The 72089-nt window shown below is 38.1% G+C and overlaps 2 pseudogenes; one reads left to right on the top strand and one right to left on the bottom strand.

Moving 5' to 3' along the window:
- Positions 1-9693: 9693 nt before the first annotated feature.
- On the bottom strand, positions 9694-10185 carry LOC101720916 (peptidyl-prolyl cis-trans isomerase A pseudogene; annotated as a pseudogene).
- Positions 10186-41160: 30975 nt separating this feature from the next.
- LOC101696656 (lys-63-specific deubiquitinase BRCC36 pseudogene) lies at positions 41161-47541 on the top strand (annotated as a pseudogene).
- Positions 47542-72089: the final 24548 nt, after the last annotated feature.

The following is a 72089-nucleotide window of genomic DNA, read 5'->3' as shown; positions in this document are numbered from 1 at the left end:
CACTACAATCCGATGTTTTTCCCATCTTACTTCATCCATTCTCCTTCCATTTTTCCCTAAATCACTTCTAATTCTCCCCAGCACTTTTTGTTAACTAATATCTATATCGAATGTTTTCCTGATTATTTTATCTCCCCCCACTAGTATTTCAGCAGCATGAAGGCTAAGATTTTTGCCTTTGGTCACTAATGTGTCTGCACTACCCAGAAGAGTGGCTGACATATAGGAAGTGCTGAATGAAGGAAAAAATGAAGCAGTTACACCACAACAGTGCCTACTTTTTTTCCTACTACTTCCCCCATCATCTGACCATGAATATCCCAAACACACCCACCTTGACTCCATCCATTGACTGTCAGAACTGCACCCACTTGTCCCACTGCCAGACTCAATAGTTTCTGGGTCACATTCCCGAGTGACAAAACCAGACTGGCCTTAGCTCCCTTTGTGTGCCATGTCACAGCACTCTGACAAACTTGTGAATTAACTTCCCTAGAGTCTTCTAGTCATCACTGGTCAGGTGGTACAAAAGAGGGCATTCATCAGGGCCGTGCACAGGGCAATTCAATTATAAAGGGATGTAAGTGATTGACATCTTTTTCACCATGCAATTTGTAACAAATTTGATGTGATTAGGATGTTTCTTTTTTAAATGATGGGTAACTCTCTGGGCATCTTCTAATATTTCTAGCCATCCTTGCTAGGCTCTACCTATGAGGGAGGAAAGAATGTACAGGATACAGTTTATCTTGGTTCCATTTCATTGTTCCATCACTGTCAGGGTTGCCAGCCAGCAAAGCCCTTCAGGCATCAGAGACACTCTCCCATCAAGCCTCCAGTAAAAGCCAGGGGATGTTGCCAGCCAAGATGACATGTTAGGAACCTGCAGGACCAGTAATGTGCTAGCACCCCAACAACCACACAACTAAGGCTATTAGGCACTGCTCCCTGCCAGCAGTGTTTCCTGTCTACCTGTCAAGAGGAGTGGCTTGCTTCTTGGCCAACTCCTGTGTAAACCAAATAATGAACAGGCAAAAGCAGATCCCAAAGAAAGCATCACCACATCAAAGCATATCCCAGAGCTCTTGCATTCTTTTCAATAAAGACTATTTTTTTTCCACAGGGGCTGGTAGTTCTGTTCTACCTGGCTACCATGTTTGATCATTTTTAAGGCCATCTTTGAAAACAAGTTCTAAGTTTGTGCAAATTCTGCAGCTGTGAATTCTTGGTCCTCTGTTAGCTGTTGGATCTTTTCTTTGTGAATATTTAATGAAACCCACATGAGAATATCCTTTTTCTGGATTCATTTTTTTTCCAGAGTAGGATTGATATTCATCTTTTGCCTGATCCAGCTATACTGACACTCTTTTGTACCATCTCATATATAGTGAATGCCCTAGGCACTTGCACTCTGAAAACCCCGCAGACTCGGGTACACTAACCCTCCTGAAACTAAAGGGTTAATATTGACAGAGCAGGGATCATAGGTGTCTATTTTGATTGGCCTGTACCTGTGCTATACCAGTTGTTAAATATTTTGAAATATCACCCATGCTTCTAACATAAAATCAACAATTGCACCTTATTTTGGACATTTGTTCCTCCTAACATAAAGAAAGTGATAAACTAGGACTGGAATTGGGCCAAAGTCTGAATGCCATAGAGATGCAGGACAGCTGGGAACAGGATTGATTATTTAAGCAATGATCCTGTGTTTTCCTGTGTTTTGGACATTTCTCCAATAGAATGATACCAACAAAGATAGAAATTTTTGCTTGACTTGTGTACCCTTGTATCAGCACCCAAAACAGTGCTCAATCAGAATATAGAAAATGTCAATACACAAATTTGCCTCTTGAATGGATGCACACATTCCCTGATCTGTTGCCCCAGGTGTTGCCTAACTTCACAAACCTGGATGAATCTAAAGCTCTTCAGGATTTCTAAGTATTGATGCTTTTTCTTGATTAAATATCTTTACACATCAAGGCATAAAAGGAATCATATCCATAACACTGCTGAAATCTCCAATTTACACAGCAAAGGACTATTTACAGCCTTCTTCTGAAACCTATAAGGCATTCTAGTTTCTCCAAGAGACTATGAATTTCATTTCCAGAAAATTAGCTTTACACATGACATCATTATCCTAATTCAGCAGAAGCCACTCTAGGATCTCAGTTAACATGAGGAAAACACAGAGGAAGCACTATTCAGATGTTACAATTCTGTCACAACTGCATCACCATGTCTACCACCATGTTCACTGTGTCCTGAGGGGTCTAGGGCATAGAATGGGGTCAGGGCAGGAAGAAATACCCTCAGAAGATCTTGAGAACCAGAATAATGAATTTTATGTTCTTTAGACTCCTAAGAAAAGCCATTTATGGAGAGTGGGAGCATGTCAGGTTTTACTCAACCCCCCCCCCCCATTCTTATCCCCTGCCCACTACTCACTGGTAAGCCGTGCTCATCTAGGAGATGCTTCAATCATCAACATCTCAAGGATGGGGATTTATTGGTAAAAAGGCATAAAGTCTTTGAAGGAAAATTCAGAATATGTGACATTTGAAAATTAGCTTCTTTCACTATTTACAAACTCATAGGAAAAAGCATCATTCTGTGAATATAAGTCCAACATGTAAATCCACTGGTTTCTCTTGATTTTTGTTTGGGGAAAAATGTGGCTTTGAACACATGTTCTAAAATGAGATCTCCCACCACATTTATATTCTGAGTTTTGCCTGTCTACTTCAATTCATGTTTGTTTGTTTGTTTTTGATCCTTCGGCTGAGACAACAGAAGAAATGGCTTACTATACACATCATACACTCGGCCACTTCCAAGTTCAGAACTGAATGCCCTAGGTGCTGAATGTCATAGGTCCAGGGCAAAGGACCAACAGGAATTGTTTGTGTATACACAAGGTGGTACTCACAAGGTGAGTGGGCGTCTCAGGTCTCTATGATCAGATGGAGATTTAAAAGTTCTAGATGTGCCAGGGATTTAGCTTAGTGGTTCTGCCACCTGCCTCGCAAGCATAAGGACCTGAGTTCAATCCCCAGTACCAAAAAAAAAGTTCTAGATGCATTGAGAGGAAATTCTAGACTGTTGCATGCTGTCTGACAACTGGTACCAGCTTCCCCAGCTCCGACATTCCTGATTTCTACATTAGGTCTCCCTGGTGCACAGGCTAGCTGTTTTCTGAGACCTCTGCTCCATCTTGCTTCTTTTGCATTTTAGCCTGCATTTTCATTTCTTCCACTTGGCTCTCACAGTGCAGAAGTTTCTAATAAGATGGCACTCAGGCCGAGAGCTGTCTACTTCAATTCTCATCATGACACAGATGGCAAGGGACACACCACCTACTGTGCCTCACAATTACACTGTTTTTAACCCCTTTCATCCTTGCATTGCCACAGTTGATAACTTTATCAATTGCAAACAGCAAGTGTCCTCCCTGTGTTAAGGTTTGAGAAACTAAGTCACCCACAGCCCACAGGCTGAGTCAGTGTGAGAAGGAGAGTCCAAACTCTGGCTGCCAAGTGCCTGGACAAATGGCCTGGTCTCACATCCACCACAGGGCGGTCCTTATATGAAGCTACTTGCTTTGGCTCTGAGCCAGACCCATACCTCCTTTATGGTCCTGGTCTTACTCCACAGCCCACAAGGCTGTTGTCAGCTCACATGAGGAAAAAACAGGGAAGGGGATCAGTTGAACGCACAAGTTAGAGAACATCTGTGGACCTGAGACATCAAGAATTTCAGCTCCCAGTCACACACCAGGCAGAAGACCTTGGGCTAGAATTCAGGAATTCATTCTCTCAGCAAAGTGACTTTGTACAGTGAAAAACTACACATGCATAACCGCATGTGGTCACCTCTGAAGAATAGCATCTAACATATGTTGGGAAGCAGAAGGAATGGGTCAGAATAGTTTTGAAAGAAGTGATGCATGAGTTGGTTCTTATTAAAGATTCATTCATCAAAATGGACAGGAGAACATGAAGTATATTCTAGGCAGAGGGAACAATATGAATGAAAGCAAAGAGGCAACAAGAAATACATTATTGCAGGGCAATACAAATGATGTGATATGGCTAGAGCCAATGTCTGGTAGTCAGTACACTGGGCAGAGGTTAGGTAATGTAAGAGCATGTCCCATTCTCCTACTAGCCCTGGTAGTCAATTCCACTCAACTAAGAGATGACAACACATTCAATTTTTCATATCAAGTTTGACTTTGGCTTCATATTCCCCCCTCTGTTCTACTGAGTTTTGCCAACATCTGGAGCTCTTAGGACCAATGGTCTAACAGCTGACATGGGCTCACACCATTCCTTCCTGGCCATCAAGATTGGACCGGAACCCTGTGTCTGGATGAGTTCTTGTTTATCTGTCAAAGATACTATATTGCAGGGGGGTGGGCATGTTAAGTCAGGATCTTACTATGTAGTTTAGGCTAGTTTTGAACTCACTATGTAGCTCACGTTGGTCTTGAACTCATGGTGACTCCAGCTGCCCCAGCCTCTCAAGTGTGACCACCATAGCCGGCAGAAGGTCAGTTTTTTCAAACTTCTCTGGTCTCAGCTAGCTCTGAAGTCTCAGGATGAGGCTCATTTAAATGATCCCAATAGAAGAAGAAATGGATATAACACTGCCATTTCTTACATGGTACAATCCTGCAACACCATTTCATGACAAAGCAAACTTTCTTAAGTATAACTTTGTTTTAGAAATCCAACTTATGTTTAGTTTTATTAATCAAATTCCATGAATTTAATGAACACTTATTTTCCCATTTTATAATCAAGAAAAATAGAATAGCTGTATTCCCAGGGCTGCATTACAAATTTATAAATTAAAACCCAAGCTTAAACCTGAAAACTCCTTGATCCATCTCTGTCTAGTATTTTGGTCACAGTCTGAGTTCCTTTCAATCATCTTATTCAATTGTTTAATAAATATTTTTGAGCACCTGGTATAGATAATAAAAGAGATGTGATCTGAGTTTCTATTAGAGAAGAACAATATGTAAAGAGACAAATTAAGTTTCAAGATAACTCATCAGTGTTAGAAGAGAAATATGGGAAAAGTGGATGCAAATCAGGACTAGCTTAGCTGACAGCTGGGAAAACCTTGATAGAGGATGTGGTTTTTCATCCAGCTCTCAGAAGCTGAAGAGTTTTTTTAAGAATGTGGAAAGTATTTCAGAAAGAAGAAACTAGAAAACTGTGAAAGAGCCAGGTGTTTCAGAAAAACACAAGCTATTCCATCAGAACGGCTGTAGGGAAGGGTCTGATGCCCTGAGTGCCCTGAGCTGAGCTCTGTGTGTAGGTTAGAGCTGGATTAAGATGAGTCTGGTGGTCAGGTTTGATTTTTCGAAAGCTATTTCTGGTGGCAGTGTGCCTTAGTTTGACCTCTACAACAAAGTACCATAAACTGGGTAATTTGGAAACAACAGAAATTTACTTCTCCCAGTTCTAAAGGATGTAAAGTGGACAGTCCAAGATAAAGGTGCTCCAGATATGGTGTCTGGTGAGGATCCACTTCCTGGTTCCCAGAAGGCTACTTCTAGTTATGTCCTCACATTTGGGGAGGGGGAAGGCAGTTCTCTGTGGTCTCTGTCATAAGGGCACTAATCCCATTCATGAGACCTGTCCTAATCCCAAAGGCTGTCCTAATGTCATCACATAAATGATTAGGCTTTCAATATATCAAGTTTGGAAGGACATAAACATTCAAACCATAGCACACTTTAGAAGCGGTGATTCCACAGATGGAGCCATTCTAATGCCCCAGGTAGACAATGGTGATGACTGGGTCTAAGACTTTATAGTGGAGATAGTTATGGGATGGAATCTTTTGGGGTTTGTTTTATTTTGTTTTTGACCAATTTGCTATTGAGGTAAAAGAGAAGAAGAATTCAAGATTGGATTTTCTTATCTGGGAAGAAAGGAGGGACAAAACCATGAACTAAGATCAAGAATACTAGAAGTAGAGGTGAAGAAAAAAGGGTTTCATTTTAAATGTATTAATTTTGAAGTCTCTAAAGACCACCTGCTATGCTTTGGCTATGGTTTGAGCTGGTCCTTCAAGGGTTAATATGTTGGAGATTTTGCCTTTAGTGTGGTAGTGGTGATATAAGGGGAATAAATGTAACTTCCAATCTCCTAGATGTCAGATATGTGGAGTTTGTGCTCTCCAAAATTGCAGAATGAAGTCTAAGGAGCAATAGAGGTTAAAAGGAGGAAAAATTTATTGAGAGAGACAGCTTCTGAGAGAGAAGAGGAAACATAAAAGTGGGTTGTCAGTGAGCCCACTTCCCAAGGGAAGTTTTATAGAGCAAAATCATGAGGTGGGTACAATGTGGGTCAAAACTATGATCAATAAGATTACATCTATAGCTGCTTAGGTAATATTGATCCAGTGGGGAAGTAAGTTATGTAACAAGTGTACATGGAAAGAACAAAGACCTTTTTAGTAAGGGATGGATCAGGAGATCGTGGTCACTCACCTGGGTGACTGATGTCTATCTAGACTTTAACAGACCAGGTGATACCAATTATAGTATAATCTTCAATTTATTGCTTATCCATTGGGAGGCATGTAGGTCTGGTAACTCCATCTTTATTTTGAGGCCTTACCTTCAACAGATGTACCTCCAGCCACAGTTGTAATATATTCTCATCTTCTGCACCGACTCTCCCTTGAGGGCCTAGCCCTGTCTGACTTCCTGTAACATTTTTACCTAATTTAGCTGTCTATAATAATGAGAAGTGGAAAACTTTAAGAAATGGAGCCCAGGAGAAGGTTCTTAGGTCATTGAGGGGTGCATTTGGGTATGATTATGGGACTAGAGCCTCTGTGGCTTCCTGTTTGGAGATGTGATCGCTTGCTCTTGCTCACACTTTCGCCATCAGTCATAAGACCCATACCTTTATATGGGTACCTGTACCCATACCAGAGCCTGTACTATACTCTTTGGGCTTTCAGCTTCCTAAATTGTGAGCTAAATAAACTTCTTTTCTTTATAAACGTAGCCTATCTCAAATATTTCATTATAATAACAGAAAAATTGACTAATACATCATCCAGTTGGTTAATAAAATTTGGGTCTAAGCATAGGAAAAGATCAGAGCTAGAAATAGAGATATGGGGATTATTACAATTTGAACTATATGAAATTCTAATGTGAAATCAAATTTTATCTATAAAATGATAATTTCATTAAGGACAATATTTCATATTTGAAAATATAAATAGAAAGAAGAATACTACAGGTAGGTTAGGATTTGAAAAACATTGACTTGTAAAGGTGAACAAAGAGAAACTTTGAAGAAAATTGCAAAGAATTGGTAGGAGACAGAGCTATAGGGAAAATTCAAGACAGAATAATGATATAGAGGCCAGAGTAGGAAGGCTTATGAAAAAAGAGCTGGTGTTCAGGAGCCTCAAAAACTAAAGAGGGTACAATTAGAAGGACAGAAAAGAAGACAGTGAATCTGTCAGAACAGTCATCTCAGAAGAAATTTTAGCTGAATGATGATACAAGAACTTTACTGTGGAAGGCCAAAGGAGAGGATGGGTGGCAGTTTTACTTACTTTTGTTTTTTGTTTTTAAAGACTCGAGGATATTTGTATACATTTATGTGCAAAAAGAAAAAATCAGAGAAAAGAAAATAATTGAAGATAGATGAGAAAGAGAGTAATTAAGAGGTATAGGCCCTAGAGAATGCACAGGGACAGACTTGAATGCATAGGAAGAAAAGTTCTCCCCAGACAGAAGGGAGGGAGGCAGTTTACTAAAGACAGTTTTGTATCCCTACCCATTATGTTATTTTCATGTGTGCACTTAGATTACATTTATTAGTGCTATTATGTTGTCAGGGGACAAAAACTTTCCTCAAAGAGAAAGATACCAGAGGTGTAACTGACCGAAATACCTTTCCTGAGGTTGCCTTTATGTCTTGAGCACTCCTAGGTTAAAGGCTGCAACATCTGAGCTAGTGCCCTGCTATGATAGTTAACCTTGATTGACTGGATTAAGAAAGAGACACTTAGCAGATTAGTAAAACACACTTCTGGTGTGTCTAGGGGGTTGTTTCCAGAGATGATTGGCATATAGGCCAACAAACAGGGGGAATATCCATCCTGATTGTGGGTGGGATTATCCAATGGGCTTATAGCCCAGATAGAATGAAAAAATGGAGAAGGAAGAAGTTGGTCTGTGCTTACAAGCTAAATTCTGCTGGAGTAGATGTGTCTTTTGTTGCTGCCATTACCTGTGGATGTCATAATCCAGCTTCTTCAGCCTTTTCACATGGACTCACACCAGCAACCTTCCAGGAAGCTTCCACACCTTTAGCCTTCGATTGACACTGCATCCTAGATCCCTCTTATTCTGAGGTATTGAGGTTATTGGACTGAACAGCTCCTGCATCTTCTGGATCTCCTGCATTCAGACAACCATCCTGCCTCTGATCCTCTAAGCCTATTTAATAATAAATACACACACACACACACACACACACACACACACACTCAGAATACAGCACGACTTCCAATCTTTGGGAAGATGTTTGGACATTTCACCTGGCCCTAAAACAAATGGTCATAATTCCTACCACTGAGAAGAGTTGAGACAAAGGTCTCCCTTTGGTTCCGGTTACCAAGATAACCAAAGGAAAAAAGGTATCACCCAGGAAAGTTGGTGTCTGCATAATGAAGCCTCAAAACATATATGCTATCTTAAAATCTCTAGCTGATTGCTAGGATTTGGATAAATGGCCCACATGGTTAGGCCTTGGTCACCAATCTGGGGCACTATTGAGAGGGGGTAGAACCTTTAAGAGATTGGGCCTAGTGGAAGGAAGTTAGGTTACTGGGGATGTGCCTTGAAGGTGATCTTGGGAACCTGGCCCCTCCTTTCTCTTTTTCTTTGTGTCCTAGTCACTCTTAGTCATCACTAAGACACAATACTCCACACCCAGAATTTAAAGGGGAAGTTTACTTGGGCTCACAGTTTATAAAGATTTCAGTCCATGGTGAGCTGGCTCCAAGGCAGGAAGAGGATAGTGGAAGGGCCTGCACCAGAGAAAAATTGCTCATGTCATGGTCAGGAAGCAGGGAGATAACAGAAGAGTCAGGGAGAGAGATATTCCCCTCCAGGTTACACCCTACTGACCTGCCTCTTCCAACCAGGCCCCATCTCCCAACAGCACACTCAGCTGCTTAACTCGCCAGTGGATGAATCCACAGATGAGTACAGGGCCCCATGATCCAATCACCTTCCTATAGCCCCACCTCTGCACTCAGGAGGCTTTTAGGGGACATTCTAGATCTAAATCATAACACTTTGCTCCCTAGACAGCATAAGGTGAACAGTTTCCTCTATCCTGTCATGTTGTACTGCCTTGCCACAGGGCCAAAAGTAACAAGGCCAAGTGACCATGGACTAAAACTTCCAAAACATATAACTTTGCTATTTTTTCATTATTTAGTTTTTATTCATAACCATAAACTTAACTCTGCAATCCAGCTACATTTGGAGATGAGCAAGAAAAATATGGAACCCAAAGAACTGCAGTGAGAGCAGAGATGATAGGACGTTGTAAGCAGATAGAGCAGAGGGCACTCTCCTGAGCTAGAGAAGAATGGTCTTGTAGTGATGATACACACAAGTCAAATGCATTAGAGTTGCCCACAGTCTGTGATGGTGATCTTCTTTCTGGTCTTGCCATTCCTGGACCAGAAGTGCTCCATGGCCTCCACAATGTTCATGCCTTCTTTCACCTTCCCAAAGACTATGTGCTTGCCATCCAACCACTCGGTCTTGGCAGTGCAGATGAAAAAGTGGGAACCATTTGTGTTTGGTCCAGCATTCACCATGGAAAAATTTCTGGGACCTGTGTGCTTCAGGATGAAGTTCTAGTCATTAAATTTCTCCCTGTAGATGGACTTGCCACCAGTGCCATTGTGGCATGTGAAGTCAGCACCCTGGCACATGAATCTTGGAATAATGCTTTAAACACAGGAACCCTTATAACCAAATCTTTTCTCTCCAGTGCTCAGAGCACAAAAGTTTTCTTCTGCCTTTGGAACTTTGTCTGCAAATAACTCAAAGTTGAGCCCCAAGGGCTAGCCATCAGCAGTGATAACAAAGAACAAGGTGGGGTTGACCATGGTTGGTATTTTTTCAGGTATTTGTTACAGCAACAGAAAGCTAACTAACATACTGTCTTATTTACTTTTCTCATTGCTGAGACAAAATACTCAAAGTCCAAAGTTAAAGAAGGAAAGGTTTATTTTGGCTCACAATTTGTAGAGGTTTCAGTTCATTGTTGGTTGGCTCCAAGGCAGGGTGGCATGGCAAAGGGGCATAGAAGAGGAGAAACTGTTCATGGCAGGCAGAAGGCAGCAAGAAGCAGGAAGTAACAAGCAACAAGAGACAAGCAACAAGTGCCAAGTGGCAAGAGCAGCTTCTTTCTTTCCCTTTATATTCTATCTAGGCTACTTGCCCTGGGCAGATAGCACTCACACCTAGAACTATGCCAAACCAATCAGTGGAATAATTTAGTTACCATATACCTTTAATCCCAGCATCACACCCTCTAGATCTAGCCACCTCTGAAAAAGCCCCACCTATGACTTCATAGACTTTTTCAGGGAAGACTTCTAAATACAAGCCATAATACATACTAATCCTATTTTTCTCACCACTATGAGGCCAAAGTTCTGAGATTATGTTATATTTATAATTGCTTCCTCAATTTGTCTAATTAGAATAGTGAGGAAATAAAATTGTGAACATACATTTTCTTATCCATAGAAGTTAATAAGTGAAAGACCAACAGTCCAACCCTTTAACAAAAGAGCCTGTGAACCATTAGCCAAGGGACCTTGGTTGCCAGTTGAATACGGGAAATGTGAGCTATTGGTCACACAGGGGACAGTCCTAGTAAGAGACAAGAAAAGTTCCACCAAAACTCCTAATTGTCTACTTATGGCTCTGTATCTGGCATGAGAGCTCTATCTGTCCCAAAAGATGCTAAATAATATATCTTTGATAAATGAGTGACCAGGGGTGTTGCCAAGTTACCCAGAAAGAGTGTTTGTGTGTATATGAAAAAGAAAATAAGCTAAGCCTTTTGGAAAGTCATCTGCCAACCACTTCATGATCAAGACAGTGAAACCAGATTTTAAAGAAAAGACCACCAGTCTTCATCATGTGTATACATGTACATATACATAGATAAGCATATGATTGCATGCACATAATGTAGAATGCAGGCATCTGTATGACTGCAGCTCACAGTAAGATGAAATTATATCCCAAAAGGTCATGAGAAAATGGATACTATTAACACCTAGTCATAGTAAGAGAATTTGTACTAGTCATTTGAGATAAATAAAACAGTAATAAAAATTTTCTAGAATCCCAAGTTTTTAGTTTAGCTTGTGCCTTTTTTCCAGATTCCCTCTTTTTCATATAATCTCCTACATATTTCTTATATTGCTAAGCTATTTTGTCACTATGGAAAACATGGGGTCTACATAAAACTCAAATATGATATCAATTTACAAAGTGATTTGAAACTTGTCTCATGGCATGATAAAAACACTTGAAGGAATTACCATATCCCAATACTGTGATGTGCCTCCATAAACACATAACCGGGAATATGCCTATTTCTTTAATCTGGGAGGGCCTATGGGTAGGTAAATGTGATTAATAAAGAACTATCTCACAGATACTGCTCTCAATGAAACAGAGCTTGGTTAGGAAATTCTAGGTCTATAGAATCATGATAATTATGAGTTTTAACATGTGGAGTTTATCCCTCATATGCAAACTTTGCCTTGTTGGTGCAGCAATTATATCCTAGGGTTTCTAAAAGAGCTTTTAAAGAAATATTTAAAAACAGCACATACATCTGGGGAGGAGTTTTTTAGATGACTTTCTGTCTAAAGGTGAAACGTAAAGGAGTTCTGCTCTTGGGGTCCTTTCTAGGCCTTTGGATTCTTGATTTTCCCACTGGAGATCTTGTTCTCATTTTCAAAGCCAAGTCTTGCCTTCAGCCTAACACATATGTTTCTGATGTCATCATCTGGCTGTGAGTCTGTGTATGACTCAGGGGTAGTGGAATCTGCCCCAATACTCTGAAATCCCTTATTACACTGATAACTGGGTAGAGGTTGGGGAGGGGACCTGAGAACCCACAGCCCAAAATCTACTTAAGCTGTTTATTTCAGGAAGAAGCACAAAGAGCTGTTACACAACAAAGACAGAAGGAGACAGGACTAGTAGAGTGGAGGGCCAGCCGCTGTACTCCCTGACCTCCTGCTCTTCTGCTCTCCTCCTGAGCTACACTTTCTTCCACCAAAGCACTCCCATGTGTATCATCACAACAGCAGTCTGGAGAATATTCTTTCTGGGTAATAAGAAAGCATAATAACATATTTCAAAGCTGCAGAGGATTTTTCCTACTTTCAAAACAATGAATATCCTGTGGAAAGGTAGCACCGCTTGTGAATAAACTGAGATTCTTTCTCTTGAACACATAAACAGTGATTTAAGAAGCAACCAGAAGATGGCCCTACTAATGATTTTATGCTTTTGACAACTTAACCAAATTGTTCTATGATACCCAAGGAGCAAGATTCTGGACACATAATTACAAGTGTTACGTCTTCAAAACTAAATATTACAAAATCACCCCTCCTCAGAAATGGAGTTGTTCAAAAGTCCAGAGCATGAAAACTCAAAATTGACTACTACATTTATTCGTTCATTCACATGTTCATATTTTTCACCACCAACACAATTAATGAAGATGTGAGGAGAAAGGCCGAAATGATTCCTTGAGTTACATGGTGGTCTTACTGAATGTGGAAGCAGAGAACAGCTCCATGAGTATGCAATGACATATGTTCTCTAGAGGAAAGGATCTTTCCTGCGATTATCGTACCAACATTCTTTGAAGTCATAGACAACAGTTGTTCCTGGGGCTAAAGAAAAAACATTTAGCATTTCAAGAATGCAAATCCTTGGAACACTTCTGTTTGCAAAGTATTGACATCTGATCGCACAGGTAAAGAAACTAAAACCAACATAGTGTCACAGGCTTTCATAGCTCAGAGTCTCTGTTCAGATTGGACATCTCAAAGCCCAGACTAGTCTGCCTGCTAAATCAGGCTGTGTTTCACAGCAGACTGAGTTGCTTCTAAAATATCATGTAGGTGTGATTACTTGTACCCCAGCCCACTAAACTCTCAGCTGTACTCAGATTGCCCTGAATAGAACATGTTTTCACATAAAAAGATCACTTCATTGCTTTTATAAGGCCTGGGTCAAGTCCTTTAGACCATATGGGCTCTATCACATGGAAATGAAAATTGTCGATAGCTGTCAGAGAATTGTATCCCATGAGAGAAAACAGTGCATTCTGGAGCTCAAACAACCATTCACCACCACCCAACACTGGGTCACAGACTTATGGAAATTCTGAGGTGGAATCTGGAGACTTGGTTTGCTGTACTTTGGTGATGGTTTGGGAAATATGATTTTTTTTCCCCTGAAACTCTGATCTTTGGCAGGAAATACCAAACCTGAGAAGGCTGAGTCATTCTCCTTAAACAATTTTATGTTTTCTTAGCCAACTGCGAAATTTTGGAAAATCCAATTGTTATGAGTAGGCAAATGTGTTTGTTAGCATGTACACTCACAGAAGAGAGGAGAGAGGAGACAGACAGACTGACTCTGTGGGAAAAAGTAGAGAAAGGAGAAAAGTATATTTATCCTAAAGCCAGTTTCTATCAAGTAATTCATATACTTAGCCTATGGCCTTTAAATTCTCATTTTATTGACAGGAATGACTTGCTGTGCAGATGGCTGATAAGTGGTTTTGCCTTCCCCTCCAAAAGGGAAAACCTGAAGCCATGTCAGAAAATGCCTTGCAAGATGAACCATATCTTGTTTAGACCCAAGGTCCTCAAGGATTGAGTATTTTCCTCTTCTTTGTGATGGAGATATAAATCCCTAGAGTTCTCTGGTAGTACCACTGAGAAGTTCTGAAATGTACAAGCATCTGGACAGATGCAGAGAACTTAAAGACATCACAACTGCATTGCTTGAAGGTTGAAAGAGTTCTTTACCTCAATAAATAGTAACCAACCAAGGCTAAGCCCTGGCAAAGGGACATTTCATCTCCCTTTCTCTGTGCTTGCTCTGTGCCTCAGCAATACAGATATTAGGAGAGGTTATTTGTAATTAAACTTCTCAATTAACCTCATCCTCTAAATCTGAAGAGAGTAGGACAACATTCACATAAAACTGAGCATCTTGATTTCATCCCTCTTGCCTTCCTCTTATATAATAATAGTCTTCATTCAACTGTCTTGTGTCTTTTGTACATTGCATATATTAGGAAGAACATGTGATCTTTGTCTGAGTCTAGCTTATTTTGCTTAACATGATGATCTCTAGCCCCAACCACTTTCTTGCAAATGACAGAATTTCATCTTCCTTGTGACTGAGTAATACTCTGTTGTGTATGGGAATCTAGGCTGGCTCCATATCTTGGCTATTGTGAAGTGCACCACAATAAACATGGGTATACAGGTGTATCTATACTGTGCTGACTTTAATGGCTTTGGGTATAAACCAAGGAGTTGGCTGGATTAAATGGTACCTCTATTTTTAGTTTTCTGAGGAACCTCTATGTGATTTTCATAATGGCTATACTAATTTACATTACCACCAGCAGTGTGGGAGGGCTCCTTTCCCCCCACATCCTTACCAGCATTTATTGTTTTGTGTATTTTTTACAATAGCCATGCTGACTGGAATGGAATAGAACTTCAATGTAGTTTTGATTTGCATTTCCTTAATAGCTAAAGATGTTAAACAATTTTTCATAAAATTATTGCCCATTTGTACTTCTTCCTTTGAGGAGTGTTTGTTTTATTCATTTGCCCATTTATTCAATGGGTTATTTGATTTTTTTTTTTTGGTGTTAAGTCTTTTGAGTTCTTTATATATTCCAGATTTTAATTCTCCATTGTAAGAGTTGCTGGCAAAGATTTTCTACCATTGTGTGGGCTGTCTCTTTACTCTGTCAGTTGTTTCCCTTGTTGTGAAAAAAAATTTTCAATTTGATGAAGTCTAATTTGTTGATTCTTGCTATTATTTTCTGTGCTTTTGGAGTCTTATTCAGGAAGGTTTTGCTTCTGTCTCTGTCTTCAAGTGTATCTAATGTTTTCTTTTAGCAGCTTCAAGATTTCAGGTCTGATATGTAGGTTTTTGGTGCATTTAGAATTGATTTTTGTGTAGGGTGAGAGATTAGGGATCTAATTTCTGTCTTCTATGTGTGGATATCCAGCTTTCTCAGCACCATTTGTTAAAGACGCTTTCTTTTTTTCAAACCTAAATTTTTGGCTCTTTTGTCCAGAATTCAAGGGCTGTAGTGGCATGGTTTTATTTCTGTCTTCTATTCTGTTCCTCTGGTCTATGTGTCTATTTTTGTGCCAGTAAATATGCTGGTTTTGTTACTATAGCTTTGTGGTATAATTTGAAATCAAGTATTGTGATACATCCAGCCTTGCTCTTTTGGCTTAAGACTGCTTTAGCTATTTTGGGTCTATTCTGTTTCCATATGAATTTGGGAGGGGTGTAGTTCATTGAAGAATGTCTCTGATATTTTAATGGAGATTACATTCAATCTGTACATTACTTTTGGTAATATAACTACTTTTACAATTTAATTCTGCCCATCCATGAACATGGAAGGTCTTTCCATCTTCTGGTGTCTTCAATTTTTTTCTTCAGTGTTCTAAAATTTTCACTGTAGAGGTCTCTTACCTCCTTGGGTAGATAGATCCCTAGGTATTTTACTCCATTCTAAACTATTGTGAATGGAATTGTTTACCTGATTTTTTTTTCTCAGCTAGTCCATTATTGGTGTATAGTAAATCTATTGATTTTTACATGTTGATTTTTTTTTTTTATCCTGGCACATTGCTGAATGCATTTATCAGGTCTAAAAGTCTTTTGGTCAAGTCTTTAGGGTTTTCTAAGTATAGGATCATACCTTCTGCAAACTAGAACAATTTGACTTCTTTTTCTATTTGAATTTTTTTGTCTTGCCTAATTCTCTAAAATTTCAAGAACTATATTGAATAAGAGCGGTGAGAATGGACATCTTTGCCTCCTTCCTGATTTGAGAGAAAAACTCAGCTTTTCCCATTCACAATGATGTTAGTCATGGGTTTGCTATATATGGCTTTTACTATATTGAGGGATGCTCCTTCAATACCTATTTTCTTTATGTTTTTTATCACAAAAGATGTTGAATTTTTTTCAGAGCCTTTTTCTGCATCAATTGAGAGGATCATGTGATTTTTATCCTGAATTCTATTAATCTGGTATACTACACTTATTGATTTACAAATGTTGAGCCATGCTTGCATCCCTGTAATGAAACCAACTTGACCATGGTGTATGATCTTTCATTATATTGTTGAATTTGGTATTTTATTAAGGATATTTGCATCTATGGTCATTGAGGATATTAGGCAATAGTTTTCCTTTTGTGTGTTCTTGTCTGACTTTGTTATCAAAGGAATGTTGATCTAGTAGAATGAGTTTGGAAGCATTCCTTCCATTTTTGTTTCATGAAATAGTTTGAGGAGTATTGGTTTAGTTCTTCTTTAAAGGTTTGGTATAATTCAGCCATGAACTCATCTGGTCCTGGGCTTTTCTTGTTTGGAAGACATTTAATAGTACTTCAATCTCATTGCTTGTAATTGAAATTTTTAGGTTTTTCATATCCTCATTTCAGTTTTGGTAGGTCATAAATGTCTAGAAATTTATCCATTTCTTTTAGGTTTTACAATGTATCTGAATATAAGTTTTCAAAGTAGCCCCTAATAATGCTCTGGATTTCAGTGATGTCTCTTGTAACATTCCCTTTTTCATCTCTAATGATATTGACTTGGGTCATCTCTCTTTCTTTTGGGTGGTCTGGCTAGGAGTTTAGCAATTTGCTTATCTTTTCAAAACAACTCTTTATTTCATTGATGCTTTGCACTTTTCTTTTAGTTTATATCTCAAATTCAAGTATTTCTTTTTTTTTTTTTTTTGGTACCAGTGATCAAACTCGGGTCTTTGTGCTTGCATGGCAGGCGGCAAAACCACTGAGCTAAATCCCCGGCCCTCAAATTCAAGTATTTCTTGCCTTCTGTTGGGTTTGGGGGGAGTTGTTTTTCTAAGACTTTGAGATGCTTTATTTATTTGAGATCTCTCTGGTTTTTTATGTAGGCACTCATAACAAATTTCCCTCTTAGAATTGCCTTTGCTGTATCCCAGAGATTCTAGTATCTTGTGATTCAATTTTCATTTGATTCTAGGATTTTTAAGTTTCTTCTCTGATTGCTTTAATGACCTACTGATCAATCAAAAGTGAATTGTTTTATATTCATGTGTTTGTACAGTTTCTATTTTCTTTTTCTATTGATTTCTATTCCATTATGATCTGTGAGGATGCAATAAATTACCTCAATATTTTTATATTTATTAAGGCTTACTTTATGGCCAAAAATATGATCTATTTTGGAGACTTTTCCATGAGTGGCTGAGAAAAATGTGCACTCTGCAGTTGTTGGATGGAATGTTCTGGAGACATTGGTTAAGTCCTTTTGATCTATGTTGTACTTTAACTTTGATGTTTCTTTGTTGATATTTGTCGGGATGACCTTTCTATTGGTAAGAGTGGACTATTGAGGTCAACCACTATTATTGTATTGGGACCTATGTGTGCCTTTTTGCTGAGTAGTGTTTGTTTTATGAAATTGGGGACACTAATATCTGTTGCATACCTATTTACAATTGTTGCATCTTCTTGGTGAGTCATTCCTTTTACCAATGTATTGGGGCCCACTTTGTCTCATCTGACTAATTTTGTCATGAAGTCTCGTTTGTCAGATGAGTATCACTACTGCCTGCTTTGGGGTTCCATTTTCATGGAATATTGGTTTCCACACTATTACTTTCAGTCTGTATATACCTTTGTGTAGTTCTTGCAAACAGCAAAACGTTGGATCTTTTTTTTAAATCCAATCTCCCACTTTTTCTCTTTTAATAGAAAAATGAAGACCATTTACTTTCAGAGTTATTATAGAAAGGTATGTACTAATTTCTGTTATTTTGATGTTTTTCTAATATTTGATTCTTTCCTAATTTTCAATAGCTTGCCTATTCTTCCTCTTCTGTCTGTAGAATTCCATTAACTATCTTCTGCAATATTGGCTTAGTTGTCATAAATTTCTTTATGCTTATGTTGGAAGGTCTTTATTTTTCCTTCAATTATGAGGGATAACTTTGCTAGATATAGTTATCTAGTTTGGCAGTTATTTTCTCTCTAGGCTTGAAATACATTGTTTCATACCCTCCTTGCCTTTAGGGCTTCTGTAGAGAAGTCTGAAATTGTTCTTATGGGTTTGTCTTTATAAATGATGTGGTGTTTCTCCCTTATAGGTTTCAATGTTCTTTCTTTGTTCTGAATTCTTACCATTTTAATTATAGTGTGACATGGGGAGATTTCTTTCTGGTTGTGCTTGTTTGAGATTTTAAATTCTTCCTGTACCTAGATGCTTGTATCTTTCCCAAGAATTGGAAATTTTCTGTTATTATGTCATTAAAGAGATTTTATGTGTCACTAATCTGTACCTTGGCACCCTCTTCTACACCAAAAATTTGTAAGTTTGTCTTTCAACCTGGTCCCAGAGTTATAGGCTGTTTTGTTCATAGTTTCTTTTTTCAATTGGTGTCTACATATACTAATTCATCAACTTTATCTTCAAGCCCTGAAATTCCATCTTCTGCATGGTCCTGTCAAGTGGAGAGGCTTTCTACTGAATTTTTTATTTGACTTACTGGGTTTTTTTCATTTACAGAACTTGTGTTTGGTTCTTCTTTACAGTCTCTATCTCTTTATTAAATTGCTACTGCATTTTCTTCCTTAATTCATGTTACTTATTTGTATCCCTTTGAACTCATCAGTCCTTTGTACAAATCAGTTTCTGAACTCTTTGTCTGGTATTTCATGTACTTCAATGTCTTTGCATCCAGGAACTGACATATTATGGATATTTGGAGGAATCATGCTGCCTTGTTTTTTTATACTTCCCGTGTTCTATATTGAGACTTTTTAATCTAGTGGGATGGATAGCACTTCAACTTTATTTGAGGGTCTTCTTGTTGTCCAGCCTGTTTTGGGGGGCTAGTGCCACTAAGAAAATGAAGCACAGGAAAGTTTATGATACAGAGGCAAACTAGATATTGACATACAGTAAAAACCAATTAAAAGCAAAAACTATGCCACCATTAGCAATAGAAATAATCAATAAAAATTAGACTCAAATACAAGCCAGATACTGAGATACTGTAAAAGCCAATTAAAAGCAACAATTATACCACCCTTAACAATAGAAAATAAATCAGCATCCTGATAAAAATGCTACAGAAAATTGGAATCGAAGATCTTTATCTCGACCTGATTAAGGCTATCTATGAAAAACCAACAGCCAACATCATATTAAATGGTCAAAAACTGAAAACTTTCACACTAAAATCAGGAACAAGACAAGGATGCCCACTATCACCACTCCTGTTCAATATTGTTCTGGAAACATTAGCCATAGCAATAAGAAAAGAGAAAGAAATAAAAGGAATAAAGATAGGAAAGGAAGAAGTTAAACTGTCATTATTTGCTGATGATATGATACTTTACATAGAAGATCCAAAAAACTCAGTCAAAGGTCTTCTAGACCTAATTGACAGATTCAGTACAGTAGCTGGATATAAGGTCAACACTCAAAAAACAATAGCCTTCTTATTTGCAAATAGCAGACCCATTGAGAGAGAAATTCAGGAAATAATTCCTTTAACAATAGCATCTGAAAAAATGAAATATCTAGGAATCAACCTAACAAAGGAAGCAAAAGAACTCTACCCTATAAACTACAGCTCTCTGAAAAAGGAGATCGAAGAGGATATAAGAAAATGGAAAGATATCCCTTGCTCCTGGGTAGGAAGAACCAATATAGTGAAAATGGCCATACTTCCAAAACTACTATATAGATTCAATGCAATGCAGATTGAAATTCCAACAATATACTTCACAGAACTAGAGAAAATAATCCAAAAATTCATTTGGAAGCAGAAGAAACATAGAATAGCAAAAGCAATTCTAGGCAACAGAGACATGGCTGGGGATATCACAATCCCCAAATTGAAACTATACTACAAAGCTACAGAGATAAAAACAGCATGGTACTGGCAAAGGAACAGACCTGAGGATCAGTGGAATAGATTAGAAGATGCAGAAACAGCTCCAGACATACTCAGCCATCTCATCTTTGACAAAGGAGCCAACCACCCTCATTGGAGGAAAGATAGCCTATTTAATAAATTGTGTTGGAAAAACTGGATTTCAACCTGCCAAAGATTAAAACTAGACCCATACCTATCACCATGTACTAAACTAAGATTGAAGTGGGTTAAAGATCTAAATATTTAGACAGAAACACTAAACTTGCTGGAAGATAAGTTAGGTAGAACTCTTGATGGCATTGGCATAGGAAAAGACTTTATAAACAAATCTTCAGTAGCACGGGAGCTAGCACAAAGAATCAACAACTGGGATCTCATTGTATTAAAAAGCTTCTGCACTGCAGGAGAAACCACCAACAGAGCTAAGAGACAACCTACAATGTGGGAAGAAATATTTAGCAGCTGTACCTCAGACAAAGGTCTACTATCGAGAATAAAGAACTGAAAAAATCAGACCCCCCAAATTCAAAGACCCAATTCAAAAATGGGCATCCAAAATGAACAGACATTTCTCACACAAAGAAGTAAAAACAGCAAATAAATATATGAAAAAATGTTCAACATCACTGGTCATTCAAGAGATGCAGATGAAAACAACACTGAGATTCCACCTCACCCAAGAAAGAAAGGCTGCTGTCAAGGAATCAACCAATAACAAATGCTGGTGGGGGTGTGGAGAGAAAGGAACCCTTCTCCATTGTTGATGGGAATGTAGATTGGTGTAACCACTGTGGAAATCAGTATGGAGATACCTCAAAGAACCAGGACAGCTATTCCCCTACTGGGAATCTTCCCCAAAGAATTAAAAGAATCATAACACAGTGATATATGTGCACCTATGTTTATAGCAGCACAGTTTGTAATAGCTAAAGCTTGGAAACAGCCCAAATGCCCATCTACTGGAAACTGGATAAAGAAAATGTGGGTTTTTTATAAAATGGAGTACTACTCAGCCATAAAGAATGAGAAACTAGAGACATTTATAGCTAAATGGATGCATATTGAGGCCATATTCTTAAGTGAAATAAATAGGACACACATGTGTAAATACCGAATAGTTTCTCTAGTGTGAGAAATTGAAAGTGTAAATAAGGATGAAAATGATTAAAATGAATCACTGATAAATTGAAATAAGAAAAGGTCCAAGGGTTTGGGGATGGTGGGAGGGGAAGGGGAAAGAGAAGAAGGGAGAAAAAAAAGAAAAATCAGCATCCTAATGGGTATGAAGTGGTATTTCATTGTAGTTTTGATTTGTATTTATCTAATGATTTTAATTTAAGCATATTTTTCATATGGTTATTGGTCATTTTTATACCTTCTTTGGAGAAAAGTCTATGTAAGTCCTTTGCCTATGTTTTAATTGAATTGTGTGAGTTTTCTCTTTTCTGCTTATTGGTGCTGTTTAGTTATAAGAGTTATTTATACATGTTGGATGTAGATACTTTATCAGGTATGATTTGCAAAATTTTCTCCTATTCTGTGGGCTGCCTTCTCATTTTCTTGATAGTATTCTTTGATTCACAAATGTTTTTACTTTTGGTAAAGTCCAATTTATCTATTTTTTCTTATGTTGTCTATCCAAGAAATCATTCCTAATTCTAATACCATGAAAATTTTCTTTTTCTTTTTATCTTTTCTTCTTAAATTTATTTTTTTTCCATTAAGTTTATTGGTACATTTTAGGTATAAAATAGAGTTAAATTCAACATTGAGACCTTGTACCTTTGCAGGATGTATCTTGGTTCTTATTTTTTCCCTTTTCCCCTGCCCTCCCTTCACACCCTCCACCCTTCCCTATTTGCAAAGACTTTGCTTCCACTTTTTTATTTTCTCATATTTTTTATTTTCCCTTCTTTCCTTTCCCCTACCCCTCACACTTCCCCTACTCCTTTAGACCTTTTCTTCCTATTATACAATATCAATTATACATCTTAAAAAATTACAATATCGAGATTTAGAGAACATTACCACAGATTTTACAGAATTTAAAAAGATATAGAAAGCATATTACAAAAATCTTTTTTGAAATAAATTTGACAACTTCTATGAAGTACCTTGGAAGACAAGTTAATGAAACTGACTCTGGAAGAAATACAATATTTGAATAGCAACTATTAAAGAAAGTATATTCCTAGCTTGAAAACCTACCTATATGCCAACAACAGGCTCACATACATTTTAACTGAAGAATTATATCAGACATTTGAAACAGAAAAAAGAAGGAACACTTCTCCCCTCATTGTAGGAAATTAACATTGTGCTATACTAAAACTGGATAAAGATAATAGAAGAAAAAGTATGAACATAGATAAAAATTTGTTTAACAAAACAAACTATTAGAAGTCAGATCTGGCTGTATGTAGTAAGTGATTTTATTATAGGGATGGCAGTGTTGGTTCAGCATTGGAAGGTCGACACCCGTAAGTCATCATTTTAACAGAGGAAAGGAAAAAGCCATATGATCCTATCAATAGTTACAGAAAAAGTATTGGACTAAAGTCTGCAGCTGTTCATGGTAAAAGCTATCAGGAGACTAGAAGTAGAACAGATCCTTCTCAACAGATAAAAGACATATGCTCCATACCTCCAGCAAAAATGCCTTATATGAATGAAGAAGACACAATGCTTTCTCCCTAAGGTGGGGAACAAGGGCAGATATGCATACTCTTCATCTGTCCATTAAACTTTGAAACATAGGCCCAAAGCAACAAAAAGAAATAAATAGCATAGGATTGGCAAGGTAGAAGTAAAATCTTTATATGTAGATGAAATGATCATCTACAGAGAAAATACTAAGAAATCTCTAGGAGCCCCTAGAACTTGTAATTGAACTTAGCAGGATTAGAAAACACAAGGTATGTATAAAAATTCAGGTCTATATATACTTTCTATAAATGAAGAATTGGATATTGAAATTTAAAAGTTATGTAGGAGTACAGAGGACCTAGAAAAGTAAAAAGAAAAAAAATAACAATGTTGGAAGACATTTATTACCTAATTTTAAGACTTCCTCTAAAGCTACAGTAATCAAAGCAATGTTGGCATAAGGAAAGAGACATACATTAATTGGATAAAACAGAGAATCTAGAAAGAGAACCACACATATTGTACACTGATTTTTGAAAGATTTTTTTAACATTAACATTTTATAGAACATAAACTCAACTCAAGAGCAGAGGAAAAGATAGTGTTTTCAACAAATAGTACTAGAGCACCTGGCATCCGTATGTAAAAAATTAACCTCAATCCCTTATTTCCACACATAAAAATAACTTGAAAGGATCTATGAACCTAAATATGAAAGACTAAAACTATAAAACTTTAAGGAAAAATTATAAGGGAAAATGTTCATGAATTTAGGGTAGGCAAGAATTTCCTAGGATACAAAAAACATGATGTATAAAAGAAAAAATTGATAAGTGAGATTCCATCAAAATTTAGAACTTTAAAAGACATTGTTAAGAAAATGAAAAGTAGTCCTTAAACAGAACATATTTATAAATAACCTATGACCAGACTATATAAAGAACTCTTACAGGTCATTAACAGATAACTGAATTAAAAAGTAGACACAAGAAGATGATAAATAGCCAGTACAGCAAAAGGAAAGGTGTGCAACACTAGAATCAGAAAAATACTAATCAGTACAATAACAAGATCATATTATACACTCATTAGGGAGATGAAATTAAAAGTTTTAAAAGAACAAATGTCAGCTTAGGTGTGAAGAAGTTAGAAATTTCTAATACTCCTAATGAGAATATAAAATGATAAAACCATTTTGGAAAACAATATAGAAATTTCTTGTATTACTGTTAAGAACCAACAGTTCTGTTCTTAAGATTTTACTTAAGAGAAATGAAAACATATGTTCACAATAGATTTGTACATACAGGTTGACTGTCCCTTATCTGAAATTTTTGGGACCAGAAGTGTTCAGATTTTGGTTTGAAATCCACTTAATCTGCAAAGAGGATAGATACCCCAGCTTTTTTCAGGTTCCTGTCACATGGAGTATTGTTTTCCACCCTTTAACTTTCAGTCTATGAGTTTCTTTTGAATGAAGCATGTTTCTTGTATGCAGCATATTGTTGGATCTTGCTTCTTGATGCATCCTGCCAGTCTATTTCTTTTGACTGGTCAATTAAGACCATTAACATTGATGGTTATAATTGATATGTATTGACTTATCATTGTCATGACTTTTTCTTTTTGTTGGATTCTCCCCCTTTGCATTTAATTTCTTGTTCACCTAACAGATTCATTCTGCTGAGTTTCCTGGGGTTGTGATCATTGTTGTCTTTTCCTAGGATATTGTCTAAAATTTTTTGGAGTGCTGGTTTGGTATTCACGAAGTTCCTAAGGTGCTCTTTATCATGAAAGTATCTTATTTCTCCATCAATTTTGAAAGATAGTTTTGCAGTATACATCAATCTGGGTTGGAGGCTGTTTTCCTTTAGGGCTTGGAATATGTTACTCCAAGCTCTTCTTGACTTGAGGGTTTGCATTGAGAAGTCTGCTGTGATTCTGATGGGCTTTCCTTTGTATGTGATTTGTTTCTTTTCTCTAACTGCTTGTAGAACTTTGTTCTTCTGTTGGGTTTCTGGAATTTTAACAATTATATGCCTATATGTAGATTTTTTGATCAGGGCTATTTGGAGTCCTATATGCCTCAGTTATCTGTATGTCAAGTTGTTTTCCCCTCCTTGGGAAGTTTTCTGCCATCACTTCTGTGGACAGTTTTTTTATGTCATCTGCACTCTCTCCTTTTACTTCATTGACTCCAATCAGTCTTTTTTCTTCTTCTTCTTTTGGTACTGGGGGTCAAACTCGGGACCCTGTTCTTGTGAAGCAGGTGCCAGAATCACTGAGCTAAATCCCTGGCCCTCCCATCAGTCTTATGTTATTTTTCTTTGCATCATCTAACAGCTGCTGGGTTGATTTCTTGTGGTCCCTTACAATTTTGAGGCAATTTTTCTTTTCCTGGTTACTAATTGAGATCTTATCTTCTATATATGAAATTCTGTCCTCACATTGGCTCATTCTGCAGTGTAAACTTTCAGTGGAGTTTTTAATCTTCAGTTGTGCAAAACAGTTTTGCATCTGTTTTACGGATTCCATTTGTTTCCTATGTTGGGATTCCATCAGGTTCCTCAGCTCCTCTACTTTTTTAAATCTATGTCCACTTTAGATTTATTAATCATGTCTTGCACTATGGGCACAATCTTTGCTGTTATCTGAGAAATTATTTGATTTCATTTTTCCAGATCATCTTTTGTTGCCAGTTCAGGGAGTCCAGGTGGTTGAGTATCAGGTTGTTCCATTTCATTGCCCTTCGGGGTTGCTTTATGTGATCTGGAAATCTGGTTTTGAGACTTGTTTACATGTCATCTTATTTCAAGAGATGCAGCCTGCTGTGCCTTTGTTGAAGGAAATTTTTGCTCTCCCAGTTGTCTTCAATTCTCAGCAAGCCACCTAGCAGCCTTTTCTCTTCTGCTCACCAGGACACTAATTCCTGGGTTCAGAAAGGTGGCCTTCTGGATCCCTGAGCTGACCTGTTGTTTGGGACCTGTGCACACTTGAGATGGTATCTATGTGTGCCTCTGGCTAGGGCTGCTATGTAGTTGTTGTCTGGGAGGACCTTTGGCTGGGGGCTGTGCACTCCAGCTCCTGCTGTGTGAGCAAGCTTTTGGCTAGGGTCTTGTGCACTTACTAATGGTATCAGGGTGAACCTCTGGCTCTTGTTTGCGTACCTGTGCAGCTTTTTTCCAGGCAGCCCCTTGGCTTGGGCCAGTGTGCCCCAGCCTCTGGGGTTGGGGTGGAGCCCTGGCTGAGATCTGCTTGCAGCCATGCCACTCTGGTCCACACCGCTGCTCCCCCAACTAAGGTGATCTGGTGCCTTCATTGTAGAGATTTTCTTCACTTTTCCAGTGGGCTTTAATTTTCATCAAGGGGACTCAGAGAGGCCCTCTTTCTGTTGTTCACTTCTGCTCTATCTTCTGGAACTCAGAACAGTGTCCTGCAACTCTGTGATGTGGATCAAGGTAATGGCTTGGCACAGTCATGGGCTGGGGGTGGTGCATTGCTGGTGCCTGCATGGTATGGCACCCCGAGAGGCTCACCTCCTTGACACTCAAAAATTTTCCCTTTGTGTTTTTTTCTAAGGGCTTTATAGTTTTAACTCTTACCTTAGGGTTTTGATCTACTTTGAGTTAATTTTAATATACAGTAAAAGTTAAGATTATTGGAGATTTTGAATAGAGGAAAAACATTGTCTGACTTCCATTTCCATTCTTAAAAGATCATTCTGACAGCTCTATTGACAAAACTACTGCTAACTGTGCTGTATGCAATCCTTTCTATCACCAAAAGGTAGATTTGAAAATCACATCTCAGCCTGAATTTATATGTTTTATTTTTGCTTAACAATTGTCTGATCAATTTGACAGTAGTTTGCATGAAAATGTGATACTTCCTTTTCCTCAGATACCCTAAACCCATAATACTTTTGTTTACACTCATGTTATGCTTTTAATATAACTCACTCCTCAAATATGTATTTAACAAGTATTTATTGGGTGTCTATTTTGAACCAGGCATTTTTCTAGGCCATAGAAATACAATTCTGAGAAAGAAAAACCCAGTCCTCACGTAGCATACATTCTTGCCATGTAAAACTTGGACTATAGGACAAATGGCCTTCATATTCAATAATTACACATAGAATAAGGGTTAACTATTGAGAAGGAGAAACCACCGGCCTTACTATTCTCAGTCATAACCAAAGAGTCTACTGAGACAATACAGTTGATAATACTGTAATTTACAGAAACTCTACTGCTTAAGCATCGGTGTGTGTATGTGTGTGTGTGTTACTGGGGACTGAGATTGAATACAGAGAGCACTGAATAATACCCCAGCCCTTTTTTAGTTTTTATTTTGAGATGAGGTCTAAGTTACCTAGGCTGACCTCAAATAATGTGATTCTTCTGCTTCAGCCTCCCAAGTAGCTGAGATCACAAGTGTGTGCCACCATGCTTGGCTTAATCTGATTATTTTTACATGGACCTTAAAATCTTTTAGAAAAAATCAAAACTCCAGAAACATCACTCCTTATGTTATCCCCATACCTTACCATTGTGCGTGTCTGTTTCTGTCTGTCTGCGTGATGGAAGATGGCTTCCCTTCATCCATCTGCTTCCATCACCCAAAGAAATATAATGACACTAAATATGAGAGCAGAAATGGAGGAGATAGTACAGACTGGTTGGCAGGAAGAGCCAGCAGGAAAGCCAGAACGACAAGAGGAAGGCTGACAAGACAGAAGGAAAAGAGTGAGGGATGGGAGAGCAGATGGGAAGAGGCCCTTGCAAAGAGATGAAACCTTGACTGAAGGCCAGGGAAAAAACAAAGATGGTCCTGGCAGGAAGCCAGCCATGAGATGTTGCAAATGAGAGCTAAAATAACAATGAGGTGTTCCAGAAAAGATGAGCTCTAAGGAGAGAGAGTGAAGGCCTTTTCACACTCTTATCCCTGCTCTGGATCCCTGGGCCTGTCAAGAGACAGCTGAGCAAAGTGAGGGCTGCAGTGCCTGGTCCTAATACGTCAATCAAAACCCAACTCTAAAGTTTAAAATAATGGAGATTTAAGTAGTTGTTTCTATTTTTAGTAAGAAACTTTTTCCTCATCTCCAATGATGCAATTGCTCTATAGAATCTCAATTTGCTAATAATTCTAAGAGCCTAGTAAAAATATTTTTTTAAACTTCTAAATCCCTGCAGGAGCTTTATACTAATGCACACATGAAGATGAATTTATGGGCTCTCAAGTGCCAGTGAACAGCTGCACTGTGCAAAGCATGACTCTCTTCACCAAAGCACCGATGTTGGCATGTGGGTTGGTGGTTCCATTAGCAGTAAAGTGGAAACTTATCTTTTCCCTTTGGGTAGGGGACATAATCTGTATTTCAACTGGACCTTTTTTTCAAGCTATCTCAATCACTACACAGCTCATTGTAGAGTCAAAAGATTCCATTCAGGGAGGCACCCCAAAGCTTAGAATTCATACCCTAAATGAAAACAATGACAGTTGTTTCTTCCTGCAGTGTTTTATTTTGAAACATTTCCAACCTACAAAATGGTTACAAGGAGAGTGCAATGAGTATCCATATACTCTTCACCTACATCCATCACTTAATATTTACTACAGCTATGCTTTCTGTATGCATGTGTAATACATACATACTCACATTCATTCTTTGCTGAACCTTTGAGCTTTTAGAGAGTTATGTGCATACATTATAACCTTTCACCCTAATATGTATATTTCCTAAAGAACAATGATATGCTTGTAATGATAGTATAATCATCATATGCATAAGATTTCATAATTGATATACCATTATCTAATGTACAGTCAACTTATCTCAGTAATGTCCACTACATCTGAACCTTCCCCCATTCAAGATCTTAACAAATAGCAATCATTGTAACTGATCATCATGTAACTGATCATCATGAGTCTCCTTTGATCTAACACTCAGCTTTTTAAAAAAAATTCCCTAACAACACTGGCATTACTTTTTTTTTTTTTTTTTTTGGTACCAGGGATCGAACTCAGGACCTTGTGCTTTCAAGGCAGGCACTGGAACCACTGAGCTAAATCCCCGGCCCTCTGGCATTACTTTTAAAGTCCGGGCCAGTTTTGTTTTGTCAGAACACCTTCATTTTGGATTTCCTCAGTTGTTTTATCATTGTTAAATTCATGTTAAACAAAATAATTGTTTTGAATATTTTTTTTGAAGCCAAGGTTGGCCTTAAACTCATGATCCTCCTTCCTTACTCAGCCTCCTGAGAAACTGTCAAACCCAGTCAAATGTCAGCAATCAGCATATAACACAGAGCATGTTGTGTCCTTCCTACTACAGCACATAATGGACATGCAATGCTTACTTGTGCTGTTATTGACAATGTTAAATTTGAGTCTATGTTTAAGGTGGCATCCACTAGATTTCCTCATCATCTTACTCTCTTTGCAATAGTAATAAATCTTTGGGGATTGTGTACGTATTCTGTTTCCCAGCAATCTCTCCCCCCAGCATTTTATCACCTTTTGATGATTCTTGCCTGAATCCAAAATTATGGTGGATGTAAACTGATTTTCTGTTTCTATGGTTGCTCCCACATTTACTACTTGGATCTTCTATAAAGTTCTTTACCTCAACACTGTTTATATAAACACTTTTGGTCAGCAAAAGTGACTCATATGTTATTTTTTTATTTAGTGTGTCATATAACTCATTCTTGCCATTATTCATTATAATTCTTTCTATATTAAGGATACTTTCTAAAAAATTCCCAATTGTAGTGCTTGCTTTTCTAATACCACTACATTTCTCCCTTACAATGTATATTCTCTGCTTTGTGAAGTTTGAATCCACATCTCCTGAGAGACAATTTCAGGATTGCCCACTTATAGTCTTGAATGTATTTCATATCTTCCTTATCTTCTTACAGAAACATTCTCTTCAAATAAATTAATTTATAGTCACCCTATATTTAGTTAAGAAGTTTCCTTTTTCTCTCCTCTCTGTTTCTCTGGCTTATGTTTCTTTTGCAGAAAATACAGTACCATGTTTGAATTAATTATTAATATTTAAAATATTTCATTCCTTAATTCTCCCTCTTTTGCTTTTTGCCCATGGACTATTCAGTCCCTTTGTTTGGCAGAATCCTGAAAAATGTATGTTACCCACTACTGAGATTGTTGAGTCCCTGATGTGTTTGTATTGATTTGTTTCTGGTGGTAGCTTGTCCTAAAACGTGTGTAGAAAACATGTATTTTATTATAAAATAATTGTGTAGTGCATGCTCTGTGTGGAATTCAGAGGAAAACCCAGATTCGGTGATTAACAATGCCAAAAAATGCATGTAACTAGCCATTGTTCAAATAACAGTGGTGCTATTTCTCTTTTGTGGCCTTTTAGCCTTTTGTTGTCCTAAAATTCCATTTTATTGGGAAACCATTTTCCACCTGGGCTTTCTTGACAGGGTTTTTTTCTACTTCAAACAGTTTCTAAATAAAATTCTGTATTTCAAGAAAAAAAAAGGTAGGGGTGTTATTGATGGATTTATTTTTTGGTCTTTCAAGTCATAGATGTTTCAGAGTAAGTGCTAGGCCAGTTTGCCCAGTAATATCCTTGACCTCTATCTAGTAGATGAAATACATAGCTTTAATTCAAGGTGTAACAAATGTTTAAAAGTTATAGTCACTGAGACATTTAAAGGAAGAAGACTTGTAGAATGAGCAAATCTAGACACATGGTGTTTTGAAACACAATTAGTAAAAGTCTAAAACTAAACCCTGTTCTAATGTAATCTCAAATGAAGCTGAAACTTTCATCTAACATTGCAAATTTAACAAGATTATACCACATATTGTACATATGGGAGACTCTGTGTAAAGAAGTGATTCATTCAATCTCTGATGCACAACAGTCTGTTACTATAATTTATCACTTCCACATAAGACCTAACACATTGTGCCTGAGGCTATAAATATTTTTTTAAAAATCACAGTGGGCAATTTCTTCTCACCTATCTTCCAATTTACTAATTCTCTCTTTGTTTTTATCTACTGTTTTGAACTCATACAATAGATTTTCAATTTCATTTACTTTTTTTTCTAGACATTCTATTTTGTTCTCTCTCAAAATTGTTTGGCTTTTCCTTAAATTTTCTTGTTCTATGTAGATATCTTGAAGCATGTATTTTACTTCTTTAAACATAAAGGTTTCACATTTTTTGAATAATAATCCATTATTTGAAGACTTTGAGGGGTATTTCTCCTATCTTTTTAAAATTCATTTTCACTTATGGTGCAAATTTCTTATATGCTTATTTTTTTAAAACTATGAGCAGATCATTTTCACAGAAAACCTATTTATGGGATTTGTTTGAGGTCTTTTATGAAAGGACTTCCACCAGATAGAATATGCTGCTATTTCCATCCAGCTGTCTGAGATTCCCACCAGTCCCAGACCACTACAATGTAAATTTAAGCTTGAAGATTTTTAACCACTCAAAGGACATGAATTTTTTACTGAAAAAGATGAAAGAAGGCAGATTTTTGTGGCTAATGTGTATTAGAGCCAGTTTTCCCCAATACTGTCTCTGCTTTGGACCTAAGCCACTCTGCTGAGTGGTAGGCAGGAAGAAATGATGCATTCATAGCTAGTTAACCCTTACTCTCAAGTTCTAGCTGTTTGGAGTTTTAGTTTTGGTGGAGTCTCTCAGTAAACATTCTATGTTTCTCAGGCCCTGACCTTTGTCTTCTGTCTCCTTAGCCCCTTAGACCATTTTTGTTTTTTGGGGGGGTACTGTGGATCAAACTGGGGACCTTATGCTTGTGAGGCAGGCACCAGAACCACTGAGCTAAATCCCCAGCCCTAGGCCATTTTTTTTTAAAGTCAAATTTACTTGGTTCAGCAGTTTGGCAAATATCTTTAGGGGAAAAGTAATTTCTTCCTCTCAGACTTTTTGCCTTCACTAAGATTGACCTGATAATTGTTGACAATATTTTTTACCCTTACATGCTCTTAAAAATATTTTTATACTATATGATGATTTTATAATTGCTTTCAATAAAAACGTTCAAGTTCCTAGACTACTGTACTTTAAGAAATAGAATTCTACCACCTTTTCTTTCTTTCTTTTTTTAAGTAGGAAGATATTTATTGATAGGAAAGCTCCTGAGGGGCAGGAGGGGTCCCGAGTGGGTAGCCCAGAAATAGAATTCCAAATCCACAGTAACTGCAGTAACTTCCCAGACATCATCTGATCATTCTATTTAAATATAAAAAGCACCTACTTAAAATATTTCAACCTTTAAATATCTCAAGTTATTTATTACCAATGATAAAACTTCTTTGATATTCCCAATAATAGCAATAATGGGCAAGTGTCCTAGCAAATCTTAGAAGATAAGACTTTAAACATTGATGATTTATGCGTATTTTTATAATAAAATCTAAACTTCCTAAAATAGCAGACTATAAAGTATCCTAAACAATTTCTTTTATTTTGTTTTGGCTAAGCTAGAAAACATATTTTGTTTTATTTTGATTATTAAAACCTTCTTAATGTTAAAGTATATATTAGTTAAATATACAAAATACCTTTAAATCTGATTCAGAATCTTACATTTCCATTATTTTAAACTGTGGAAATTCAGGCCGGGATGTAGCTCAGTGGCACCGTGTCTGCTTGGCAAGCGCGAAGTCCAGAGTTCGATCCCTGGTACCAAGAAAAAAAAAACTATGGAAGTCTTTTAAAATCTTTATTTACTCCAGAGTATCCTCTAAAATTTGGTTTAAAATTTTAAACAACATAACTCATAAAAATACATGCTTGCCATTTGTCTGTTTTTCCCCTAAAATCCATGTTAGGAGAAAGGAAAAGAAGAAACAGAAGTGTGAGCTCAACAGGAAAGGTTTATTTCAGGACAAACCTGAGAGGAACTGCCATGGCACTAGACACCAGGCCAGCACCTCTTGTATAGGCTATGGGGTCATGGGGAGTCATGGGGAGAGGGGAGTTCAGTGAAAAAGGGTTTAGATCCCTGCTAAGAATGAGGCTTGAGAGATTACAAGTGATAATGGTTGCCCAAGGATGAGACTTGGGAAAGCACAGGAAATAGAGGCTACTATCAATAGCAGGGTGATAACATTATGAGTCTCCAGGTGCAGCTGTGCTGGGAGGGAGCAGTTTAGAGGGGTCTCTGATCAGGATGGCAGTTGTTGGAGTCCATCAGTCCAAAGGCAAGAGAAACCAAAACATATTTGCTTCATTCAGGATAATAAATTAGGTGTGCTCCATTCTGATTTTATTTCCAAACAGTTATTTTTCAAACAGCACTGAGAAAATGGCCAATATTATCACTCTTCCACAGAACAGCAAACAGAATATTATTCACTGATTCAAGTAGTAAATGATCACTTCAATGTGTAGATGTTTGAAATGTGTTTGTATCTCCCTTGACACAGCTTTCAAGGAAAACTCAATTATTTTTAAAAGCCTGGAAGAAGGATTAGGTAGAAATTCAAGTGGCAAGAACATCTAGCATTCAATCAAGTAGGACTTGGGAAATTCTGTAACTCAATACATTTGTTCAATAGTTATTTTTTTGTGCACTTGCTTTGGAGACACACTAGACATTGTAGACAGGGAGAAAGACAGAGTCCCTACCCGTAAGGAGTTTAGCATCCTAAAGCTGTGAAAGACTCTTACAGATGGCCAGGGAGGATGATAATTTCCCTTTTCCATCACTTTCTCTCCTGTTCGTCTTCTGGTTACTCTACAATTAACCCTTCTCCAGCCCAACCCAGTTTGCAGATTTGGAGAACAGTTTAGACACTGGGAGTCTCCATCACACCAGCACTTACCTTGTTGAACAAGGTCCCATTTCCTTCTCTCCCTGTTTAGAAGCCATTCCTATTGTTCATGCCAGAGCTCACCCAGAATCTACAATGTCATAATAAGGAAAGCACAGCTCAGGCTTTTTTCTGAAACGTGGATGTTTCAGTGGATGGTCTTATGTAAACCAAGGTAGCTTTTATTTTTACTGAATTCAAACACTACCTCTTCTGGTTTCCCAATCCTATCCCTTCTAATCATGTCCTTTCCTCAAAGACCCACTGTTGGAGAGAGCCCACCCAATTTCATAGTTTTGCTTATATATACCCCACACTGAAGCAGCCCATGGTCTTTTTTTTTTTTATTTAAGCCCATGGTCTTTTAAAAGAGATTGAAGGGGAAAGGATTCTCTTTCAGGATTTTCCACAGTCCTTTGCAATCCCCTTTTCTCTTTTTGGCCTATATGTATGAGACAGAAGTCAATCTGTGTGTCCTGAATAATATAATTCTCACTAGCTTAGGACAATGATGAATTTATTAATTTTTAAATTTTTATTTATTTATTTTTTTGGGTACCAGGGATCAAACTCTGGTCCTTGCGCTTGCGCAGCAGGTGGCGAAACTTCTGAGCTAAATCCCAGGCCCGACAATGATGAATTTATATTAACTATAATGGCTATTTTTGGCTAATTTGCTGCTTCCACTTACTGATAAGGACTTCAACCTTCCATGATAGATTTTGTTCAGTTATTTTAGAAGTTCCTAGGATTTGTCTCCTATGTGCTTTGGAGCTAACCCACTCACATTTTTCTACTTTACCCTTCTCTTCTATCAGTCCTTGGAAAAGCACTTGAGGGTGAGCCTGCCTCTGTCAGGAGGAATTCAACTTTGGCTACATATTCCAACTACCTGGGGAGCTTTTTAAAACCCCAATGCCAGGCAAATAAAATTAAAAGTGAAACCCAGGCACCAGTAGATTTTAAAGCTCTTCTGGTGACTCCAGAGTGCAGCAAAAGTTGAGAAACACTGCTTGAGGCGTGCAACTCATTAGTAATAAATTGAATACTGCCTAGCTTTTCATCTAAAGCAAGAGCATCAAAAAGGAAAACAGAATGGTGGGGAAGGGGAGGGTGGAGTACAGAAGGTAGAATTTTGCAGCAGTAATAACAATGGATGTGTGCATGTATGTGAGTATGCTATGAAAAGCTCATCCAAGTTAGAACAACTTAGAATGAAAACATTATGACCTTAAAAGGGAAACGCACAAAAGTGAGAAACAATTCTCAGAAATACAAGTGTATTTGCTGAAAAATCAAAAAATCTAAACAGAAAGCAATCTTGAGATTGCATTTTATAATCATCAATGTAAAAGGAAAAGGCTTAAATGACACTCAAGTTTGATGAGATTGCAGTGAAACCAATATGTTAACAAATTCTGATGACATTGTTCAGTGGGTTTAAAACATCCTGCTGGAGAGCAACTGGAAGCATAAAGAAAATTAGAAAGATATGTGAACCCTTAGACTACCAGAAGATTATCTTTAGCAGGTATGTAAACTGAAGCAAAGAAATAGAAGTTCACTTGAAAATAATCTCTGCAACTAATTCTAAATAGCAAAGAAGGAGGAGGAAGAGGTTCTAAAGAAGGAGAAAAAGAAGAAAAGAGGGAAGGGAAGGGAAGGGTTTAAACATCCAGCTTCAGGGTAATGCTTTAATAATTCATGGTAACCAGCACCACAGAACATTATGTGGTCATTAAGCTGACAACCATGAAACTGTGTGGAAATGCAGAAAAATAAATACGCTCCCTTGAGGGGTCCCTGCCCCATGCTCAGCACAGCCTGGACTCTGCACAGCACACTGCCTGGGGCCAATCCATGAAGGAGGCTGTAATTTGACCTGATTCCCCCTTCCCCGAGAGACCTCCTGGAGTGGCTCCTGTCAGGTCTCACATCTCTGTTCCCAACATACTGTCAGCACAAGGGGCCCAGCCTCCCATCCCTTGGCTCTGGTCCCCAGGGCTCTGAATAGGCCTTCGCTTTGCTGAACCTGCCACCCCTCTTGCCTCGAAAGACTGCCCTCTGCCCTCTGGAGCCCATGTGGTGTCATCACAAAAGCCCTTGAATCTCCCACTTAAATTTTAAGCCTGATCTCCTCTCTCCAACTCAGAAGGTAGAAGGCATTTTCGAAACTTGAAATACTAGGTGTCAGAATGATCAGGCATTGCTTTTGCCAGTCAGACAGAATTTGCTGCAATGAGTAATATCAGTCCCTCACTGGGAAGAAATGCTTTATACATTGGCAGACAGGTGATTTAGGAAACAGTTTATAATCATCTGAACCTAGAATTTAACTTTACTGTACACATAAACCCTAAATATTTTCACACAGTTTTAAAACACACTGAATTTTCCAGAAATAAAGCTTCAGTGTAAATTGAACTGGTGTTTGTTTCATGCCCATCCTAAGGATTGCACACTATTTTGGAAATCACACTCTGGAAAGCAACACATTTCTAACAGTCTGCCTGTATAGCTGTCATTAGAACTTTCCCTCAGTGGATCAAGAGGAAACAATTTCATGAAGCCTGTTGGTGTAGTCATGACCAACCATTTTTACATGTCAAAGTGAAATTATCTTATTGTAAATTATTTGTCTTTTATCTTTGCTTTATCTTTGTTTTGTAACAAAGGGAGCACTAGGATTAATAGGAAGGAGCGCTCAGCTTCCCTTGTAGTTCTTGAGAGTTGAGGCTGATTTCCTTCACCTGTCACATGAGGCCTCCACCTGGTGCATGTCTTCATTATGGCCTCCAGACAGTGTCTCTTCTCCCCTCTCAAAAAGTCCAGCTCCTTTTGAAGAATATTACTTCAGAATATAACCACCCTCCTTGATGCGTTCACTATGACTTTGAGCTCACTCAAATTTTTAGTTCCTGGATTTCCATCTTTCCTTCATCAATTCTTCTGCCCATTATTCCTGGAAACTTCAATATTGATGAGGAAAATCTGTCATCACCCTGATTTGAGCATTCCTTGGTCTTCTTACTGCCAGAGACTTCTTTTTCTGCCTGACTTTAGCTATGCACAACCACGGCTATGCCCCTGATCTTCACTATCACCAAGAACTGCATCGCCTCTGAAAACTCAGTTTAAATCTCCCACTTTCTGATTTCCATTTCCCATCCTTCCAGCTCACTTTCTGTAGTACACTCCAGTTCTGGTTAATTTTGATTGTCAACTTGACCAGATTGAGAGTCTCCTAGAGAGGTGATTGAATTGAAATGGCATTAACTTCATCAATAGGTTAACCTATTAAATTCAGAGCTGAATGGGCTATAAGGAAGTAGAGCACAGTTGGAGGAAGTGGATCATGGGGGCGTGACCTTGAAGACTATATATGGTTCCTGGTTCCTTGCTCTCTGAGCCCTTTACCTGCTCTCTGCTTCCCAACTATCATGAAATAAGCAGTTTTGTCCTACCATGCTCTCCCACCACGTTCCTTCTTTAGAACAAACCAACCATGGACTTAAACCTCTGAAACTGTGAGTCAAAATAAATCTCTCCTCCTTTAAGTTTTGAGTATCAGTTATTTTATCTCAGCAGTGAAAGAGCTAATACACATCCCTCCAAAATTCTTAGACCCTATTGGAACTCTAATTCATTGTTCTCATTATTTTCCCATTCACTTTCTCTCTGCCTGCACTCCTGCCACAATCTGTGTCTTTACCTTACTGTAGACTCAGTTTTGATTCCCTAGTTCTCAGTTCTATACAGGCAGACACTCCATCCACTTCATTGTCTGGCAAAACTCTAATCCCAGTTAAACACTACACTTCTAACTGAATATAGCAGAGGAGAAAATACAGCACAATACCATGCTAACTGGTATATCTTTAATTTATGACACACAAAAAAGTGTCTCATTTAAATTGATAGTAGGAAATTGATTTTTCTCACTTTCTGAAACAACTCTTACATTTTTTTTCATTTCTTCAAATCACTAGCACTATCTTCCTCCTTCTCTGATAATGATCTAATCTTTTATGTCATTGACAAAATAGATCTAATTAGATGAGAATCACTTCATCTTTCCACTATTAAATCAACAACCTACATACATTTGTAACTATATGTCACATCTTTGCCAGTGCAAAATGAAGTGTCTATATCCCTACCCAAGGCTAACTCTCTACTTGTGAACCAATTCCCATCATTTCCTTCACTTCTCTCCTATATAGACCTTTTACCTCCACTATCTCATGATGATTCATTTCTCCTTCTCATCCTCAATGGTCTACAAATTTGTTATATGTTTCCCCTCTTTTGAATAAGTCCTTCTCTAGCTATGACTGCATTTCATCCATTTCTCTGAGTTACCGCTCACATCAAGACTTTTTGAAAGTTGTTCTCATGATTTCTTTATTTCCTAACTTTTTAACTCTATCTATAATGCAATATTATAAAGATTTCACTCTCTCCATACTACTGAAGCAGCTCTTACTAGGGTAACCAATAATCTCCATCTGGCTAAATCCAATGGTCAATTCTAAATTTTCTCTTATTTCACCTTTCATGAGCATTGTATACTTAATCACTTCCTCCCTTCTTGTAACATGTTTTTATTATTTCTAGGATGCTATGCTATTCATTTCTTCTCTGCCTTCCAGACCATTCCTTCCTAGTCCCCTTTACTTGAAGTCCCATTGAGCTTGGTCCTAATTCCCTTCTCATCTCTCCATCCTGAAATATGTGACTTTAAATATCATCTACAATCTGCTGATTCCCAGTTTTATATCTCTAATACCAACACCTTTCCCAGATTTAGACACCTATTTGATATCTCCTTCATTGGGGTTGCCTAACAGGCATCTCAAATGTAACATGACCAGAATGAAACGCTTGGTGTTTTTCCACAATCTATTCCTCCTCTAATCTTCCCAGGAGCCTATAGTGGCACCACCATACACTCAGTTGCTCAGATAAAAACTTAGGAGTCCTCTTAAAATTTCCTCCTTCCCTTATCCCCACATCCAATCCAAGAGCAACCCTTTGATTCCACCTATCAAAATTCTTATTCATTATGGGAAATGTGAACACACAGCATTTCTTTGCACCAAAGTTACCCTTGTGAATGCTTGTCCTGACTGAGGCTCAGACTGCAAGTGAATGCAGCCAGTTCTAACATCCCAAATGTAGGCCACCTCCAAACACTCACAAAGTTGATTTTTCTCAGATGTTTTATAGCACCCCTGATCTTTGTGGCTTAAAACTTTATACTTGTTTATGTGCTCACTTTTTTGACTTTGAGAGCTCCTTAGATGATGTTTCCATTTCCTTACCTCTTGTCCTCTTTATAATGCATTTTAACCAGATTTCACCCTCACTAGGATACTAGTGTATGGCTCATCTTTGAGCCACAAGACATCTGCCAGGGAATTTGCCTAGGGCCAGAAGATTGACCTCCAAGATGGCTTCACTCACATGGTTGGCTGTACAGCTGAGATTATCAGCTGGTGACCTCAAGTCCCCCCGAAGTGGCCTTCTTCCCAAAGCTTCTTGGATTTCCTAGCAGTGGGGTGTGTTCCAAGAAGGAACTATTCTTTCCAACTACCTCCCCACTATCTGTCCACTACCCTGAGATTTGGAGGAGGTGATGGCACACTCGCATAGCATCCCCACACAGGTACAGGGGAAGCACCTCCCACCCCAAAGCATAGTTCAGGCATAACAGGATGGGAGAGAAAGGTAGAGCCCTTTCCTTGTGTGCACTGGATGCAGAGTCTTACACATCCGTCTCTTAATCCCTCCTTCAGTGGGAAAGAGCAGAGATAAGCCACTCCTGTCTTGACTGCCTCCCCATCTGCATTAGTTTCCTTCATAACTGAAAATCTTTCTAAAATACTGTACACCAGAAAGGCAGATTTTATAATTACCATTTTTTAATCCTAAGAGCTCTCTTCTCTCTCTAACTACATGCTGTCATTGTTCTCAATCAAATGAACATGAGTTGGAGCAGGAAAGCAGAGCTGGCTCCCTGGCAGAACCCTGGGGCTGATGAAAGCATTGCCTCAGTGGGTCAGAGGAACACATCCCCTGGGATACCATCTGAGAGGACACAGGGAAATCTGAGTTGAACTCAATGTCACAAGTTCCCTTTAGCCTTTTCAGTGGTTAAAGCAAGGCTGTGATCAGCAAGGCGAAGGGCTGCTCAAAGATCAAAGGCACCAGAGAGCAAGAGACAAACCAAGTCAGCTGGGAATAACACACTGCTTTCCTCCTTGAGGAACAAAACATGCTAGGACTATAGCCAGTCTGAACACATTAAGGCTCCCGCAAATATGGCAGGAAGTGCTTGTATATGTGCGGTAGGAGAGGGGTGTGGAAAAAATTAGCCTTTATGCTCCATAAACATTAAGTCTCCTCTGGCACTATGCAAAGGTGATTGGAATTAGTATTTTACAGCCAAAAGAACTAATTTTAGAGAGTTAAATTGTTGAAACATTGTAAGTGGATCAACAGAAGCAAAAAAAAAAAAATTCAAGTATTTTATTTCCCCAGCCTATGCATCAGAGAATGTATCCTTTATCTTAAAAGATGCTTATCTTGTTTCTTTAAAGCCTGGGGAAAGATCTGAAAAATGGCAAAAGGCCTAATCTATAGGCTCTCTGGAGAAAATGAGTAGGGGAGATAAGAGGTTTTCCTGTCAATAGACTACCAAGATTGACTTTCAGCTAGGAATGCAGCCAATTTATTACTTCTTTCTTGTGGTGAAGAAATACTATACATGGATACACTAAGCTCTAAATGAACCGATTAGGAGGGAAACAAACAAAAAAAAATCCAAGTGTAGAAAGTCAGGCAAGTAGGATCAGTTTGCTAGGTTTCTATGCAAATCCATCTAATTATGTATAAGGCATGACTGACAATTTGACAGTGAGTCTGTCCCCCTGGCTGCCAGGTGAAACTGGGACTTCCCCTCCCCAAACTGGGGATTAACAGGGCACCAAGCCAAGCTGGGTTTTCTTTTTCGTGCCCAAAGGAGACCCCTCCAACAACCTATGGGTACTCTTCTTATAGAACTACTCCTCTAGGAGACTCAGCAACTCTTTGCTTCTGCTGAGGCACAGCTAAACACAATCCCTCTTTTCCGTCCTTGGCCTTATTCTTTTCCTTTCCCCACTGACCCCACCCACAAGTCTGTATTTCATTGGCTGAAACTAACTCAATTATGCTTTCTGCACCAAGAGCACTATTTTAGAGAAGAGATTACAATACTTTGTGGCATATACAAGAACATTTGGGAAGAAGACTTATAAACCTCAGCCTTGCTCCCCTAGCCAAGCAAGCACAAACCATGAGGGAGTTCCTTACTGTGGGTATGTATTAAAGAGGCATCGTTTCCCTGCTTCATCTTTTTTCCCTACTTCTTCTGTTTCACTCCTACCCCCACCCTAGGTCAGCAAAATAAAGGGTGAGCTGCTGGGCTATATCATCCTCCCCTCTAATTGAGACCCCGGAGGATGCAGATTACATGTCACTGCAGAGTGGGAGCCCAGAAACAGACAGGTTCCCAGGGCCTATTGCCCCTAGCTTGCCCCTCCTCATCCTCTGTGTCAGTCAGCCCCTCTTCTCTGACAAGCCAGCTGTCTGCACCTGGACATCTGTGTCATCCTGTTCCCACTCTGGGCCTGGCCAGAGGCCAGGTTGGCAAGGACACTGCCAGGGCCTATGCACCACTTTGCGCAGCCAGCTGGAGCTGGGGATGGGTGTGGGGAAGACTCTCATGAGCCTCTCTTTAGGTCCCACAAATGCCTGAAGAGCAAACCACACTCTGACCTCACCTAGCTTTTCACCCATTATCAACTCATCTTCAGGTTTCCAGAGAGCTTTAGACTATATGCCCTAAGCAAATGAGCATGCCTACTGCAAAGTGTAAAAGCACTTTGGGTGGACAAAGTTATTTTCATTTGTATGGATGGACATATCTGTAGACCAAAATTGGTATGTAATCATTTCTAAATTAGGTCTTAAAATGAAATTATAAATTGCCAGCAAATATAGTAGACATTTTTTCAATAATCTTTAGTTCACTTAAGATTCTGAAACCTCACAAAGTAGACCGACACTTCTGGGTAACAAATTTATAGATTATAGTAAATTGAACAAGCCAACCCCACATCTCTTTTTCATTTTTAATTAATTTTATTGATACTGATAGGTCTCCCACTACCTCAGCAGCTATTATGTATAGTAGCTGCCCTCTTCCTATGGTGCCTTGCCCCCTCCCCTGTATGATGTCAGGCCAAGATGGTTGCTCCCACCAAAGAACAAACCCTTCTTCCCAGCATGCCCCTGTTCCCACCTAGAGAGTAACCTAATACTCGCTCACCTCCTACCACCTAGTGACGTCACCAGCTCCTCCATTCCCTAGTCACTACCTCACTCAATCCCACCTCAGCCCCTACAAACCCCACCCCAGTCTCTATAAAAGACACTCCCTGCCCCTGCCATATTGCCTTTGTCTCTCCTTTGTTCAGAGACAGCCTGGCAGATCTGCTCTCCTAATAAAGGCTTGTTGTGGCCTGGTCTGGTCTTGGTCTTTGGCCCTTTTACCTGACAGGTACATTTTAGGTATACAATATAATGACATTCATCATTGGAAATTGTACCTTCATGTAATCTATCTTGGTTCTTATTTTTCTCCCCATTCCCCTGCCCTCCTTTCAACCCCTCCACTTCTCCCTATTTACAAAGACTTTGTTTCCATTTTTTATTTTCTCCTATTAATTCCATTCCCTTCTTTCCTTTCCCCTACCCCTCCCATTTCCCCTTCCCCTTTGCACTTTTTGTTCCTATTCCACATTATCTATTATAACTTTTAGACCTTATTTACACTTTCAGTTTCTCACACTAGAGAAACTATTCAGTACTTACACATGTGTGTCCTATTTATTTCACTTAAGAGTATCGCCTCAATGTGCATCCATTTAGCTACAAATGTTTCCAATTTCTCATTCTTTATGGCTGAGCAGTACTCTATATTATTTTTTTAAAACACAATTTCCTTATCCAGTCTCCAGTTGATGGGCAATTGGGCTGTTTCGAAGTTTGAGCTATTACAAACAGTGCTGCTATGAACATGCGTGCACATATATCACTGTGGTATGATTCTTTCAATTCTTTGGGGAAGATACCCAGCAGGGGAATAGCTGGGTCAAATGGGACTTCCCGTCCTAGTTCTTTGAGGCATCTCCACACTGATTTCCACAGTGGTTGTACCAGTCTACACTCTCACCAGCAGTGAAGCAGTGTTCCTGTTTCCCCACAGCCCAGGGCAACATTTGTTATTGGTTGATTTCATGATAGCAGCCATTCTTTCTGGGGTTAGGTGGAATCTCAGCATTGTTTTCATTTGCATCTCTCGAATGACCAGTGATGTTGAACATTTTTTCATCTTTATTTCCTGCTTTTATGTCTTTGTGTGAGAAATGTCTGTTCATTTCAGATGCCCATTTTTGGATTTGGTCTTTAAATTTGGGAGGTCTGATTTTTTTTTTTGCTTAAATTCTTTTATTGATACATTTTAGATATACGATATGTTTACATTTATCATTAAGTGCTTGTACCTGTGCATAATGTATCTTGGTTCTTATTTTTTTCCCCATTACCTATACGCCCTTCACCCCCTCCACACTTCCCTATAATTGATAATTTGAAATAGGAAGAAAAGGTCTAAAGGGGTAGGGGAAGTGGGTGGGGAAGGGGAAAAGAAAAATTATGAGAAAAGAAAAAAAAGGTCTGATTTTTTTTAAGTTCTTTATAGATTCTAGATAGTAGACCTTTGTCTGAGGAACAGCAGGTGAAAAGTTTTTCCTACATTGTGGGTTGTCTCTTCACATTGTTGGTGGTTTCTCTTCCTGTACAGAAGCTTTTTAGTAAGAAGAGATCCCACTTGTTGGTTGTTTGTCCTAGCTCATGGGCAACTGAGGTTTTGTTCATAAAATCTTTTCCTACACCAAAGTCTTTAAGAATTCTACCTAACCTCTGTTCCAGCCAGTTCAGCATTTCTGTTTTAATATTTAGATCTTTAATCCATTTCAATTTTAGTTTAGTGCATGTTGAGAGATACAGGTCTAGTTTCAATCGTTGGCAAGTTGAAACCCAATTTTTCCAGCACCATTTATTAAAGAGGCTATCTTTCTTCCAGTGAGGGTGTTTGGCTTCTTTGTCAAAGATGAGATGGCTGAGTGTGTCTGGAGTTGTTTCTGCATCTTCTAACCTGTTCCACTGGTCCTCAAGTCTGTTTCTTTGCCAGTACCATGCTGTTTTTATCACAGTAGCTTTGTAGTATAGTTTCAAGTTGGTGATTGTGATACCTCCTCCCATGTCTCTATTGCCTAGAATTACTTTTGCTATTCTGGGTCTCTTCTTGTTCCAAATGAATTTTTGGATTGTTTTCTCAAGGTCCATGAAGTATGCTGCTGGGGTTTCAATTGGGATTGCACTGTATCTATATAGTAGTTTTGGAAGTATGGCCATTTTCACTATGTTGATTCTTCCTACCCCGGAGCAAAGCATGTCTTTCCATTTTTTTTTTCTGTTTTGTTTTCTTGGTAAATTTAAATCTAATCATATTGTTATCATAATATACAAATAGTCTAAATATTCAGATTAAAAACCAGATATGGTCCATTTTCTGATATCATCTTCAATGTCTTTTTTTCAGAGTGCTATAGTTTTCAGAATGAGGTCTTTGATTTCTTTCATTAGGTTGATTTCAATTTTTTGGATGGTATTGTGAAAGAAATTGTTTGCCCCATTTCTCTTTCAGGGAGTCTGTTGTTCGTGTAGAGGAAAGCTATTGATTTTTGTGTGTTGACCTTGTATCCATCTATTTTACTGAATTTGGTTATTAAGTCCAGAAGACTTTGGTGGAGTTCTTGGGGTCTTCTATATAGAATATCATGTCATCTGCAAATAATGACAATTTGACTCCTTCATTTCCTATCTTTATTCCTTTTATTTCTTTCTCTTGTCTAACTGCTGTGGCTAATGTTTCCAAAAGTATATTGAACAGCAGTGGTGATAGTGGACATCTTTGTCTTGTTCCTGATTTTAGTGTGAAGGATTTCAGTTTTGGGCCATTTAGTATAATATTGGCTGTTGGTTTTTCATAGATGGCCTTTATCAGATTGAGGTAGATACTGTCTACTCTAATTTCTTGCATGGTTTTTATCATGAATGGGTGTTGGATTTTGTTGAACTCTTTTTCTCCATCTATTGAGATGACCATATGGTTTTTTTCCTTGGCTCTGTTAATACAGTGTATTACATTGATTGATTTGCAGATGTTGTACCATCCCTGCATCCCTGGGATCAATCAGGATGTATAATCTTGATGATCTTCTCCATTCTATTTGCCAGTATCTTATGAAGGATTTTTGCCTCTATGTTCATTAGTGAGGTTGGCCTATAGTTCTCTTTTTCGATTGGGTCTTTCTCTGCTTTGGGGATCAATGTGATGCTTGCTTCCAGGAATGAATTTGGGAGTATTGCTTCCCTTTCAATTTCATTGAAGAGTTTAAACACTAGTGGCAATAGTTCCTCTCTAAAATTCTAAAATTCCTCTGTAATTCAGCAGTGAAGCCATAAGGGCCTGGGCTTTTCTTAGTTGGTAAGCTTATAATTATGTTTTCACTTTCATTGATTGATATTGGGTTGTTTAGAATTGTTAAGTCTTCTTCATTCAACTTTGGTAATGTATACGTATCTAGGAATCTGTCCATTTCCTCTGTTTTCCATTTTATTGGCATATAGGTTCTCAAAGAAGGTATTGATGATCTTCTGGATTTCTGCTGGATCTGTTTTAATTTCATCCTTTTCATTCCTAATTGCATGGATATGTGTCTTTTCTTTTTTTCATAAGGTTGGATAAGGGTTTGTCAATTTTGTTTATTCCTTCAAAGAACTAACTCTTGGCTTCATTGATTTTTTGTATTGTTCTCTTAGTCTCCATGGCATTGATTTCTGCCCTGATCTTTATAATTTCCTCCTTTCTACGGGCTTTGGGTTTGTCCTGCTCTTCTTTTTCTAGATGGTTAAGGTTCAGCATCAGGTTATTTAATTGGGCTTGCTCTGTTTTCCTAATATGAATATTCACTGCTATGAATTTCCTTCATAAGACTGCTTTCATTGGGTCCCATAGATCCTGATATGTTGTATTGGAATTTTCTTTTAATTGAAGGAACTGTCTGATTTTTCTTTACTTCCCTCTGTGATCCATTGGTTATTCAGAAGTGTGTTGTTCAATTTCCACCACAACTCTTTTTCTTAAGGCCCTTTCAGTCATAAGCAAGAGAAAAAAAATATACTAGCTTAAGCAAGAAATGGGAATTTTTATTGGGAAATATTTGCAGAACCCATACCACCAAAGACTGACAAGAAAGGAGACAACCTGGTGGTGCTAGGCTTTCAACTGGAGGACATCACTGACCTCTCCGTGTGCACTGCTGTCGTTTCTATTGCTGCCATAACAAATTATCACAATTGTAGTGATTTGAAGCAGCATACATTTATTAACTCACAATTACGTGTCTGAAATCTAGCATGAGTCCTTTGAATTCTCAAAGGCCAAAATGAAGACATGCAGTCCTATTATCTGGAAAACCCAGAGAAGAATCCACTCCTACATGCATTTGGGTTGTGGGCTGAATCAGTTTTCTTGCAACTATAGGACTGAAGTCCCAGCTCCACTGGCTTTAGCTGGGGACCCTGTCTCCCTTATAGACCACTGCAGTTTCTTCTCTATGCCCCTCTACCTTAAAGTCAGCAATGGTGTGACAAATTCCACCTGCACACACTTCAAATCTTCTTGAATACTCCTGATCCTTTAAGATTTCATCAAATCCCCATGTGCAGAAGGCCAGGCCTGGGTGGAGCTCAGGGCACAAGGAAGGTGGAGCCAGACCACCCAGTTGGTCAGGCTGAAGTGGGCCTGAGAAAGTCGTGAGCAAGGTCGGAGCAAGATAGCAGTGCAGGCAGTGCAGACGGTGCAGGCAGTTCACCTGGAGTCTGACACTTTCCTAGTTTGTCTCAACCATGCTCTGAGCACAGAAAAGTAGGAGGTGATGGGGCTGTATATAGGGGAGGTTGACATTGTCTGAATTGTTCATATTCATTCTGTCATCATCCTGTGACATTCTGATAAGAGAAAAGACCAAGTAGAAATTTCTCCAGAGCAGAGTTGTGGGCTGGTATCATTCCCATCCTCATATAACTGTTTGGCCTTCACATGTTGATATTTGCACACAAGCCATGTACTAGATGATGGATCAAGGCTTTGTGGGTCTTATTTTTTCCTGTTTCATAGAGGATAAAAACACAAAGACTGACTGAGTACTGTACACTTGCTTCTAATCCATACAGGCCCAAAAGAGCTCAGAGTATGAGAGAATCAAAATCTCAATCCATATTGTGCCTCATGTCACCATTGAGAAAGTGTGCCTTGAATCAGCAGTGGAGCTACCCAAAATCCTGTGCCAGGAGGAGCAAGATGCATATAGGATTCACAGCCTTACACATCTAGACTCAGTAACCAAGATCCTACAGTCAGAGGTCAGGAGTCAACAGGCCTCTCCTGCAGTAGTTGGAAGACAGATAGGAGCAAAACCAACAGCATTTGCAGGAGTCACAACAAGAAAAAGAGCTTCTGCAAGAACACTCTTCCCTAGACTGAAGCAGCTGACAAAATGGGAGGATAGATGAAAATACTCTGCATATAATTAAGATAAACCAAATTTGATGAAACAAAAATTAGAGGATTCACATCACCTAACTTCACGACTTTTAGTATAAAGCTATAGCAATCAAGATGGTATGGTATTGGCCGAGAGAGAGACACACAGATCAATGGAACAGAAGATATAACCCAGAAATAGGTTCAGATAAATATCCCCAACTAATTTTAACAAAATTCAAAAGCCTTTTAATGCAGAAAAGATACACTTTTCAAGAAGTCATGCTTAAGGGCCGGGGATTTAGCTCAGTGGTTTCGTCACCTGCTGCGCAAGCGCAAGGACCTGAGTTCAATCCCTGGTACCAAAAAAAAAAAAAAAAAAATCAAACTGAATCAAACTGAAGCAATCAAATGTCCATAGGCAAAAAACAAAACAAAACTCAACTAAACCTAACATGCTATAAAACTTACCTCAAAATATATCATGGATTTAAATGTAAGATGTAAAACTATACAACTTTAGGGGAAAAAGTCATAGCAGAAAAACCTTTAGGCTATAAGTCATGGAACTTCAAAAGTATGATCTGTAAGAGAAAAAAGTTGATATATTGTACTTCTTCCAAATTTTAGAACTTGCTCTGTAAAAAAAGTCTCAGAACAGGAAAAGACAATCTACAGATTGAAATTATTTGCAAACCATAGAGATTCTGATCAATGTGGAAATACACAGTAAAATCAAACTCTGGAAATAATGTCCAAAAACTGGAAATAATGCAGATGTCCTGCAGTGGTAATTGCTTAAACAAATCATCTGTACCTTCAAATACTACCCTGCAATGGAAAGGAACAGACTATATTTATGCAAACTGCTTTTTTTTTTGGTACCAGGGATCGAACTCAGGACCTTGAGCTTGCGAGGCAGGCGTGGTACCACTGGGGTAAATCCCCAGCCTAAACAGACTATATTTAAATGGACACACAATTTAAATGGACTCAGATATTAAGGATGAATTTAAAAAACAATATCAAAGAGTCACATATTGTATGACTACATTTGTACAACAGTCTTGAAATGTCAAAATTATAGAAATGAAGAACAGATTGATTGCCAGGGAGGGTGACTGGATGAGACATGGCTTCTGTGTGACTCTATAAGCATGACACATGGAGTTCCTTTGTGCTAATGCAGTAGTTTTGTATTCTAATTGTGGTGTTGAGCATATGAATTCATGCTTGTGCTAAAACTACAATCTGTACACAGAAATGAATGTATATAAAATCTGAAATAAAAATCTGAAACTGAATAAACTCTGTAGTCTGCTAAAAAAAAAAAAAGATTCCATCAAATGCAAATGATTCCATCAGGTTCACCCAGATTAATCACCATACTGTAAAGGCAACTATGCCTTGCAACATAGCAATCATGGGAGCAAGTGATAGCTCATCATCTCATGTTATATACAGGTTGGGAAAGAAGAAATTCTGCCTATCACATTGTGATTCAGCTCCAGTAACTTTTAGTCTGCCTGTCTATGTGTCACAGGTCAAAGTCTCAGAAGAGAAAATCTGATTGGCTGATTTGAGTCAGGTACCCACCACAATCAGTCAGCTATGACCAGAGGACAGGCTTATACAAAACACGGGTCAGTCCTTGATATCAATACCTGGACGTCAGCAGCTTGTACAAGGGAGGGAAAAGCTGTTGGAAAATGAGCAAAGATCACAAGAGGAATTCTTGAGAAAGACATTAGGGAAATGAGTACAAAGGCAAGCTCCATTCAACACAGCTAGCAGATTTGGCCAAATAATAAAGAGGCTGAAAGGAGCAGGAATATGGTTCAAGTGCTCATATTTTGTCTTTGTGTTTTCTATCTGAGTTAAACATCTGTGGTCTTGACACTACTGCAAAACAGAAGTGTGACTAGGGCCGGGGATTTAGCTCAGTGGTTCCGCCCCCTGCCTCGCAAGGGCAAGGTTCCAAGTATGATCCCTGATACCAAAAAAAAAAAAAGAATTGCAACTTTGTTAGCTAATGAGAATTGTGTTTTTCCTCTGGGAAGTCAGAAATGTGAACACTCTCTTATACATTACCTGTGGGAGGGGGTTTCTAACATTGCACCCACACACAGATTAGACAAAAACCAAATAGAAAGTTTTGGATTTATTAGACTATTTTGCTATTTTCATATCCTTTTGGCCACTCCCAAGGAAACCAAGATGTGAAGGCCATCATCTTTCCCATTTTAGAAACTAGATAAGTGAAGCCTCCAGCTTTTTCTTGAGATGACTCAACAAGGTGGATGGAGAAAACCCTTAGGCATTATTTGATAAATATTTTTCCTTGTGGTAAAGCTGACAAATGAATACCCCATTTTTGTATACTAGCACATTCTATTTTTCAAAGTAAGAAGAATTTCATGCCTTGTTAAATTCATTTTGGGGGAAATGCGTAGTTGACTGTATTTATCAAGTACCCACTTTGTGGAGAGTTCACTAGGAGAAAAAAAAGAAAGCAAAAGAAGCAAAGAGAACATGTGATTCAGTAGATGGGACAGGGCCACAACGAATGATGCCCAGACCTATGTTTTATTTAAAATAACATAGACTCTCTCCAGGAGCAGTGACACAAAATACTTTAAAATTACAAAGTCAAAATTAAATTAATTTTGACTCAATTTAAAAGTTTCTATGTGAATCTACACATTATGATGAAGTCAAAGGCAATCACATTTCCAAGACTGGTAAGAATGACTGTCAATTTCACTTCTGATCTCACTACTGCTGTTCCTTTCACAAGCCATTCCTCCTGCATAGAGAGCATTCATTTAAACCAGGAATACCCAGCCCTCAGGCCACGAATCAGTGGCAACATTAGATTCTTATAAGAGCAAGACTCTACTGTGAATTGCACATGTGAGGGACCTAGGTTGCAAGTTCTGTGTTAGAATCTAATCACTGATGATCTGAGGTGGAGCTGAGGCAGTGATGCTAACACTGGGGAGCAGCTGTAAATACAGATTAATATTAGCAGAGAGGTTTGACTACACTGAGATCACAATAAAGCAATTGCTTACAGTCTTATATCAAACCCCTATCATGTGAGAGACAAGTGACAATTAAGCTGCATTCAGTAGCAGGCTTTATAGTGGCAAATAAGTTGATGTATTTCTATTGTGCAGCTGCACCTGGAAGCATGCTTTAAATCAGAATCTGACATTTTAGTCTGTTCATGGGACACCCATTATTTTATTTACCACTTCTATTCAGGCCTGTTTCCTGCACAATGTACTTCTTTCAATCACAGTCTTGGTAAGCCCATAAGCTAACCTTACACAAAATGAGTGGAAAACAAATATTACTGGAAAGCTTCTTTGAAAAGGGGATTAGACCTAATGATGAGGCAGCAGAAGACTCTAAGGCTGCAACAAAAGTTAAACTGCATTTAAAAGAAAATACCAAGAGTCCTACTTAAAGCACAGGTTCATTACAATAGGTGATTCACATTCTCTAGCCCTCTTTGTATAATATGTGGCAACTGCCTATCCAAAGAAGCCATGAAGATTTCACAACTGCTTTGCCACATGGAGACCAAGCACCCCAGATTAAAAGACAAGACTTTAGAGTTTTTCAAAAGAAAAAATCTGAACACAAGCAATTATTGAAAGCCACCACTTCATCAAGTGTTTCTGCACTTAGATCTTCATTCTTAATGGCTTACCTCATTGCTAAAGATAAAAATCCCTTTACTGTTGGTGAAGAGTTGATCCTTTCTGATACTAAAAACATATGTTGTGAAATTTAAAGAAAATACTGCAGTTCAAAGGTGGCATTTGTTCCTGCTTTGTCTAGCACGATAACTAAAAGAATTGATGAAATAGTGGGGAATATTGAGGCAAAATTGTTAGAAAGGATTAATGAGTCGCTGTGTCTCTTTCTTAGTTACTCTCTCATTACTGAGACACAATGCCTGACACCTACTACTTGCAGGAGGGGAGGTTTCTTTTGATTCACATTCCATCTATAGTTGGCTGGCCTCAAAACTGGACATGGCACATGGACACAGCAGAGGAAAAGTGGCTTGTGGCATGGCAAGTGGAAAAGAGAGAGAGTCAGTGGAGGAGCCAGGAAGGGAGATATAATTTTCCTGCTCACACCCCATTTAAGCCACTGCTTCAGACCAGGCCCTATGCCCTAATAGCAAGCCAGCTATCCTGTTTTCATAATCCCATAACCTTTCCCACCCATGAGCACATGAGGCTCTTAGGGAATATCTAGATATAAACAATAACATCATGGTATGCAATCCAAGTTGATAAGTCTACGAGTGTTGACAACAAGCTATGTTTGTTTTTGTGCAATATATTTTTAGGAGAATGTGCATGAAGATATATTATGTGCACTTTTGTTGCCAACTAACACTATTCAAGTCTTCGAATAATTATATATCAAGAGAACTGAACTGGCTGTTCTGTGTCAGTATATGCAGAGATAGAAGCTGCCATAACTTGATCTTTTTTGGTTTCACTGCACATGTCAAAGAGGTTTTGTCCAAATGGAGTCTTACATACTGGAGCATCCATAGAGAAATGCTGGCTAGCTGGAAAGTGTCACCTGAACTTAACAACATTTTCCAGGATATGATTATAATCATCAGCCATAATAAAGTACATGCACTTAACTCATATTTGTTCATGCAGCTCTGTAAGGAGATGGACACAGAGGACACACATCTTTTATACACAGAAGGGAGATTAGTTTCTAAAGGCAGATCACTGGCCAGAGTTTTTGAGCTATAAGGGTTCCTCCAGAGATTTCTTTTAGAAAAAGTCACCACTGGTAACACATTTCCGTGACATAGAATGAGTTACAAAACTTGCTTACTCATATGATATATTGAACCTGCTAAATGAACTCAATCTGTCATTTCAGGTGAATATGGCCCCTGTGTTCAAGTCTGCAGGTAAAGTGGATGCATTCAAAGCCAAACTAGAAGGGCCGGGGAATTTAGCTCAGTGGTTCTGCCGCCTGCCTCACAAGCACAAAGACTGAGTTCGATCCCCGGTACCAAAAAGAAAAAAAAAAAAAGTCAAATTAGAATTATGAGGGCAGCAAGGGAACACCGGGAACTTTGACATGTTTCAAACATTAGCAGAGATTTTGAAGGAGACTGAACCCAGGCCTTCTTTCTCTCAGCTATTGTGCAATCAACAATCTCAGCTTTCAGAAATGTTTGAGCATTACTTCCCAACCACAAAAGACCCCTGAACTGGGAAGAAATGGATCTGCAACCCATTTATGAATAACCTGGGTAAATTAACTTTGTCCATTCTAGAAGAGGATCAACCACTTGAGATTGCAACTAACAATGGCCTTAAAAGTATATAGAAGACAACTCCAAATATCCATATGTTCTGAATTAGAGTCAAGTCAGAATGTCTTGAGATTGCCATAAAATTGCTTCCATTTCCATTATCTTATCTTTGTAGGGTTTTCAGCAGTGACAGAAAATGAGATTGTGGTGTAGACTGGTCATAACATACTTCGGATGTCAATGTCTTTTATCACACCAGATGAAATCATCCAGTTGCAGGAAAATAAGCTCAGGGATCCCACTGATCCTGCATGATAATGAGTTGTATAATTACTTTGTATTACAACATAATAACAATAGAAATGAAGTACACAATAACTATAATATATTTAAATCACCCCAAATCCATCCCCTTCCTCTCATCCTGGGAAAAATGGCCTTCCATGAAAATGATCCTTGGTGCCAAAAAGGTTGGGAACTGCTGGCCTCTCATATAATCAAATTTGTTATGCATTCCATAAATATTAGGAAAGCACAGCTATACTATTTTCACACAAAGTCTTCTGTATGGCTTATTGATTATTTTACTCAAATCCTCTAAATACTAGTTTTTTAAATCTTCCTTGATGTATCAAAGACCTTTATCAAAACATTTTATTGTAGTAAAATACACACAATTTATCATCTTCAGTATTTTTAAGTGTATACTTCAGTGGCATTGAGTATGTTTATATCCTTGTGCTATTATCCCCAGGGTCCATCCACAGAATTTTCTTTATGCAAAACTGAAATTTTATACTTATCAAACAATAACTCCTTATCTTCCTCTTCCCTCAGCACCTAGTAGCCACTATTCTACTCCTCATATCTATGAGTTTAACTACTGGAGGTATCTCGTGTAAGTGGAATCATTCATATGTGTCCGATTGTGCCAGACTTACTTTTTTTTTATCATAATGTTTTCAAGGTTCCTTCATGTTGTATCATTTGTGAGAATTTCTATTCTAGTTAAGGATGAGTAATATTTCATTGGATGCATATGGCATGTTTGTTTATCCATTCATCTACCAACTGACATTGGGATTACTTTTACCTTTTGGGTATTATGGATATTGCTACTATGAACATGAGTATACAAATATCTATTCAAGTCCTTGTTTTGAATTCTCCTAGATGTATTTCAAGAAGAGAAATTGATGGATCATATAATAATTATAGTTTAAATTTTTGGTGGTACTACTATGCCATTTTCCACAGAGGCCGCACTATTTTACATTTCTACCAACAGTGCAACAGTGTTTCCACATCTTTGCTAACAGTTATTTTTTTCTGGATAATATATATTATAGACAGAAGTGATCAAGATGAATGTTTAAATTTTATTACAATAAGGCATATGTTGACATTAATCTACCTCAAAATACTCTCCTTACTTTGAACACACTTTCCCCATTATTCTTGCTACCTTCTGAAGCAGTCCTCTTTCATATCTTTAGAAGGTGTGCAGAGTGCTATCCAACAGAAAAGCAGACTTGTAAAAGTATTACAGTGTGTTCTCATTCATCTTATTCACTGAATCTGGCAACAGGTAATGTCTGGCTCCTTCCTAAGGTCAAAATAGCTATGAAAGGTAAACATTTTAAAATAGTTCAGGACATTGAGGCAGTCACAACTAAAGACACTCATGAAAGAGGACTTCCATGACTACTTCAGAGAATGACAAGAATGATGGGATAAGTATGTTCAAAGTGAGTGAGATATTTGAGGGGGAATTAATTGGCAATTAATCCATTTTTACTCTAATAAATTTATTTTTAATTTAAATATTCACTATACTTTTCAATCACATGCTATGTAATCCTAATGGGTTTGATGTGGTATTGCATTGTAATCATCAGTCAGAAATCTTTTGAAAGGTATATTAAAATTTCCCACTAAAATTGGGTTTTCATTTCTGTACTCTAGTACAATTGTGCCTTATATGTGCTCACTTCAGCAGCACATATACAATTGTGCCTTATATATTTGATAATATTTTGTGCATAAAAGTTAAGGAATAGTATGTATTTATCATTTTTTTATCTTTTATTTTTTGCAACACATCAAATTTTTATTGTTAAATTCTTTTACTGGTACATTTTAGGTATATAACACAATTATATTTCTCATTGGGAATTGTACCTTTACATAATGTATCTTGGTTCTTATTTTTTCCCCATTCCTAGCCCTCCCTTCACCCCCTCCACCCGTCCCTATTTCCATTTTTTCCATTTCTCATCATTTTTCTTTTCCCTCTTTCCTCTCCCCTGCCCCTCCCAATACCCTTACCCCTTTGGACCTTTGCTTCCTATTTTGCATTATCGATTATTCATTCTAATCATTGGTACATTTTAGGTATACAATATAATGACATTCATCATTGGAAATTTGCACCTTTACATAGTCTCTCTTGGTTCCCATCTTTCACCCTTGCCCAGCCCTCCCTTCAACCCCTCCATTCCTCCCTATTTACAAAGATTTTGTTCCTATTTTTCCATTTTCTCATATTAATTCCATTCCCTTCTTTCCTTTCCCCTACCCCTTTGCCCCTTCCTATTTCACATTACCTATTATACGTATTAGTCCCCATTTACACTTTCAGGTTCTCACACCAGAGAAACTATTTGGTATTTATACATGTGTGTCTTACTTATTTCACTTAAGAGTATTGCCTTAATGTGCATCCATTTAGCTATAAATGTCTCCAATTTCTCATTTTTTATGGCTGAGTAGTACTCCATTTTATTAAAAAAACACATCTTCTTTATCCAGTCTCCAGTTGATGGGCATTTGGGCTGTTTCCAAGCTTTAGCTATCACAAACTGTGCTGCTATGAACATGGGTGCACATATATCCCTGTGGTATGATTCTTTTAATTCTTTGGGGAAGATCCCCAGCAGGGGAATAGCTGGGTCAAATGGGACTTCCAGTCCTAGTTCTTTGAGGTATCTCCATACTGATTTCCACAGGGGTTGTGCCAGTCCACACTCCCACCAGCAGTGGAGCAGGATTCCTCTTTCCCCACAGCCCCGCCAGCATTTGTTATTGGTTGATTTCATGATAATAGCCATCCTTTCTGGAGTGAAGGGGAATGTCAGCATTGTTTTCATTTGCATCTCTTGAATGACCAGTGATGTTGAACATTTTTTCATGTATTTATTTGCTATTTCTACTTCTTTGACTGAGAAATGTCTGTTCATTTCGGATGCCCATTTTTGGAATGGATCTTTAAATTTGGGAGGTCTGATCTTTTTAAGTTCTTTATAGATTCGAGATAGTAGGCTTTTGTCTGAGGAACAGCAGGTGAACATTTTTTCCCACATTGTGGGTTGTCTCTTCATACTGCTGGTGGTTTCTCTTGCTGTGCAGAAGCTTTTTAATAAGAAGAGATCCCACTTGTTGATTGTTTGTGCTAGTTCACGGGCAACTGAGGTTTTGTTCATAAAGTATTTTCCTACACTGATGTCTTCAAGAGGTCTACCTAACCTCTGTTCCAACTGGTTCATCATTTCTATTTTAAGATTTAGATCTTTAATCCATTTTGATTTTAGTTTAGTGCATGGTGAGAGATATAGGTCTAGTTTTAATCTTTGGCAAGTTGAAGCCCAATTTTTCCAGCACCATTTATTAAAGAGGCTACCTTTCCTCCAGTGAGGGTGTTTGGCTCCTTTATCGAAGATAAGATGGCTGAGTGTGTCTGGCGTTGTTTCTGCATCTTCTAATCTGTTTCACTGGTCCTCAAGTCTGTTTCTTTGCCAGTACCATGCTTTTTTTTTTTTAATCACAGTAGCTTTGTACTATAGTTGCAGGTTGGGGATTGTGATACACCCTGCCATGCCTCTGTTATCTAGAATTGCTTTTGCTATTCTGGGTCTCTTCTTGTTCCAAATGAATTTTTGGATTGTTTTCTCGAGGTCTGTGAAGTATGCTGCTGGGATCTCAATTGGAATTGCTTTGAATCTATATAGCAGTTTTGGAATTATGGCCATTTTCACTCTATTAATCCTTCCTACCCAGGAGCAGGGGATGTCTGTCCATTTTCTGATATCATCTTCAATCTTTCTTTTCAGAGTGCCACAGTTTTCAGAGAAGCGGTCTTTGATTTCTTTCGTTAGGTTGATTCTTAGGTATTTCAGTATTTTGGATGCTATTGTGAAAAGAATTATTTGCCCTATTTCTCTCTCAGTGAGTCTGTCATTGGTGTAGAGGAAAGCTATTGATTTTTGTGTGTTGATCTTGTAACCAGATACTTGACTGAATTTGGTTATTAAGTCTAGAAGACTTTTGGTGGAGTTATTGGGGTCTTCTATGTAGAGTATCATGTCATCTGCAAATAATGACTATTTGACTTTTTCATTTCCTATCTTCCTTTTATTTCTTTCTCTTGTCTAATTGTCATGGCTAATGTTTCCAAAACTATATTGAACAGGAGTGGTGATAGTGGACATCCTTGTCTTGTTCCTGATTTTAGTGTGAAGGATTTCACTTTTTGACCATTTAGTATGATATTGGCTGTTGGTTTTTCATAGATGGTTTTTATCAGTTTGAGGTAGAGACCACCTATTACAATTTTTTGTAGGGTTTTTATCATAAATGCATGTTGGTTTTTGTCAAATGCTTTTTCTGCATCTATGGAGATAATCATATGGTTTTTGTCCTTGGCTCTATTGATGTAGTGTATTACATTGATTGATTTGTGTATATTGAACCATCCCTGCATCCCTGGGATGAATCCCACTTGATCAGGGTGTATGATCTTCTTGATGATCTTCTGCATTCTATTTGGCAGTATCTCATTAAGGATTTTTGCATCTATGTTCATTAGTAAGGTTGGCCTATAGTTTTCTTTTTCGGTTGGGTCTTTCTCTGCTTTGGGGATCAAGGTGATGCTTGCTTCCAGGAATGATTTCGGGAGTATTCCTTTCCTTTCAATTTCATTGAAGAGTTTAAACAGTAGTGGCAGTAGTTTCTCTCTAAATGCCTTGTAGAATTCAGCAGTGAAGCCATCAGGGCCCGGGGCTTTTCTTAGTTGTTAAGTTTTTAATTACATTTTCAATTTCATTGGTTGATATTGGGTTGTTTAGAATTTTTAGGTCTTCTTCATTCAACTTTGGAAATTCATATGTGTCTAGGAATCTGTCCATTTCTTCTGTGTTTTCCATCTTACTGGCGTATAGGTTCTGGAAGTAGGTATTGATGATCCTCTGGATTTCTGCTGGGTCTGTTGTCATTTCACCCTTTTCATTCCTAATTGCATGGATTTGGGCCTTTTCTTTCCTTTTTCTGACAAGGTGGCTAAAGGTTTGTCAATTTTGTTGATTCTTTCAAAAAACCAACTCTTGGCTTCATTGATTTTTTGTATCGTTCTCTTAGTCTCCCTTGCATTGATTTCTCCTTTGATCTTTATAATTTCCTCCCTTGTATGAGCTTTGGGGTTGTCCTGCTCTTCTTTTTCTAGAAGCTTGAGGTTCAGCATCAAGTTCTTCAATTGAGCTTGTTCTGTTTTCCTAATATGCATATTCACTGCTATGAATTTCCCTCATAAGACTGCTTTCATTGCGTCCCATAGATTCGGGTATGTTGTATTGTCATTGTCATTTAATTGAAAGAACTGTCTGATTTCTTCTTTTATTTCCTCTGTGACTCATTGGTTATTCAGAAGTGTGTTACTTAATTTCCATGTGTTTATGAAAGTTTTCGAGTTTCTTTTGCTATGGATCTCCAATTCCATCACACTATGGTCTGATAATATACAAGGGATAACTTCAATTCCTTTGCACTTACTTAAACATGTTCTATGTGTGAGTATGTGGTCTATTTTGGAGAATGACCCATGTGCAGCTGAGAAGAATGTGTATTCTGATTATGTGGGGTGGAAGACTCTGTAAACATCTGTTAAGTTCATTTGTTCAAGAGTTCGATTGAGTTCCAGTATTTCATTTCTTAGTTTTAGTCTTGTTGATCTATCTATTTGTGACAGTGGGGTGTTGAGGTCCCCCACTACAATTGTATTAGTGCATATATGACTTTTCATGTCCATTAGTATTTGTTTTATATAGTTGGGTGCACTAGTGTTTGGTGCATAGATATTTATGATTGTCATCTCTTCCTCTTGGATTCTTCCCTTTGTAAGGATGTAGTGTCCTTCTTCATCTCTCTTAATCAGTGTTGGTTTGAAATCTACTTGATCTGCAAAGAGGATAGCTACTCCTGCTTTTTTTCAGGTTCCTGTCACATGGAGTATTGTTTTCCACCCTTTAACTTTCAGTCTATGAGTTTCCTTTTGAATTAAGTGTGTTTCTTGTATGCAGCATGTTGTTGGATTTTGCTTCTTGACCCATTCTACCAGTCTGTTTCTTTTGATTGGTGAATGGAGACCATTAACGTTGATGGTTAGAACTGAAACATATTGACTTATCATTGCCATGACGTTTTCTTTTTGTTGGGTTCTCCCCCTTGACATTTAATTTCTTTTCATGCCAGATGGGTTCATTCTGCTTTGCTTCCTGGGGTTGTGATCCTCAATGTCTGTTCCTAGGATAGTGTGTAAAATTCTTTGGAGTGCTGGTTTGATATTCACAAAGTTCCTAAGGTGCTCTTTGTCATGAAAGTATCTTATTTCTCCATCCATTTTGAAAGATAGTTTTGCAGGGTACATCAGTCTGGGTTGGAGGCTGTTTGCTTTTAGGGCTTGGAATATGTCACTCCGAGCTCTTCTTGCCTTGATGGTTTGTGTTGAGAAGTCTGCTGTGATTCTGATGGCCTTCCTTTGTATGTGATTTGTTTCTTTTCTCTAACTGCTTGTAGAACTTTGTTCTTCTGTTGAGTTTCTGGAATCTTAACAATTATATGCCTATGTGTAGATTTTTTTTGATCAAGGCTATTTGGAGTCCTATATGCCTCACTTATCTATATGTCAAGTTCTTTTCCCCTGCTTGGGAAGTTTTCTGCCATTACTTCTGTGAAGAGTTTTTTTATGTCATCTGCACTCTCTCCTGTTGCTTCATTGACTCGGATCAGTCTTATTTTATTCTTCTTTGCATTGTCTAGCAGCTGCTGGATTGATTTCTTATGTTCCCTTATACTTTTGAAACAATTTTTCTTTTCCTGGTCACTAATTGCAATCTTATCTTCTATATCTGAAATTCTGTCCTCACATTGGCTCATTCTGCTGTGTAGACTTTCAGTGGAATTTTTCATGTCCTGGAAATCTATTTGCATCTGTTTTATGGATTCCATTTGTTTCCTATGTTGGGATTCCATCATGTTCCTCAGCTCCTCTCTAGATTTATTAATCATGTCTTGCACTAGGGGCACAATTTCTCCTGTTATCTGAGAAATTATTTCTGATTTCATTTTTTCCAGATCCCCTTTTGTGCCAGTTCAGTGGGTCCAGGTTGTTGAGTATCAGAGTGTTCCATCTCAGTTCCCTTTGAGGTTGCTGTAGGTGATCTGGAAGTCTGGATTTGAGACTTATTTATGTGTTTTCTCATTTCAACTGGGGGGGGTGGCGGGGGGGGTGCTGTTGGCACCAGCATGGCTCACCTCCTCTGAGTTGGGAGAGGTGGGACAGGGGCCAGGAACGGTGGTAGGGATCTGGCCCGAAAGCCCCTTCCTCTTGGCCAGGAGTGGCAGGACACTTGGTGGCCCGGAACCCCCTTACTCTGGACCAGGAGCAGTGGGACAGTGGCTCAGAAGCCCCTACCTCTGGGCAGGAATTCTTTAAATGCTGAGAACTTGATTAGCTCCAGTACAGTGGTCTGGTGGTCCGGTGTTCTCTGCGTCTTTGTAGTGTGGAACCAGGTGGCTGTACAGAGAAGAGGCCAAAGGAGCAGGGGGGGCTCCAGTGGATTGTTGCTGGGGTGCGGGCTCATTCGGTGTTTTCCGCACTACTGGCGACCTCGGGGCCGCATCCACAGGCCTGCCTGTCTTCAGTGGGCTGATTCGGTGTTTTCAGTGCGACTCCATTTTTTGTATCTTATTGTCTGGCAAACAACCTTTATTGAATGGTAAGTGTCTTCTAAAACTCAGTATATACAGATGTTAGGTGTTCACTTTGCTGGACATTCCTTGGGGTTTGTGGCCCTTCTCACTATCTTTTATTCATTCTCTACATCACCCAGAAATTAGTATTAGTACACCATTTGTGAAAGACCCACTATGTAACCGTGCAATATCAGGAAAACAGGCTGAATACATTTAAGTCATCAATACTTCTGAAGTCACAGTAAACACTTGATCACGGTCAGATTTGGGGTTAGGTCCTGGAAATGCAGCTGTGAACAAGATACACATGGTTCTCACTTTCATGAATGTTATAGAGAAGAAAGAAGACTATATAAATAGAGTGTTAAGTAGCACATGACAGAAAGACCTAGCCTGGTCTTTCCCTGGATTCAGGGAAACTATCCCTGAACAAGTTAAACTGATATAGAAAGGATCAGTCACTAAAAAAATAAAATAAAATAAAAAAATAAAAAATAAATAAAAAATAAAGGATCAGTCACTTAGTAGCTGTTGAAGAGCCATTGATGTTTCCTGGTTAGGGTTCACTGAAGAGTTTCCTGGTTAGACTCTGGAGCTATACTGCCACCACTTAAATCCTGCTCTGTCTTGTTACATTGAGGACTGTTTCAGAATGAATGTACCCCCTTCTCCAACCTCCTGACAAATTCATATGTTTCCAATCCTAACCTGTAATGTGGATTATTTTTATTAGAAGGTGGAGATTTAGGGAGGTAATCAGGTCATAAGGGTGGAGCCCTCTTGAATGAAATTAGTGCCCTTACGGGAAGAAACAAAAGAGTGATGATTTCTCTCTCCACCTTCGGGTGATGCCAGGAAGCAGGCTATCACCAGGTACCAGACCTGTTGCTGTCTTGATCTGGGACATCTTATCCTCCAGAATTAAAGATGTAAATTGTTGTGTAAGCCATTTATGCTGTAATAATTTGTTTTAGCAGACTAAACTAACACAAGGGCTTTAGGTGAGTTATTTTATGTCATTATAAATAATAGAGTAACTATTCAATAAATATGTATCGTTCATTGAACAAATGTGCTATTACTGTGCAGAGAATATGATGATAAAAAATCACTGCCTTCATAGTATTAGAGTCATTCAAACATACATTGATAGGAAATGGGCCACCAGAAATATTTGGCAGTTTTTATCTATAGCCCCCAAATGTTCCTACACTTTTACTCAAAAACCATATGCTTGCAAATTTATCTTGCAGAAATAAACTCTGAATGGGCCAGGGATTTAGCTCAGTGGTTTCGTCGCCTGCTGTGGAAGCACAAGGACCCAAGTTTGATCCTCGGTACCAATAAATAAATAAATAAATAAATAAATAAAATAAACTCTGAATGTGTAAAACTTTTAGCTATTTCTAGTACTTAAAGTTGACAGCAACCAAGTGTCCTACAGAAAATTAGACAAATTATGACAGCTCATATGATGAGATATTATGTGATTGTTAAGATGTAGTTGAAATTCTATTTACTGACATGAAAGAAGTATCATATGTGTTACTATCTTTTGCTAATAACGTTCTAATCCACAGGAGGCAAGAATGGAAGTATTTAAACCAAGGTGTTAATAGTAATTGTCTCCAGCTGAATATGATAGCTAGGAAACAGTAGAAACCAACTCAGCAAACTTGGGGAGAAGGGAAGAAATTTCAAGAAGGAGATGAAATAATTCAGAGACAGGGAGAAGTTGAACAAGCAGGCTTTGATAGGACAGGAAGCAGGTAGACCCGGCTCCTAGAAATAAGAGGACACTTTCTTTTACCTGCATGACTGGCAAAAGTCAACTCAGTCTGTGTGCGTAGGTCTGTGTATTCTGCCACCCTGTCTCTAAACCACTCAAATTTGATTCTTCAAGAGAGAGAACCTGCATTAGGCCTTTGCATTAGGCCAGACTATATCACTGAGGTTGGCCATTGCAGCAGCACCACATGTGGAAGGAGAGTTGCAGCACCACAGAGGAAGAAGCCAGGGAAAAGGTAAAATCAATAGATGCCCACTGTGCAGGAATTTTATGGACAATAATTCTCTTTTTTTCTTTTTTCATCTGTTTTTTAACTTTCTGTAATAGACAGATATTACTTTTAAAGCAAGTACATTTTTCTTATAATTTCAAAAAACCTCGGAATGTAATTTGCCAAGTTTCCTAAGCCAATTTTCTTCTTTTATATCCATTGCTGTATCTTCTACAAAAATACCATCCACATAACCCTAGGCCCTACTCATATACCTACTTATTCACACGTTATTTTTATGTGATATGAGCACATAACAGTCCAAATAAGTATGTAACATTCCATTTTAATAATTTGATGACAAGTAAATTTTTGAATTTGGTGCCTAATGTTAAAGTTGATTTTAAAAAATAATCACTAAAAATTATAGCAACCATTTACTAAGAACTTGTTCTGTACCAGAAAGTGGACTGGGTCCTTTAATTAAGTCATTTTAATATAAAATACATGAGTTGAAAAAGCAACATCTCCATTCTCTAGTATAGTACTCTTACTAGATTTCATCTTTCTTGAAAAATTGATTCTTCTCTTCTAAGAAAGAGGTGTCTCATTCACATGAAATATTCCATATAAATTCTATAAGTCCCTAAGTGCAAAACACATGATTGGATATTATCTTTCTGTGGAGTTTAAGAAGTTACAAGATGTCACTTCCTCAAAATCACCCAGTTCTCAATAAAACTTGATCACCTCCCCATTTATTGACCTGAAGGCATTGAAAGTAATTCTCTTAGTTAACATATTTTGCAGTCCTACTTTGTGTCAGATCTCATGGGGGATCAAAGGCTGATCCCATGCACATCCATACTGTATACCCAGCCAGTGCCAGATACTAGAACAAGAAGGACCCTGTCCCAGTCACGATGCAGAGGCCCCAAAGACCCTCAGGAGTTTAGTCAATGGGTAAATGGGAGCATTCGCATGTGAGGCGTTCAGCTTAAGAATTAGAAGTGAAAATTATGTTTGAGGAATTGGAATGCACATGAAAATGCTGAAGTTAGAACAAAAAATACAATAAATATGTAGTATGTACAAAGAAACTCAGGAGGGAGGAAGAGTACAGGTTGGGTATTTCTTATCCAAAATGTTTGGAACCAAAAGTGTTTGAGACTTTATATTTTTCAGATTTTGGAATATGTGTATATACCTAATGAGATATCTTTGGGATGGGATCCCAGTCTAAACACAAAATTCATCTGTGTTTCACATACACCTCGTATACAAAGCCTAAAGGTAGTTCTATACAATATTTTTAGTGTGCCTGCATCCTGACTGCTGCCTGTCACATGAAGTCAGATGTGGAATTTTTCTCTGGTGGAGTTATGAGATCTTGTCACATATTACAACATGGGTGAGCTTTGAAGACATTATGCTAAGTGAAATAAATCACCCGCAAAAGGACAGACACTCATGCTATATAATTCCACTTGTGAGAAACAATATAAAGTACTAATAGGAGGTAGTCAAATCATAGAGATCATAGAATGGTGGTTCCTAAGGGCCAGAGATTATTCCATGTTTACAAAGCTTCAATTTAGGATGATGAAAAATTTCTGGAGATGGGTAATGGTGCTGGCTGCACAACAATATGAATGAATTTAATGCCACTGAACTCTACACTTCAACATGATTAAAGAAGTAAATTATATTGTATTTTACTACAATGTTTTATAAAGTTTTTAAACAGATTAATGATGGGATCACAAATGAGGTAGTCTGTACCAAAAGAAGAGCCACTCTGACTTCTCACAGTATCCAAGTGTTAAGGAACCGTGATGCTGTGCATCTTAGATGCTGTGACTACTGTATACCACCTAAGTACAAATTATCCTATGGCTAACTCAATATTTTCCTCCAAGTCAACTTATTTTTTAAATTAATTTAAAAATTAATTTCCACTTGGCCTTTTAAAAAAGATTTACTAGTACATGTTTGTAGTACATAATGTCTACATTCATCTTAGGGAGTAGGGATCTTAACACATCTTAATTCTTTTTATTCTCCTTCCCTTCCTCTCTCTCCCCACTCCCTCAATTTCTAGATCTCCCTCACATTTGTAAAAGATCTGTCTCCTGGTTTCCAAGTGTCTTTATTTTGTTTTTTTTTAATTATTTAAACTTTGGGTTTCTCATTTAAGAGAAGTAATATGATATTTAACTTGGGTTTATAATTTATTTCACTTAAAATTATGGCCTCAAGTTGCATCCATTTTCCTGCAAATGATTCATATTTATCTTTCTTTATAGCAGGGTAGTACTCCATTATGTATAAGTGCCACATTTTAATCCATTCATCTGTTGATGGGTATACATACATATATAGATATATATATTTCAGTCACTAAATCCAAGATTTAGCTATTATGAGTTGTGCTGCTATAAACATGGGTATGCATGTATCACTGTGGTATGATGTCTTTAACTTCTGGGGGGAAGATACTTATAAGGGAGACAAATAGATCAAAGGGAATTTCTAGTTTTAGTTTTTTGATGAATCTGCACACTGATTTCCGTAGTGGTTGCACGAGTTCACATTTTCACCCACAGTGCAGAAGGTGCCTTACCACCACCACCACAGCTTCACCAACACTTGTTATTGTTTAGTTTTTTTGATAACCACTTTTTCTGGAGTAAGATGAAATTTCAGTATTGTTTTAATTTGCATTTCTCTGGTGGCCAGAAATGTTGTACATTTTTTCATGTATTTATTGGTCATTTGTACTTCTGAGAAGTGTCTATTCATTTCAGCTGCCCATTTTTTGATTAGATCTCTTTGATTAAATCCCCCCAAGGAGGGATCTGGTTTTTGTTGGTGGTGGTGGTGGTGGTGTTGGTGTTGTTGTTCTTTGTAAATTCTCAATATTAGTCCTCTGTCAGAGGAGTAGCTGACAAAAATTTTTTCCCATTCTGTAGGTGGTCTCTTCACTATTGATTGTTTCTTTTGCTGTGCAGAAGCTTTTTAGTTTGCTGTAATCCTATTTGTCAATTCTTGGTGTTCTTTCTGTTTCTGTTTAGAAAATTCTTTCCTGTTCCTCTATCTTCAAGAGTTTTACCTATTTTCTTCCACCAGATTGTTACTATTTTAATATCTATATCTTTGATCCATTTTTATTTTATTTTGGTGCATGTTGATCAATACAGGTCCAGATTCAATCTTCTGTAGGTGTGGAACCAGTTTACCCAGTACCATTTGTTTAAAAGGCTATCTTTCCTCCAGTGTATGTTTTCAGCCCTTTGTCAAAGATCAGAGGACTTAATTTGCCTGGTGTTGTTTCTTTATCTTCTATTCTATCCATTCAGCCACATGTCTGTTTCTATGTCAGTCCCATGCTGTTTTTATCATTGTAGCCATTTGGCATTTGTTCTATGCAAAAATACACATGAAATCATGGATCTTGTGTACCTTCTATTTGTTCTAATATCTGCTAACAATATATAACAACATATATTGCTCAGTCCATAACCTAAAGGTATGTTTCATGTCACACTTTGTAAAATACTACATTTTAATGATAGTTTCTTTTTGGACTGCTACTTTTCAGTTACTAAATCCAATGATGTAAAAAGAAGGAATTTGAGAATGATGACAGCTGGATATTAAAGCTGTGTATCTATCAGGCTCCTAACAGGAGACCAATGGCATTCTCAGGTCCAGATAATTCAGAAAGACCTTTTTTTTTTTTGGTACTAGGGATAGAACTCAGGTCCTTGCCTTGCACAGCAGGCGGTGAAACCACTGAGCTAAATCCCCGGCCCCAGAAAAACTTTATCGACAAAAGCACTATAGGTAGGGTGACTATAGGTCCCAGTTTGCACAAGACAGGGTAGTTTCTACCAATTTTTCCAGTGTAATAATTAAGAACACCCTTTTTTCTCAAGTGTATTTTAATGTACAATTATTATGAATTGATTAAAATGTTTTTGAAAGAGTTTTTGAAGAGTATTACAGTTTAAATGATAAATTATATGATCTCCATAAATTCAAGGAAATAACAAAAGCAATGAAATAATCCAGAGTGAGTAACAGTGGAGCAACCACCAGTCCTGAGCCTGGAGGGATGAGTGGAGGGAGCGGTTACTCCCACCCAAGAGATATCCAGTCTAGCAGGCCACCTTGAGAGGAACTATGCCTTCAGTGACAGATGCAGGCAATTCGAGGCAACTTTGCAGGAAAAGAGCCAAGGAAATAAAAACCTAATCTCTTCATGCCTCTCTTCTGATCTTCTGCCAGAACTCCCACTGGCCAAGGAATAAGGAAACCACTCACTGTGTTCCACTTCTTTGAAATCAGCCTCCTTACCCTTCATGTGAAGGCCTCACTCTGGTGACCTCTAAGGATCGCCCTATTTCAACACTGTATGGGGAAAAAAGTCATTGATCTGATCTAGGCCTGTATTAAGAACCAAGGAATTAAGGGAGATTTTCTCTATCATCTATCCAGAGGTATTCTTTCCCACCTCCTGGGGTGGGATGTGTTTGATGTTAAACTTGCCTGACAGGAATCCAATTGACAAGGTGAGTGGTAGAGTATCCTTTAAGTGACAAAAATGCCTGGGGACTGAAGCTCTGGGAACATTAACCTTGGTGTCATCTTAAAGACCCCCTCCTCTGTAGCAGCTTATAAGCAGAGAAAGATGTAGAAGGTGGTATCTTCTTTTTAAATGTAAATGCCTTTTTAATACCAAATAATTGAGGAGCAAGGAAATGAAAGAGGAAGACAGGGATTATCATTATCCTTTTGAAACTGACTTTCACAGCTCTTGTAAGGATGTCACCCTGCAGTGACAGCTGAGAAGAAGCATAAGACACTGGCCAGCAGACAGAGCCTGAATAAAGGGATTAGTTTGAATCTGGGAACCTGCATGATGTGAAGTCCAGTGGCTCTGATGATCCTTCTACTGCCTGGTACAAAGCATGCTTCACTCAGCAATGTTGAGTGCTCACTGAGAACAACATGCCCATTAAACAAAGAGGGAAAGAATTCACTGTAGAGAGAAGGATTGCCTCTCCTGACAAAATCTATAAAAACTCCCATTTTATCCATGAAACCTGGATATCTTTGTAGAGCTATACACTTTGCCTTCTTGACATGAGCAGATGGGGAGAGGTGTGTTAGTCACTTTTGCATTGCTTAGAGAACCAAGTGAAAAAGGAAGAAGACTTTATTTTGGCTCACAGTTTTAGCCCATGCATGGCAGGCTGCATTGTTGCAGGGCCTGTGCAAGGCAGAGTATTATGGTGGGAGCACATCGCAGAGGATGCACACCTCAAGGTAGTTAGGAAGTGAAAATCAAGAAGGAAATGACAGGGGTCCAGTATTCCCTCAGGGACAGGCCACAGTGATCTAATTTTCTGCCACTAGGCCCCACCTTCTAAAAGGTCCACCACCTACCTTCCAGTAGCACCAAAAGCTAGTAACCAACCTTTCAACACATTGCCTTTGTGGGACATTTAAGATCTAAGCCATGAAAAAGGGTGACATGGTGAAGAGGTTAAGCATGTGTACTAGAGGCAGGTCCTGGAGTTCAAATCTTGACAGTGCCTCACTGGCCAAGTACCTTGGCAAGTTATTTAACTTTTCTGCAATTTAGTTCCTCATCATTAAAAATAAGGACTAGTGACTTCTCATAGTACTATTGAGATATTAAACAGTTTAACAAAGAAGTAATTAAATTAATAAGGTAGAATAGTATGCACTATATGGAAAGTAACATAAGTCTAACATTTCAATGTTTCAGTGGGATGGTGAAAAATAAAATCAAAGACTCGCATCCTTAAAACAGGTGTATGCCAGAGTTGTTGACGTAAAATGGAAAAGATAAAGGTAATTTTTATTGGATTTGGACATGTATCTAAGTAACTTTAAAAAAGGGATTTGTTACAAATAGATATATAATTATTAAGATTCCAGAAACCCAACCAAAGAACAAAGTTCTACAAGCAGTTAGAGAAAAGAAACAAATCACATACAAAGGAAAGCCCATCAGAATCATGGCAGATTTCTCAATGCAAACCATCAAGGCAAGAGGAGCTTGGAGTGACATATTCCAAGCCCTAAAGGAAAACAACCTCCAACCCAGACTGATATACCCTGCAAAACTATGTTTCAAAACTGATGGTGAAATAAGATACTTTCATGACAAAGAGCACCTTAAGAACTTCGTGAATACCAAACCAGCATTCCAAAAATTTTAGACAAAATCCTAGGAAAAGACAACAGGGATCACAACCTGAGGATGCCCAGCAGAATGTATCTACCCAGCATGACAAGAAATTAAAAGCAAAGGGGGAGAATCCAACAAAAAAAAATCATGACAATGATAAGTCAATATGTATCAGTTATAACCATCAATGGTAATGGTCTCAACTTACCAATAAAAAGACATAGACTGGTAGAATGGGTCAAGAAGCAAGATAAAACAATATGCTACATGGAAGAAACACGCTCAATTCAAAATGAAAAACACAGACTGAAAGTTAAAGGGTGAAAAACAATACTCCATGAGACAGGAATCTGAAAAAAAGCAGGAGTAGCTATCCTCTTTGCAGACCAAGTGGATTTCAAACCCACACTGATTAAGAGAGACAAAGGACACTACATCCTTGTAAAGGGAAGAATCCAACAGGAAGAGGTGACGATCATAAATATCTATGCACCAAACACTAGTGCTCCCAACTATATAAAACAAATACTAATGGACATGAAAGATCATATAAGCACTAATACAATTGCAGTGGGGGACCTCAATATCCCATTGTCACAAATAGATAGATCAACTAAACAAAAAACAAGCAATGAAATACTAGAACTCAATCAAACTCTTGAAAAAAATGAACTTAACAGATGTTTACAGAGTGTTCCACCACCCAAAATCAGAGTACACATTCTTTTCAGCTGCACACGGATCGTTCTCCAAAATAGACCACATACTCGCTCATAGAACATATTAAGGTAAGTGCAAAGGAACTGAAGTTATCCACTGTATATTATCAGACCATAGTGCGATGAAATTGGAGATCCATAGCAAAAGAAACTCAAAAAATTTCATAAAACCATTGAAATAGAACAACAATCTTCTGAATAACCAATGGGTCACAGAGGAAATTAAAGAAGAAATCAGAAAGTTCCTACAATTAAATGACAATGACAATACTACATATCAGAATTTATGGGACACAATGAAAGCAGTCTTATGAGGGAAATTCATAGCAGTGAATACTCATATTAGGAAAACAGAGCGAGCCCAAATAAACAACCTGATGCTGAACCTCAAGCTTCTAGAAAAAGAAGAGCAGGACAAACCCAAACCCCATAGAAAGGAGGAAATTATAAAGATCAGGGCAGAAATAAATGCAATGGAGACTGAGAGAACAAGACAAAAAATCAATGAAGCCAAGAGTTGGTTCTTCATAAGAACAAACAAAATTGACAAACCCTTAGCCAACGTTATCAGAAAAAGGAAAGAAATGGCCCAAATCCATGCAATTAGAAATGAAAAGGGTGAAGTTACAACAGACCCAGCAGACATTCACAGGATCATCAGTACCTACTTTGAGAATCTACACACCAATATAATGGAAAATACAGAAGAAATGGACAGATTCCTAGATATGTATGAATTACCAAAGTTGAATGAAGAACTAAAAATTCTAAACAACTTAATATCAATCAATGAAACTGAAAACATAATTAAAAACTTACCAACTAAGAAAATCCCAGGTCCTGATGGCTTCACTGCTGAATTCTACAAGACATTTAGAGAGGAACCACTGCCACTACTGTTTAAACTCTTCAATGAAATTGAAAGGGAAGCAATGCTCCCAAATTCATTCCTGGAAGCAAACATCACCTTGATCCCCAAAGCAGTGAAAGACCAAACCGAAAAAGAGAATTATAGGCCAATCTCACTAATGAACATAGATGCAAAAATCCTTAATGAGATACTGGTAAATAGAATGCAGAAGATCATCAAGAAGATCATACACCCTGATCAAGTGGAATTCATCCCAGGGATGCAGGGATGGTTCAACATATGCAAATCAATCAATCTAATACACTACATCAATAGAGCCAAGGACAAAAACCATATGATTATCTCCATAGATGCAGAAAAAGCATTTGACAAAATGCAACATGCATTTATGATAAAAACCCTACAAAACATTGGAATAGACAGTCTCTATCTCAATCTGATAAAAGCCATCTATGAAAAACCAACAGCCAATATCATACTAGATGGTCAAAAACTGAAATCCTTCACACTAAAATCAGGAACAAGGCAAGGATGTCCACTATCACCACTCCTGTTCAATATAGTCTTGGAAACATTAGCCATGGCAATTAGACAAGAGAAAGAAATAAAAGGAATAAAGATAGGAAATGAAGAAGTCAAATAGTCATTATTTGCAGATGACATGATACTCTATATAGAAGACCCCAAGAACGCCACCAAAAGTCTTCTGGACTTAATAACCAAATTCAGTAGAGTATCTGGATACAAGGTCAACACACAAAAATCAATAGCTTTCCTCTACACAAACAACAGACTCACTGAGACAGAAATAGGGCAAATAATTCCTTTCACAATAGCATCCAAAAAACTGAAATACCTAGGAATCAATCTAACAAAAGAAATCAAAGACTCCTTCTCTGAAAACTATAGCACTCTGAAAAGGGAGATTGAAGATGATATCAGAAAATGGAAAGACATCCCCTGCTCCTGGGTAGGAAGGATCAACATAGTGAAAATGGCCATACTTCCAAAACTGCTATATCGATTCAATGCAATCCCAATTGAAATCCCAGCAGCATACTTCATGAACCTTGAGAAAACAATCCAAAAATTCATTTAGAACAAAAAAAGATCTAGAATAGCAAAAGCAATACTAGGCAGTAAAGACAAGGTAAGGGGTAACACAATCCCCAACTTGATACTATAATACAAAGCTACTGTGATAAAAACAGCTTGGTACTGGCAAAGAGACCTGTGGTCCAGTGGAACAGATGAGAAGATGCAGAAACAACTCCAGACACACTTAGCCACCTCACCTTTGACAAAGGAGCCAAACACCCTCAATGGAGGAAAGATAGCCTCTTTAATAAATGGTGCTGGAGAAATTGAGTTTCACCTGGCCAAAGACTAAAACTAGATC

This window comes from Heterocephalus glaber, unplaced genomic scaffold, assembly GCF_053883595.1.
Source record: "Heterocephalus glaber isolate CG9 unplaced genomic scaffold, H.glaber_assembly_v1.0 deba00001610, whole genome shotgun sequence".
Taxonomy (NCBI): domain Eukaryota; kingdom Metazoa; phylum Chordata; class Mammalia; order Rodentia; family Bathyergidae; genus Heterocephalus; species Heterocephalus glaber.
Note: the sequence above shows the minus strand (reverse complement) of the source record. Positions and strands in the feature narration are given on the sequence as shown.